The sequence below is a fragment of the Phoenix dactylifera genome, unplaced genomic scaffold, assembly GCF_009389715.1.
Source record: "Phoenix dactylifera cultivar Barhee BC4 unplaced genomic scaffold, palm_55x_up_171113_PBpolish2nd_filt_p 001061F, whole genome shotgun sequence".
In the NCBI taxonomy this organism is placed as follows: domain Eukaryota; kingdom Viridiplantae; phylum Streptophyta; class Magnoliopsida; order Arecales; family Arecaceae; genus Phoenix; species Phoenix dactylifera.
Window position 1 is genome coordinate 98241 of NW_024068410.1, and position 62249 is coordinate 160489.

At 39.8% G+C, this 62249-nt stretch overlaps 3 protein-coding genes across 5 annotated transcripts; 1 reads left to right on the top strand and 2 right to left on the bottom strand.

Annotated features, from left to right (window-relative positions):
* Positions 1 to 5332: 5332 nt before the first annotated feature.
* LOC103702579 (cellulose synthase-like protein E6) lies at positions 5333 to 10236 on the bottom strand. The gene is made up of 8 exons (XM_039121405.1): positions 9926 to 10236; positions 8561 to 8879; positions 8226 to 8363; positions 7726 to 7857; positions 6944 to 7156; positions 6540 to 6764; positions 6110 to 6457; positions 5333 to 6024 (listed from the first exon to the last, which is right to left on the bottom strand). The coding sequence occupies exons 1-8, from the start codon at positions 10192 to 10194 to the stop codon at positions 5479 to 5481; spliced, it is 2190 nt and encodes a 729-aa protein (XP_038977333.1). The 5' UTR covers positions 10195 to 10236; the 3' UTR covers positions 5333 to 5478.
* A 20017-nt stretch (positions 10237 to 30253) lies between these two features.
* Positions 30254 to 32037, top strand: LOC120107890 (UDP-glucose:2-hydroxyflavanone C-glucosyltransferase-like). Its single transcript, XM_039121404.1, has one exon. The coding sequence runs from the start codon at positions 30297 to 30299 to the stop codon at positions 31662 to 31664; it is 1368 nt and encodes a 455-aa protein (XP_038977332.1). The 5' UTR covers positions 30254 to 30296; the 3' UTR covers positions 31665 to 32037.
* Positions 32038 to 34724: 2687 nt separating this feature from the next.
* LOC103708717 (serine/threonine-protein kinase D6PK-like) lies at positions 34725 to 50927 on the bottom strand. Of its 3 annotated transcripts, none has more exons than XM_008793773.4 (3): positions 50700 to 50926; positions 48511 to 49709; positions 34725 to 35925 (listed from the first exon to the last, which is right to left on the bottom strand). In XM_008793773.4, exons 2-3 carry the CDS (start codon positions 49500 to 49502, stop codon positions 35061 to 35063), a joined length of 1857 nt encoding a protein of 618 aa, XP_008791995.2. In that variant the 5' UTR covers positions 49503 to 49709; positions 50700 to 50926; the 3' UTR covers positions 34725 to 35060. The 3 variants fall into 3 exon arrangements, with proteins under 3 accessions (XP_008791995.2, XP_017698717.2, XP_008791996.2); XM_017843228.3 differs by having other exon boundaries at positions 35061 to 35925; positions 48511 to 49705; positions 50700 to 50927; XM_008793774.4 differs by having other exon boundaries at positions 35061 to 35925; positions 48511 to 49627.
* Between the last annotated feature and the right edge of the window lie 11322 nt (positions 50928 to 62249).

Consider the following 62249-nt stretch of genomic DNA (forward strand, 5'->3'; position numbering starts at 1 on the left):
ATCGTTCTAGCCATTTCCTCTAGGGTTCTATTTTTCCTTTCCACAACTTCATTTTGTTGTGGTGTCCTTGGTGCTGAGAAATTATGGGTTATCCCCTTTTTACTACAAAATTCATCAAATAATTGATTTTCGAATTCGGTACCATGGTCACTTCTAATAGCTATAACTGAGGACTCTCTAGCATTTGTTACTTCCTTATGGAACTTCTTAAACATAGAAAATGCTTGATCCTTATGCGCTAGAAACATGACCCATGTGTACCTAGAGTAATTATCTATTATAACTAGACCATATTTATTTCCACCTAGGCTTGTTGTTCTAGTTGGACCAAATAGGTCCATGTGTAGTAATTCTAGAGGCCTAGAAGTAGAAACACATTTTATGGATTTAAAAGAGTTTCTAGATTGTTTGCCAAATTGACATGCTTCACATATTTTGTTCTTTTCAAATTTTAATTTTGGCAAACCTATCACGGAGTCTCTTTTAACTAGTTTAGTTATTGTGTCCATGCTTGCATGACCTAACTTACGGTGCCATAACCAACTAGCATCATTTTCTTTAGTTTCATTAACAACTAAACATTGGTTATGTTTTGTAAGGTCTTCTAGATCTACCACATATACATTTCCACGTCTCATCCCTTTAAAAACTAAACTATTATCATTAGGATTTGTTATAATACATAGTGATGGTTTAAACATAACATCATATCCTTTATCACATAATTGACTAATGCTTAACAAGTTATGCTTAAGACCATCAACATATCTAACATTATCTATAAAGGTAGAAGGGGTGATTTGAACTTTACCAATACCAATGATGTGACCTTGGTTGTTGTCTCCAAAAGTCACAGCACCTCCCTTCTTAGCTTCAAGGGTGAAAAATTGATCTTTATCACCCGTCATGTGCCTTGAACAGCCACTATCCAAATACCAGCAGTTTTTGTTGACCTTGGCTGCAAGACACTCCTACACAAGCAAATCATGTCATCTTAGGTACCCAAGTTTTCTTGGGTCCTTCATGGTTAGTCAAGTTGGTTCCTTTTGGAACCCATACCCTTTTATTTTTTCTTTTAGTTTTACTTTTCCTAAAATTACATGCATTTGCTTTATGTCCTACTATTCCACAACAAAAGCAAGTTATTTTCTTAATTTTAGTTTCCCCAGCTTTAACAAAGAAGTTACTAAGAAGTTTTTGCTTATTCCTTGGTTTATACCCTAAACCCGCTTTATTAAATACGGCTCGTTGATTATTAAGTATCATGTTTAACTTTTCAGAACTATATGTGAATTTTTCAACTAAGGGTTTGTATTTGTTTAGTTCTTTAGTTAATGTCTGATTTTCGGTTTTTAGATCATTTAGCTCTTTAGTTAGATCCTTGTTTAAGACTTGTTTATGGTTTTTGAGATCTGAAAATTCCTTTGTTAGTTTCTCAATATCTTTCATTAAGGAGTTAGTCTTCTTAATTAGGAGTTGGTTGCTTGTCTTAAGTTCTAGATTTTCTTTGGTGAGATTATCTTTATCCTTAATTAATGAATCATGCTTATGAATATAACTTTGGTTAGTTACTTTTAGTTCTCTGTTTTTAACATTTATATTCTTATACTCAATCATTAATTCATTGAACGCATCATAAAGTTCATCAAATGTAAAATCAAAATGCGTATCGGAAATTACCTCATTTTCGTTGGCCATGAAACAGAAATTGGCCTTCTCTTCTTGTTCTTCATCCGATGATGAAGATGATGCGTCGGAGTCCGATAGGGTGGTGACAAGTGCCTTCTTCTTCTTGTACTTACTCCCCTTCTTCAATAAGGGGCACGCTGCTCTTATGTGTCCCGGCTTCTTGCACTCGTAACACCCAATCCCCTCATTTTTCCTTTCCTTACCTTTGTCTCTGCGGTAGGAATTTGAGGGACCTCTCCTTTGATGATACGTCTTCTTGTGGTTGATAAACTTCTTGAACTTGCGCACAAGAAGTGCCTCACCACCATCTTCCTCATCTTCTTCCTCTTCACTGCTGCTGCTGCAAGACAGGTCCTTGTTAGAAGAAGTAGATTTTAAAGCTATTACCTTTTTCTTATGGGAGGACTCTTCCTCGTTGTGTTGTTTCATGGTAAGCTCATGCGTCATCAGGGATCCAAGGAGCTCTTCAAGTTGAAGCTTGTTCAAGTCTTTAGCTTCTTGGATCGTCGTCACCTTGGCTTTCCACAACCTTGGTAGACACCGAAGGATTTTTCTGACAAGTTCACTGTTAGTATAGTTCTTGCCAAGGCTTTTTAGGCCATTGACAATATCAGTAAACCTAGTGAACATGCTTGTGATTGTTTCATTTGAATCCATTTTAAATAGTTCATATTTATGAACCAAGATGTTTATTTTGGATTCCTTGACTTGATTCGTGCCCTCATGGGTCACTTCAAGTCTGTCCCAAATTTCTTTTGCAGAATTACAAGTTGAAACTCTATTGAATTCATTACGGTCTAAGGCACAATAAAACACATTCATTGCTTTAGAGTTTAGTTGTGCCTTCCTCATGTCATGTTCATCCCAATCCGTTTCTAGTTTGGGTACCTTAACACCCTCTACATATGTGGATGGGATGTATGGGCCATTCACTACAATGGTCCACATCTCATAGTCTTGGGCTTGGATGAATATTCTCATCCTAGCCTTCCAGTATGAGTAGTCGGATCCATTGAAGAAAGGAGGTCTTTGGGTGGACTGACCCTCAATGTGAGAAGATCCAAATGGGGTTGTCATTTTGATCTTTTAACTCTTGAGTGGAAGAGTTTTTGGCTCTGATACCACTTGTTGCCCAGATAGACAACCCAAGAGGGGGGGTGAATTGGGTTTTTAAATTAATTTAGCTAATTAAAACTTTGTAGATGATTAACGAAATACTATAGCCAGTTATTTAATTAAAGCTAAGTGCTGTGAGTAATGTGTGGGGAAGAAGATGAGAGACAATGCACTACAAACACAAAGTTTTATAGTGGTTCGGAGCTAACCCTTGCTCCTACGTCCGCTCCCCAAGTCTCACTTGGGAATTTCACTATAACCCCCTTGGATTACAGCCGGTTGTTTTGCAAGCTCACAGCCGAACTTGTTGTTTTACGAGCTCACAACGAACTCGGTCGGTTTTCCCAGGCTCACCGACTAGAACCAACCCCGATTGTTTTCCCGGGCTCACAATCAAACCCTTACACTCGTTGGTTTTAAACCGGCTCACCAACCAACCTTAATCCTCTTGATTCAATCCCCCGATTGAATCAAGTAAATACACGAGATAGAAGAAAACAGAAAATAGCTTTTCAAAAAGCAGATTTAAAACAATATAATCGTAAAGGAGTTAGAAGCCCTCAAACGCTTTTAAGATGGTGAAGAGGTGTGGCTTCTGGAACTCCGGTCTCCTCTTGAAAGAGTGATCGACTTGAAAGCAGGAGGAGGAAGCTTTGAATGCTGGGAAGATGTTGGTGGAGCAGTAAATGCAGATCTTCCCTTTTTCTCGTTGAAGAGCACTTAGAGAGCTTGAAGACTTGAATGCTAGGAGTGGAATATGTGTTGTCTCCCTTGCTACAGTCTTCTGTGGCTATTTAAGTCAACCCCCACGGAAACTAGCCGTTACTCTGCTTTTTCTGGCCGTTCTGCACACTCTGCGCAGCCTGACAATGTGACCGTTGGTGGGTTGGAGTCGACTCGCGCGATCAGGAGTCGACTCGGCTGTAGCAGGAGTCGACTCGAGCTTTTCCGGAGTCGACTCGGCAACTGTTCCCAGTTTGAATTAAAGTTGCTGTCTTGACTGGGAGTCGACTCGTCTTGACCCGGAGTCGACTCGCCAACTTCTGGCGCTGACCTGGCAATTTTGGAGTCGGCTCATCCTCTGTAGTCCGTGGATCCAAATTTGAATTTTGTCCACTCGAGTCGACTCGACTGTCCTGGGAGTCGACTCGAATCTCAGAGCCCGAACTCCCGATTCTCTGTCTTTTGGCTCATCCAGTCTTGGAGTCGACTCGAACTTTCTTGGAGTCGACTCGGCTCTCAGTTTCCGAAAGTTGGTCTTCTGCCTTTTGACGTGAAGCTTGTCTTGGAGTCGACTCGAGCTGTCTGGGAGTCGACTCGAATCTCAGAGGCAGTAACATGGTCTTCTGTCTGTCGATGGTCGCACAGTCTCGGAGTCGACTCGCGTACTGCGGGAGTCGACTCGAATCTCAGAGTCCATAAAACGCTCTCTGACTTTTTCTGTGTGTACCGCTGGGAGTCGACTCGCATTCCACTGGAGTCGACTCGAATCACAGACCCGAAAAACTGCTCTTCTGTCCTTCTGTCTGTTTTCAGTCGGAGTCGACTCGTACTGATCAGGAGTCGACTCGAGCTCGTGCCAGTGACCTTGATACGCTTGGAGTCGACTCGTGAAACTCGGGAGTCGACTCGTATCTCAGACATTGGTTCATGCAGACTTCTTAACTTATCCAAAATGCTATGAACCAAGTCTAGAGACACTTGGACAGGATTTTCACTGAAACACTCAATTGAATTCATTAGTAATCACAAGATATACTCAAATGCTTTGAGCTCATCAAAATCAAACGGGGTTTTAATCGATCACTCCACAAATAATCTCATATATATTTCGTTCCCTGAGGATTCGACCTCGAACTCCCGAGAATTTACTACTTGTGCGATTTTCCTATACTTGGGAGATTAGTTTCGCGAAAACATTTTTTCGCGCGCATCATTCCGCCTTTAATCTCCTCTTCTCTCCTTTTTTTCGACAATGCCTGTCGTTGACGTTCATTGCCGAAGCCATCAACCGCTTTCCTGCATTAGTCCTTAACCGAAGCCGAACCCCTAGTCATCGGTGAGCGGGTTGGGATCTGAATACACCGAGCCAAGAAATTCCCCTCTCGGCCCTATTTTTAGTTTGGGTTTTGGACATGGCTTTTGTTTATAGTCCACGGCATGGCTCAATTTGAGAGCAAAAGTAGCTAGGTGTGGCGTTACTAGCAACTTGCAACTGTCATTAGCAAAATAAGCCTTTCACTAATAGAACCACTTACATGTTTCTTACCCGGTTTCAAGACTAGCTTCAGACTGCTCTTACCCAACTACATGGGCAATGATGCTTGAGGACTATATCCGATTACGCAGCATACTTGCTTCCATGTTTCTTAATGAAAGTAATATGTCCTGCTCAGAATTTCCCAAGTGCTGGCATTCAATGAATATCCCGGTCCGATGACAGTATGCTACAAAGCAGCATTTGATTTATTACTGATTACGAGTATTTAGGGGTACATAAATTTCGTCAACTTTGCTATCAAAAATGTAAGTAAACTCAAAGCGAAGGGACTAACTTATACCATTACTCTCAGGACCACAACAACAAAGCGAAGGAAAAATAAAAAAACATTCTATAAAAGGGATTATGAAGCTATTTGAAGACCAAAAGTACTTGTTCAGCACTTTAGTGATTTATACCATAGTTAGCAGAGACACCAACATCGCAAAACCAAAGGAGAGAAATGTGACAGAGAAGGGGAAGCTGCCTTTATCCTTTCGTATGAAAAGAGCTTCATATATGGGCAAATGGATGGCCACCACCAGCCCGCAGAGAAGAATTTGAATGAATAATGGCTCAAGACCCATAATTCCTCCATCTACGACCAGCCTTTGGAGTCCTCCCACCAAGCAGAAAAGATTCAGCATTGCGACTGCTCCTATGATAACAAACATTGAGGACGATGACCCGAATTCCAAAACATCCTGCTCGTATCTTTTAGAGGCATCGCCATCAGACACCTTTGCTGTGATTGCGAACCCCATCTCAGAAATCCGCAGCAACTTTAAGATGGTAGAAGTGATGCCATAGAGGAATGAGGTGGTCCTCCTCAATATCCACATCCTTTGAAAGTTCCACCACCCAGCCAATGTGTCACCACATTGCAGTGATTCGACGAGCCCATACACATGCTTCCCAATGGTGACATAGGCAAAAGACATGAACCATGGGCTCGTGATCTAATTTTGACATCAGTATATTTGTGTTAGGTTTCGTTCAAACATGCATGCTTGATGGAAGGGAAAAAGAGAGGCATATCCGTACCTTTGGAAATAAGGATATGCCTTTGAGGAGGCAAAGGGAAGGAATCACAAGGTAATAGAGTGTAGGGAGTGAGTTTGGAGCCCACAAGCCATAAACGCAATAAGCCATCTGAAGTCCTAGCTTGATTTTGCCACGACCTAGTATGAAGGGGCAGTACTTGGAAAGAAAGATTTGGAAATTCCCCTCGCTCCATCTTTTGAACTGCACCAGCGATTGTGCCAGTGTTGTGGGAGCAACACCTAAGAAGGCTTTTCTTGAAGGACTGATGTAGACGGACTTCCACCCCCTACATTGAATTGATAGGCCTGTGATGACATCCTCCACAGGGCAGTCATACTTCAGCCCAATCTGCATTAAATGATAGATAGATAGATAAATATATACACATACAGACAGAGAGATAGATAAATAGATAGACAAAAAGGAGGACCTCCTGTCCCCATTGGGTGTTGTGCTCATAGGTGCAGGTAATAAGAGACTTTGCTCTCTCTTCCAGTATGCAAGCACTTTTAGCCGTTTTTCTGTCAATGCCTCTCTTCCAGTCTTCCTTGTAATCCTTGCTATACTTCTTCCCGCAAAGGATCTCTCTTCTGTGGAAGCATCCAGTGCCGATATACGGAGGCCCTCCCCAATTATCAAAGCCAGGGAACTCCACCTTACGAGACATTAAAAAAGATTTTGTTATTAGCTCCTTGTATGATTTGATAACAAAATCCATAAAATTACTTGATTGGTCATATACTCCATACTGGATATAGCTGTGATCATAGCTAGTACAAGACTGCAGAAACATAACTGAAACCTCGATAGTGATGAGCCTTTGCTAGTACTAACCTCAGTGAACACATTGAAGGAATAGCCATAAAGATCATTCTTGGTGACATTATCAAAGATCTGGGGATATTGTACAAAGCCAATGTCCTGACCCTTATCTTCATCTAGGAAGAAGCACAATGCATGTCTGACGGACTCCGAGTTATTCGAGTACATGTCGCAGTCCAAATTGAGGGTGATCGGGCTGTCGCTTATCTCTGATGACGCCCTTATCTGTACATGATCAGGTTGCATTGTTTAAAGACATTTTTTTTCATAAATTAAATTTTGAAATCATAATAAGGTTGCATTATTTAAAATATCTTTTCATAAATATAATTTCAAAATACTAACAATATTAATAGTACCAAATACTTACAGGCTGCTCCGAAAGCAAAATCTTAATATTTCAAGCATGATAAGTTAGGTCAGCCGATCGAGTCTCAGACCATATGCAATATTCAAGACTTATTCACACTGGATTCTAGATTTATCATGTTATTTCTCCCAAAATATGATTAATTCTGTTGTTAAATCTACTATAGAAATCAGTTGTCTAGAAAGGATGCCAATTCCATATTGTGGACTACCTAGAGAGAGGATATTAATCGAACATCTGATTCTGCTACCTACTTTCATTTGACCCTGCATCTGTAGACTAAGCCCAGGACTGCTTACAGGGCTCAGCTAACCACAACAGGTCTGAAAGCTCATGCAAATGAGGAAAAAAAAGGAAAGAAAGAAAAAAGAAAGCAAGCCTATCTCCCAAAAATTGTGAGAAAAATCTCACATAGTTATATTACCAATGCGTTCATAGACCCTGCTTTGAAGTTATGATGATGCTGAGGTCTCTTCTCTCGTGCCATGTACACCAAAGTTGGTAATGCATTTCCATCGTTGTCTATTGAACATTGGTCTCTCCCATCAATTAAGATCTGGAAAAAGCAACAAAGAAAAACAATATAATTAGCTCTAGTTGGACAGCTCTAATCGCCCCACATTTGAAGGATGGGCACAACCTCTAAACTATAGCTTAGTTCAGTTTGTCCATAACTTATGCTACATAGATCAACAACACATTATATGATTTCACCAATTACATTTCCTATAGACATGAACCTAAAGTCTCTTCCTACAGTCTAGCAAAGAGTTCAAACAACTAGTTTAATTTAAATATGAAAACTTTAGACCTTGAAGTCATGTCCCAATTATCCTACTCTAAAATAATCCAAAATTCTATGCAGTAACGGTTTTCTCCCAATAAGGTTTTGTTTTGTTCTTCCAGTACCAAATGTAGCAGTACCTGAACGATGGGTGGATGATTCCGTGAAGTCATCCCTGAGCTCCATTCAGAAAATCCTTTATTTGCTCTGAGTTCTTCCGGGATCTTGCCTAGCATTACAATCGAATCGATGCGATCTGCCATCTCTTCATATAGATTCTGCGAAATGAGAAATTATGATGACAAATTAAATAGAAATAAGTTGTTGCCTTGTTTTATACTAATTTACTACAAGTGCTTCTTTCACTGAACAAAGCTTTTTTCAAACATCGAATCAGAAATAAAGGTTGACCATGTGCCGACTAATGGGTCAATATTTATAAAAATTGAGCCATGCCACTTATTCAAACTATTACCTTCATGGAAGACCATTCAGTGGGGATGCATGCATCGCGGGGGTTGCATAATTTGGAAAAATAGGCGGCTGGCGACCGTGGCTCCACATTATATTTCTTGCAAAATGGAAGCCAATGCTTTGCAAAGTGAGATGCTTCCCAAAGGGCATAAAAGGTTAGAATAGACCCGGCGTCATCAGAGAGGTAGACACTCAGCTTCTCGGGAGAGTAATTGTAAGCCATGGTCGATAGAACGGTAGAGATGACTAGGATGGGTGGCTCCGCAATAGGGTCCGCAGTGCACACGAATATGTCCACATTTGGCAACTCAGCTTCATCTCTATTTCAAATGATAAAAATAAAGAAATTATGCATCAATACAACCTGTCATGCATATCGATGCACAATTTATGTCGGTCATGATTTTTTTTTGGAATGCATGGATGATGTAGTGTGGAGAAATGACATAAGGCAGAATATTTTTTTCTATAAAAATAAGAATGTGATAAAAACTGGCCAAAATCAAATAAGAACTATATCCAAATGTAGATCCCTAGTACCATTGCAATATAATTTTACTAGCTAAGTTAGCTAGCACCGTTATGATATGGCATGAAATTGCATTCCCCTTATAGGATTTTATTTTGTCCTTCTCTTTGAGATTTTTTTTTTTTTGAATGGAAGGATAAAATATTTTTTGTCCTATTCAAGTAAGGTTTTGGGATGAAACAGTTTTGGCCAAGGACCATTCCTTTTTACACCATGCTATAGCGTATTTTTAAAATTTCCAGGCCAAAATATAGTGCTCCAACATATGTGAGGACCAGCGAAACAAATCCTTATACATCCCTTGGTGGCCGTCACATTATTGGAGATGGACAGCTGACCATTATACCACCCAATCCGATTATTTATTGTCTTGTTTAACAACCGTCGATAGAAGCAAAGCTATCAAGAAATTTACAACTCTCTAGAGTGACGCATGGCGTCGACCATGTCACCGCTTAACCCAGCCCCACCCACCCATCTCTCTCTCTCTCTTCCCCTGCATCAATCAAGAGTATGCATCTGCGCCGTCGATGGTTACCATCGGATGGCAATAACCGCTGCGCTCCTCAAGCCAGTCACTCGGCTTGAGGTAGCCTACAATCAACAAGGATGATGAGAAAAACCCGAGGCGAGCACGCTATCATTGGGGCACAGACCTTATCTACTTGGCTATTGCTTGCAGTGCGCAACGAATGCAACGTAAATTATATGTGGGTAAAAGACTAATTAACTGTGGACCGTGCATGATATGTGGGCATGTTCTTTCCTTTCACTTAAAAGAAAAAAAAGAGAAGCCAAGAAATATGTGGGCATGTCAATTATGAAGGAGAATTTTACCGCTGAGAGAGCTTCTCGGGGTGAGTGAAGCGATAGATGGGGTTCCAGCGCACCGACTGAGTGATTATCCAGTAGAAGCCGAACCAAAGCTCGGCTGCAAATATCCCCATCCATGCCCATCTCCCTTCTTCTCCCCATCCCGGGGCATGAGTCGCTCTATACAACCAAATCGAACAAATGCCCACCAACATCGAGCATGCAAACAACTTGTAAGCAAGCCTACCTTTGGCTTGCTTTGTTTCAAAGAGAGCTTCATAACTCTCCCCCATCTCTCTCCCTCTCTCTCTCTCTCACGCGTTTGTGGCCATGAGATAAGTTGGCTATATATAGAGCGTGGTATAAGAGACAAAATTTAATATGGCCACTGGTCAGATTAATAAATACTTATTTCAACATTGGATAATAAATAAATAATTTCCTTCACGAGCGTTCGGATAAAAAACCCGCCACGTATCCCTTCTTGTGGAAAAGTAAAAATAAATGAAAATCAAGAAAAAGACAAAATAAACCATATCTAAGCTGGCAGTGTTAGATTTAATTTGAAAAATGCTTGTTGTTTTGTCGGTATACATTTATATTCTATCAATACACGTCTCAGGCCGAAGCAATAAATAATTAAGATTGTTCCTTTGTTAACGCATAGTATAAGTTCAGATAATACACAGCCGTCTCTCCATAATACTTTATCCATGCTAAGTTTGACTTCAGGTACCTTCTCAAGACCGTCACTGATGAGCTCAATCAATTGCCTATGGCAATCATCCTTGACAGGAGGTACATGATAATGCCAACTGGCAGCGCCTATGGACGGCAAAGATTTCAAGTTTGACTATATTTTCGATCTTGATGACATTTGATAGGAAGAGGGAAGGTGACACCGAGTAATGACTAATCAGTAGAGTTATCGATATCCTGGGAACTAGGCTACTGCATCGGAGAAGAGAGAAAAGTTGAAACGGAAGGGGCACGAAGGGGAGAAAACTGATAGACTAGTCCCCTATGTTTACCCATCAAGTACATTTCTAAAGGAGGAAAAAAAATATATACAGGTGGGGTAGAGATTTTTGTCCAAATAGAATGCTATGGTGTTTCTTTAAGTGTCTCCGACTTGCTGCCCAAGGTTCATGCACCACTGGGTCCATAGGCTGCGTGGACTGGCTGGCAGCTTTTTTTTAGTTGCGTTGTCCCTTTTTCCTCCGTCTTATTTTTCTACAGATTATTTTGATCTAATAAATTGGAGAAAGTTTGAGGCCGGAGCACAGCTCAAACAACCCCGAGGACAGCTCAAGATGAGCATACAACAAACAGCAAAAGGAATTTTTTCAGCCAACGCTGACAGAGCAATGAATAATTTGGTTTGAGACAATTAGCTGAAGCTGTGCGAAACATGGAGAAAACAAGCAAATCAATCTTCTCTGTTGTTTTTTGCTTTTAAGCCTTGAAACCAATTATAATCTTTAGGCTCGTCTCCCCTTCATTAGACCTATTATCATATTATGTCATTACCATCTCTGTCAACCCTCTTATTGGATATAACCATCGTCCATTTTCCAACATCTTGTAGAATATCTAATTGATATAAATAAAGCAGTAGGTAATGCATGAGTTATGCCTGTCGTTGCATACTGCCATGGGCCACGTTCGGTGTTTGTAGCAGTTGGACTAGTCAATAAGCTAACTGGTTTGGAATAGTGGGTCAATATCACGTGGTTAAACTTATACAGAATTAAAAAATCTAAATAATATCTCTTTATTAGCTTTTTTGAACAAGGCACAAGATCGTTAGTTTGACAGAAAAAAAGGGAGAACACTTGTAGCAAGCAAACAAAATTTGTGTTACGACCTGCATTTAATTGTTATAGTTTATTATATTCACTATTCTCTATAATTTCCCTATGGGTGTAAAAAAATCATCTTTTCTTATACATGATATAGGCATAATTTCTCAAACTATTTCCAATTTTATTTTTTCTTGTATGTGAAATTTATTTTCATTTCATTATTAAATCTCAATGTATGTGCGCTCCCAGGCTCCATGAAACATTCTATAGAGATCCCAAACATGCAAGAAAGAGATGGCTACAACAAAGATTTCAGCTGTAGATGAAGCTAATTGAACAATAATGGTTGATTTGACAAAATCTGAAACTAAATGGATGAAGTCGAATGTTGTCATTGGTAGAGATACCTAAATTAGATGTATTATGTACAGTTGTTGCATACCGTTATTTATATACATATTATGGTGCTGGGCTGCGTCCTAATGCCTTCATCCTAGTTTGGTTCCACTTGTTGCATGGTATCAGAACCATGGAAAGTCACAAATCATCAAATTAAAGCATGGATTTCCCAATGCTATTGGTGCTTGGTCCTGTGATGAAGATATGAAGAAAGCCATGAGGAATGCAACAAAGAAAGCAAGGAGAGCCGAAGCAAAGAAAGTCAAGCAAATGTATTGCTTGGATGGCAGCTTGCAAGGACCCAATACAATTGGGTTTGAGCCCCCTTTGAAAGGAGGAGTACAAGGCACAAAGGACCAGTAAGGAGGCATGACACATGGGGAGGAGCATGTCGTGAAGCATGACATGTGGCTTCCTAATCTTAGGAGAAGATATCAGCCATTTGAATTTAAATTAAAAGGCATGCGGATGAGCTACTTGAATTTAAAGACATGTGCATGGGCTTGGAGGTTGACTTGGTCCCTTGAAAGAATGAGGATCTTCAGGCTTTAGAGTTGCTGTTTTGAATTTGAAATTTAAGTTTGAATTGTCTTTCATTTGAAAAGATGGCTGAGATCCTTAGCGGGTCCTATATATAAGCCTCTTATGTAATTTAAAAGGATCTTTTGAATGAATAAAAAAATTCTGGGCATTAGCTCTAAACCAATCCATGAAAATTGATGCTAGGTTAAGCTAGTCCTATCTCCGAATCCCACCACCATCCTTTGATTTTTGGTACTGCCCCGAGGTGGTCCATTAATCACATCCATCCATCATGCCATCAAGCCCCAACCAACCATCCTACCGTGGGCATTCATCAACACTTTAGTGAATTCTAGCCACCCAACACACCATCAACACATCACCCACCATCCATCGTTTGAGGGCTTCCATCATTGGTGCTTTCATTGAGATTGCATCCAACCCAAGAAAGAGGAAGCCATTGATGCCAAGAAGAAGAAGATCATGGCCGAAAGACAACCAACTCATAAGGAGCAGATTGAAGTCTTAGAAGCAACCTTAGAGGCTCAAAACATTGCTGCCAATGAGAGACTAGGCCGTATCGAAGAGGTGCTCCATCAGCTCATGGTGTCCATGAACAAACAAAGAGGAAGAAGAGCAAAGGGGGACCAAAGCCCTATAGGATCCGAGAGATCTAGGGGCAAGAGGCGCCATGAAAGGTTAGAAAGTTCAAGTTCATCTAGTAAAGCATCTTCAAGCCAAGCGAAGGAGTCATCCGAAGGAAGTGAAGAAGATGAAGAGGACCGAAGGGAAAGAAGAGGAGGATATGAGAGAAGACCAAGGGGAGGGGCAACTATGCCTAAGATGGATTTTCTCAAGTTCAATGAGGATGATCCTAGCACATGGGTGAGCCGAGCCGAGCAATACTTCGAGCATCATCCCATGAAAGATCAAACAAAGGTGTCCTATGCCGCCTACTTTTTAGAAGGTGAAGCTAACTAATGGTGACAATGGATGAGGAAGACCTACAAAGCCTAAAGGAAGGAGCTGAGATGGAAGAGATTCGTCAAGAAGCTCTTGAGAAGGTTCGGATCCATTGATTATGTGGACTACCATGAAGCTCTCTCGAAGATCAATCAAGCAAGTTTCTTAAGGACTACCAAAAGGAGTTCGAACACCTATCTACAAGGGTTCATGGCGGGACCGAAAAGGCCCTCATTGGGTCCTTTGTAGGTGGATTGAAGGGAGAGTTGGCTGCTGAGGTGAAGATCCGAAAGCCAAAGACACTAATGCAAGCTTTGTAGATTGCAAGGATGAAGGATGATCAACTCCGGAACTTGAGGAAGAGCAACCGGTTTGAGGTGAAGAACCACCCCTATGGCTACACCATTTGGGGCCAATAGGGGATCCAACAAGGGCTTCACTTCGGGAGGTCCAAGTGGGGTTCCATTCGGTGGAGGCAAGCCCCCTATCAAGGGGATCCAGAAGCTATCTTGAAAAGAAATGCGGCAAAGAAGGGAGAAGGGACTATGCTTCAATTGCGATGAAAAATTCACACCGGGACATAAATGCAAGGTGAAGCATGTCTACCTCATTGAACCAATCCTTGAAGAGGAGGAAATCGAAGAGGAGGAGGGTTACTATGGAGCTTGCAAAGAGGAAGAGGAGCTCAATGAGACCGAGCATGGGGAGCCACACATTTCCATCCATGCCTTGGCCGGTGTTGTGGGTCCTAGAACCATGAGGACTCAAGCACACATTGGCAAGCTTAAGGTAAGAATCCTTATTGATAACAATTCGTCCTTGAATTTTATAAACTCTAAAGTAGCTGAATGTTTGAAGTTACTATTGACTGAAATTGAATCATTCGAAGTCAAGGTAGCTAGTGGTGATAGGTTGGAATGTAGAGAGTTGTTTAAAGGAGTGTGTGTGAAGATGCAAGGGATTGAGATTATGGTGGATCTATATTCTTTGCCAATTATCGGGTTGGATGTAATGTTGGGTGTGCCATGGTTAGAGGAGCTAGGGAAGGTGGTGTCGGACTATAAAAAAATGAGCATGGAGTTCATGTGGGGAGAAAAATGGGTCACTTTGAGAATGAATGGGAGAGTTGGAGATAGGGCCATTGGGTTGAATGAAATGAAAAAATTCTAAGGCACGGAGGGCAATGCTTTGCTATCACCATTGCCTCTCAACCGAGAGCCTTGAGTGAGGGTGAGGGAGATGAAAGTGGAGTTAAGGGTGTGGCCTTGGGGGCCGAAATGCCAGGTGACTTGAGGAAGATGTTGTTAGAAGTATGCCCTAAAAGCCAATGTGGCTGACGCATATTTGTAATCTGGGACATACATTTATAATTTGACTCTTATTGATTAATAAGATTGGGCAATTTATTATTCATTCATGTTTGTATGTGTCCATGAAAATCGTCCAATAAATTAATAAGATGATGATACATATTCTTAAGGAGTTGAGAATTTGAGGCATGTGTCATTAGAGATTAATTTCTAAATGCTCCCGATCGATGGATCCATCACGAGGGCAGTGATCGATCCGCTGAGATCAGTGCACAGATCACTTAGTCAGATGGATGAGTCTCGAGTCCACAGTGTAGAGACATTAGAGTGATTGTGCAAGTACTTGTTAGAGAATAAGGTACGAGTTATCCATAATCTCCGTCCTGTCGAGATTCATGATAGAGAGACTGTATCATACGCTAACTGCACCTAGAAGTTCAAACATTCCATTTTGTTGAGTTGCCACCACATTACTACTAGATGTCACTAGTGAATTATAAGACTCGAATGTATTCACTTGGTGATCAATGAACCCTAAGAGTAGAACTGAAATTGTTTCAGTCTACTGAAACGAGTTTCAGTAATATTAAGATGGGGATCTCAATATGTCTCACTACCAGACAGAATAGAACCTATGGGATTACACACATAGAGGATTTGATTAGTCAGACTATCGTAAATGTGATTTAGAATCACAATTGATGTCAATTACCAATATAATTGGTGATTGAATTAACCCACTAAGTGTTAGTGAGTTAATGAAAGAAGAATTAAATGGAATTGATTGCAATTGAATTTCAATTGGGCTGATTTGATGATGCAAATCAAATTTGGTTTGACCCAAATTGAGTTGGATTCATGATTGGGTCAACCCTGATTAGATCAGGGTATATGCCTTAAGTCGTGTTCACAATATGCGGATTTTAAAGTCCACATAGCATCGTAGGATGAAAATGCATAAAGTCGTGTTCATACCATGCCGACTCTAAAATCCCCATGGCGTTGTAGGATGCATGGCACACCATCTAATTCTCTTAATATAATTAGGAGTTAGCCTAAGTCCTAATGTGATTAGAAATTGGGCTCATAATCAAGGGATAAGTCCTAATGTGATTAGGACCCAACCTAGGCGCCATAAAAGAGGTTCAAGCCCAATGTGATTAGGCTCTAATCTCTTGATCCAAGGATACATGTCATGCATTCATTTGAGGCGCCACCTAAGAGGATTTTAATCCTCTTATCATGGCTCCATGGACACTTGGCAAAGATCCAAGGGAGGGCGGCAAAGGGAGAGTTTATCTCTAGTCATGATAAACCTTGGAAAACCCTAAGCCACCATCTATAAATAAAAGGCATTGGAGGCATGTGAGAGCATTGGTCCTTCATTCTTCTCCACGCCTCCTCTCTCCCTCTCCTTCTCTTCTCCACGGCAGCAAGGTGAAGACCTTCTTCCTCTTCTTCCAAGGCATTGGAAAGTGAGAAAAAAAACCAAAGTGGAGAGAGCCATACGCCAAGGAAAGGAGAGTCCTTTCGTCCCACACCCCAAGCCCATCTTCTTCCTCCTTCTCCATGGCAGCAAGAGGGTCTTCTCCATCCTCTTCCTCCACAGCAGCAAGGTAAGGAAGATCCACGGTGAAAGCTTCCTACTTCCTCCTCCATCGCGAGCAAGGTTGAAGAAGAAAGAGTTCTTCTTCAAGGAGGTATATTGCTGATCTTCTTCTATTATCTTTGATAGTCATGAAAGGTCTCTGTAAGGAGCTAGCACTTCGGTGAGATCTGATCTCAGATAGTCAAGTCCTCGTGTGGATACCTGTAGAGGTCGGACATGTGTGCGGCTCAAATAGGAATCTACAAAGATCATCAGGCTGCGGTGTCTTTCCACCCGCATAAAGTTTGAAGATGGGATCTTCAAATCTTTGTTTCTGATTTTTGTTTCAGTTTATATGATATTTAATTAACCTCCTTCAGATCCTAATCTCTCCTTCCTCATGAATTCAAAGATTCTCTGGATTTGGATCCAGAAAAGATTTTGAAATCTACGATCTGTGGCGCGTTCATACGATGAACGACGTTCCGTGTGAGATTCCGCTGCGATCGTCGCATCGCACGGAGCTCAACTCAACAGATGTTGCTGAAATATTCTGAAGTTATGAAGGAGCCCAAGTCTTTGCCGCCTTCAAGGGAGTTTGATCATCAGATTCCACTGAAAGAGGAAGCAAGATTGGTGATTGTCGACCCTTACCGGTATGCCTACTTTCAAAAGACGGAGATAGAGAAGCAAGTGGATAAGATGTTGGCCAATGGACTCATCCGGCCAAGCACTAGTCCATTCTCAAAATCCGGTTCTATTGGTGAAGAAGAAGGATGGCACTTGGTGCTTTTGCACGGATTATCGAGCTTTGAATGCAGGAATCGTCAAGGATAGGTTTCCAATTTCTACCATTGACGATATGTTGGATGAGCTTCGAAGGTCTATGTTCTTCTCCAAGCTAGATCTCCGAGCTGGGTATCATCAAATTAGGGTGCATGAAAGTGACATTCACAAGACCACTTTTCGAACTCACAATGGCCATTTTGAATACTTGGGCTTTGCAACGCCCCCTCTACTTTTCAAACATGTATGATTCAGATGCTCAAACCATTCTTGTGTTAGAAGTATGCCCTAGAAGCCAACGTGGCTGATGCATATTTGTAATCTAGGGCATAAATTTGTAATTTGACACTTATTAATAAATAATATTAGGCAATTTATTTTTCATTCATGTTTGTATGTGTCTATGAATCGTCCAAGAAATTAATAGATGATGACACATATTCTCAAGGAGTTGAGAATTTAAGGCATGTGTCATTAGGGATTAATTTCTAAATGCTCCTGATCGATGGATCCATCACGAGGGACGGTGATCGATCCGCTGAGATTAGTGCACAGATCACTTAGTCAGATGGACGAGTTTCGAGTCCATGGTGTAGAGACACTGGAGTGATTATGCGAGTACTTATTAGAGAACAAGGTACTGAGCGTGACCAAAGATAGTAGTCACATGGATGTCTATCCACTCGTCAGTGAGTACTTATGCTGCAGTTGTATGACTGGCCCTTTGACCTGCGATGCCTCAGCTATTCACTATGAGGTTGCTGTAGTTTGACGAGCATGTGAACTTGGGCCCTACCCATTCGGGTCCTTGTAGTGCAGATTGGCTACAGTAGGTTCATTTTGGAATAGAGTTGCATCTAGATGGGATCTATTAATCTTGATAGATTAGGAGTGATCCTATATGATTTATGAGACTGAGTTCGATAAATTTCTGGCCAGATATTTTGGAAAAAAAGTTTTCCATATCTCGAACTGAAAGTCGTATAAATTTGACATATGATGGATGATGGGGTTTGACGAGATATCCATAACCTCCGTCACGTCGGGATCCATGATAGAGGGACTGTATCATACGCTAAATGCACCTAAAGATTCAGATATTCCATTCTGTTGGGTTACCACCATATACTGCTAGGTGTCACTAGTGGATTATGAGACTTGAAGGCATTCACTTGGTGATCAGTGAACCCTGAGAGTAGAACTGAAATCGTTTCAGTCCACTGAAAGAAGTTTCAGTGATATTAAGATAGAGATCTCAATATGTCTCACTACCAGTCAGAATAGAACCTACGGGGTCACACACATAGAGGATTTAATTAGTCAGATTATCATAATTGTGATTTGGCATCACAATAGAAATCAATCATCAATATGATTGGTCATTGAATTAACCCACTAAGTGTTAGTAAGTTAATGAAAGAAGAATTAAGTGGAATTGATTACAATTAGATTGCAATTGGGCTGATTTAATGAGCCAAATCAAATTGGGTTCGACCCAAATTGATTTGGGTTCACGATTGGGTCAATTTGATTAAACCAAGATTTGTGTGGATTTTAAAGACCACATGTCATCGTAGGACGAATATGACTTAAGTCATGTTCACACTATGCGGACTTTAAAGTCCACATGGCGTCGTAGGATGCATGCTTTCAAATCAATTAATTCTCTTAATGAGATTAATAATCCTAATGTGATTAGAAAATTAATCAATTGATTAAGTGGGCACATGTCATGCATCTATAAGCACAAGGATTGGACACTTGGTATTAATCCAAGGGTGGGTTATAGTCCCATACTCCTAATAAGATTAGGAGAGGCCCTAAACCCAATATATAAAAGGATAGAAAGGGAGACATTATGTAGAATTCTCTCCTCTTCCTCTCCGCGCCTCCTCTTCTTTCTTCCTCCTTCTCCACGGCAGCAAGGGGTCTTCATCCTCCTCTTCTTCCACGGTAGCAAGGCAAGGAAGATCCACGTGCAAGGTTCATCCTTCCTCTTCCTCCATCACGAGCAAGGTTGAAGAAGAAAGGTTCTTCATCAAAGAGGTAAGTTGCAGATTCTTATTCCAACTTATGATAGTCATGAGAGATCTTTGCAAGGAGCTAGCACTCCAGTAAGACCCATTCTCAGATGATTAGATCCTCGTGTGGATACCTGTAGAGGCCGGACAATTGTGCGGCTCAAACAGGAACCTAGAATAGATCATCAGGATGCGGTGTTCTACATCTGCAGAATTTTAAAGATGAGATATTCAAATCTAATAACTTTTGATTTTATTTCAGTTTTATAAATCTTAATCAACCCTCCTCAGATCCTAATCTCTCCTTCCTAATGAGTTCAAAGATCTTCTGGATTCAGATCCAGAAAAAATTTTGAATTCTACGATCCGAGGCACGTTCATACAATGAACGACGTTTCGTTCGAATTCCGCTGCGAACGTCGCATCGAACGGGGTGTAACTCAGCATCTTGAGGAGGTATGTGCTAGTTTTTTTGATGATATATTGGTATACTCGAAAAGTTGGAGTGACTACTTGAAGCACTTGGAGGTGGTGATGCGGGTGCTACTTGACAACTCTTTCTTCATCAAGTTGTCCAAGTGTACATTCGGTCAAAGAGAGCTAGAGTATCTTGGCCATTTGATCTCACACAAGGGAGTGAGGGTTGATCCGAAAAAGGTGGAAGCAATGGTGGTGCAGCCGAAGCCAAAGTCTCCAACCAAGATGAGAGGGTTTTTGAGACTTACCGGTTACTACCGAAAGTTTGTCAAGGACTATGGATCCATCGACAAGCCACTCACAAGCATGTTAAAGAAGAATAATTTCAAATGGAATGAAGAGGGAGACAGCCTATGAAGCTCTCAAGAAAGCCATGACAACAACACTGGTGCTTGTCATGCCAAACTTTGAAGAAGAATTCGAGGTGCACACAGATGCAAGCAATGTGGGAGCAGGTGCTGTTTTGACTCAAAATGAGAGGCATCTAGCCTACATTAGCAAGGCCTTGGGGGTGCAAAAGAAGGGTTGAAGTGTATATGCCAGAGAAATGCTTTCTATATTGGAGGCCGTGAGGGTGTGGAGGCCGTATCTTATAGGCAGAAAATTTCTGATTGTCACAGACCAGCAACCATTAAAGCACCTTTTGGAGCAAAAAATCACCACTCAAAATCAGCAAATATGGGTGCAAAGTTGCTGGGGTTTGAGTTCCAAGGGATGTATAAGCTCGGCAAAGAAAATAGGGTAGCCGATGCACTTTCAAGGAGGGATGATGGCGAGTTGTTGGCTGCAATTTCAGGACCTTCATGGCAGATTTGGGGAGATATTAGAGGGGTGTTAGGGGCTAGTGCCAAGAGGTGATGGAGAAGTTAGAAGTAGGGGGAGAAGGAGTGAAAAGTTATGAAGTGCAAAATAGACTCTTAAAATACAAAGAAAGGGTGGTAGTGCCGAATGTAGGGGAGCTTAGAAAAAGAGTCATGAGCCACTCTCATGATTCCAAGGAGGGAGGACATTCAAGTGTGTTTAGAACTTGGGCAAGGGTAGCTAACTTGTTCTTTTGGGAAGGTATGAAAGGCGACATAAGGAGGTATGTGGGGGAGTGTGATACATGTCAAAGGGCAAAGAGTGAGAGCTGCAAACCAAAAAGCTTGATGCAACCCTTACCGATACCCTCTAACACATGCAAAGATGTCACCATGAATTTTATTGAAGGGCTGCCCCTTTCCAATGGGTTTGATGGAGTACTTGTGGTGGTAGATTGGCTATCCAAATATCCTCACTTTGTGGCCATAATGCATCCCTACACGCCAAATCCATAGCCAAGCTCTATGTCGACAATTTTATGAAGCTACATGGTATGCCAGGGAGTATCGTGATGGATAGAGACCGGATCTTTATGAGTAATTTCTGGAGGGAGTTCTTCAAGATGCATGGCACGAAGTTGGCAAGAATCTCCACTTACCACCCCCAAACCGATGGCCAAAGTGAGGTAACCAATTGGACTCTTGAGCAATATCCTAGATGTTATGTGCATCAATATCCCAAATGGTGAGAGGAGCATTTATCTTGGGCAGAATTTTGGTATAACACTTTATACCACCGTTCCATCAAGACAACACCATTTGAGGTTCTTTATGGGAGGCCGGCCCCTATACTTGAATCCTATGAAGCTGGAAGTTCACCTAACCATTTGGTGGATATGGAGCTTAGGAAAAGGGATGGAAGTCTTGAAGGAGCTGAAGAAAAACTTGACAAGATCTCAAGAACAAATGAAGAAGCACTTTGACAAAGGAAGGAGAATGGAGTCCTTTGAGCCGGGTGAGTGGGTCTACCTCAAATACCTACCAAGGAAGCATAAGGTACTATCAAAGGCAACACTTAGCAAATTAAGAGCAAAATACTTTGGACCTTATCAAATAGTAGAGAAATGTGGGCAGCTTGTATACAAGTTAGATTTGCCAGCCGGAGTCCTTATCCACCCGATTTTCCATGTCCCATGGCTTAAAAGAAGAATTGGGGATCCAAGCAAGGTGGTCAATGATTGGCCAATGGTGGATGAAGAAGGAAGGGTGAATGTTCAGCCAAATAAAGTATTAGAATATCGACAAGTGAGGAAAGGAGGTCAAATCCGAACCGAAGCTTTGGTGCAATAGAAGGGACTTACAACTGTAGATGCCACATGGAAAAACATCCAAGTTCTCAAGGAGCAATTTTCAGAGTTGGACCTTAAGGACAAGGTTGGTCTTGAAGAGGGGAGGAATGATGAAGATATGAAGAAAGCCATGAGAAATGCAGCAAGGAAAGCAACGAGAGCCAAAGCAAAGAAAGCCAAGCAAATGTATTGCTTGGATGGCAGCTTGCAAGGACCCAATGCAATTAGGTTTGAGCTCACTTTGAAAGGAGGCGTACAAGGCACAAAAGACCAGCAAGGAGGCATGGCACATGGGGAGGAGCATGTCGTGGAGCATGGCATGTGGCTTCCAAAATCTTAGGGGGAGTAATCAACCATTTGAATTTAAATCAAAAGGTATGCGAATGAGCCATTTGAATTTAAGGACATGTGCATGGGCTTGGAGATTGACTTGGTCCGTTGAAAGAAGGAGGATCTTTAGGCTTTAGATTTGCTGTTTTGAATTTGAAATTTGAGTTTGAATTGTCTTTTATTTGAAGAGATGGCTAAGATCACTAGGGGGTCCTATAAATAAGCCTCTCATGTAATTTAAAAGGATCTTTTGAATGAATAAAAAAATTCTGGGTATTAGCTCTAAACCGACCCATAGAAATATGTGCTAGCTTGAGCTAGTCCTATCTCCAAATTCCACCGCCATCCTTTGATTTTTGGTACTGCCCCGAGGTGGTCCATTAATCCCATCCATCCATCATGCCATCAAGCCCCTACCAACCATCCTACCGTGGGCATTCATCTAACACTTTGGTAAATCCTAGTCACTCAGCACACCATCAACACATCACCTACCATCCATCATTTGAGGGCTTTCATCATCCTGCCACTCTCCTTAAGCTCAAGTGCTCTCCACCATCAGCCTCTCAACCATCATAAACCAATCTTCACCAAATAGCTCTTGGCTCCCACTGTTGACAAACCCTAAGAAACTTCTCTTTCAGTCCCATTGGTGAATCACGTCCTTTACAAATTGTTCTCAGCACCAACAAGCTGATGCCTATCAATTTTGAATCGTCTCAATCCTCAGCCATGATTGGACTCGCAGCCTCTCTCTTGACTGGATGCCTACAACTCTTCACCTTCCCTCACCAAGGCTAAGACTTCAACCTTATATCTCTTCTTTCCCTTACAATCATAGACTAGGTTGTCTTCCTCTAAAAAATTCCTTGCTGTTTGGCAGTGGCCATAACCACTCTGTATCTTTATTTCAATGGTGAGAACATTTTTCCCTTGAGAGCCGCCAAATGTTTGACAGATTAACTCAAAGGCATCTTCACTATCTAAGTGTCCAGTGCGGTGCTTGTTGCTCCCTTGTCTTAAGCCATCAACCACTACAAAAAAATAGGTTTTTCCGACTGTGACCTGCCGACGCTAGAAAGAAGTATCGATAATTTAGTTATCGCACCAAAATTTGCCGATACTTTTTACTAGCATCTATATAGTATAACGCTTAAAAGCATTGGAAGTAAAATAAAATTTTTACTTCCGATGGTTTTTGGTAAGCATCATCTAGAATAAAACTAAGACGATGCTTATAAGCGTCGTCGGGTTCCCTAAATCTCTAACCCCTCGCTTGACCCAGCATCGATCATCCCCATTTCAGCCTTCTTTCCTCTCCGATGCCCAAATCGACCGACCGACCGCCCCGCCGAGCTCCGCCTCCACCCGTCCGCGTAGGTCTCCTTCTCCTCCTCCCCCTCTCCAACGCCTCCTTCTTCCTTGCCAACTTTTTCCTCCTCCTCCTCCTTACTGCCCGTACCCACCGCCAATCTGCAGTGTTCTTCAAAGATTTGGCCGACCATCCTCCTCCGGTCGACTTGCCTCCTCCGTTGTGGATCTCAACCAGCCTTCCTCCATGCTAGTAAGTTTTTATTTCTAGAATATTTTCCTTTTGAGTTGCCACTTGGATTTTGACCTAGAATTTTGAAAAACTTAGGGATTTCTTAAATTTCTACATGGTCTCCCAATCTTGCTTATCCTACCTGGTTTTCTAAGATGGCTCTTTCTATGAATTTGAATGAGCTCTATGATGACCTGTGCAGGAGAAATTAAAACACTTACTATAGCTGGCACTCGGATGTCATCATCAGGCCAAAAAAAGTTGAAATAAATGATTCTCGGTCTCCCAGTAGCTTGGATATAAGCTGTTTGATATGGTTTAATATGTTGGGACATGGAATTTGCTGGTCTGTCATCCAACTCTATATTGTACCAGATTTAACTAGAAACTTCAGCAATTAAGGATGAATAGAAAAACATGTTGGTTTATATATTTCTAGAGAATGAGGAAAACAGTGTTAGCAGAAGCTCTAGCTAAAAGGTTGAGTATTTAGATGATTTGAGGGATCAGTATTGGGCTCTGCAATCAAATGTTTTCATCAGATCTTCCCAACTCTGATGTAGACAGAAGGTATAAATGAAGTAAAATCAGTGAAATAAGAAAAAAAAATAATGATAATAATAAATTTTATGTTCTTAACTTCTAATATATATATTTTTTAAAGTTTCTGATACTTTCTCTACTCGTAGAGATAATGATAATAATGATAATGTCATCGACCCCTAATAGCTCTTAGACTATTTATTTAGGAGTTTCATATGTATATTTTTTATATTTTTTGAAGCACATTATAAATGTAAATTGACAATATAAATGCAATTATATTTGACAATATAAATATTTTCAATGATCAGTTTGATTGTGACATGTGTTATTATATGGATTTTGTTGTGTATGTGTTTAGTAAATATAGCTAGAGTTTTAATTTTTTTAAAAAAAAAATAACTCTTATGATGCTTTAAACCATCGTTAAAAGATGTATTACCGATGCTTATAACTATTTGCAATTAGCGATGCTTTCAAATAGTGTCGTCAAGTTGATTTTCGATGCCAATATAACGGACGCTTTTGCGACGCTTTAGAAAGTGTCCTGAATAAAACTATTGACGCTTATAAGTGTCGGATCGGCAATTTCTGATTTTCTTGTAGAGCCCCTCAACTATCTCAAAATCATTAACAACTTATTGTCATTTTAGTATTAAAACGTGCCAACAGACATATCAACTTCAAAGGTTACTGCAAGATCCTAGCCAAAAAAAAAAGTTACTGCCGGAAGCCAAAGCCCTAATATTGCCGCAAATTGCAATATATATTCTGAAGTTAGCATTGCATGATGGTAACACTCGAAAATCAATTGTTCCAGTATCTTCTTCCTGTTAGATATGATCATAGGATAATGATAACCCACAAACCACTTCCAAGCTACTTGAGAATTGGTTTGATTAGTTGGTTCAGTAGGACTTCTAATGGGCTCAAGATGAATGAAGGTTTGGCAGTCCGGTCCTGCCCTGATGGAAAATGGCCTTCAGGCTCACTTGAAGCCCCAAATTCTAGGCGTAGATCATATCGCCTCGGTCTGGTTACCCTAGATGGACTAAATCAAAGATAAGACAAACCTAACCCATTTCGAACTGTAAACCCCCTCATGACTCCTAGTTATTCAAAACAGCCACCTTGCTGCCTCCACCACGCTTCTCGTTGCTGCCAGCTTCGGATCATGGACGACCCATGCCATCTCTCTCTCCTCTCTCACACACACGCGACTCTTTCTTCTTTTCCTTAAATATTCCCCAACCACAACCATAGCCTCCTCATCTGTTCCCCCACTTTCCATATTAAATAAATAAATAAAATCTCTCCATTTCCCCAAAAAAACATCTATTTCATTTTTTTATTATTATTAATGAAAATGGCTACTCATTTCATATAACCCTAACGTGAGTACACCCTGCCATATCACGAAAAAGTAAGGAATATAAAAAAAAAGGGACGTCCGATACAAAGAAAATCTCCGGAGTGCCGAACGATAAAGCAGGCGATCCAGTCAACCTGCGAATTTTTCGGATAAGGGGATGACCATTACCATACCATAGATCTAATCGATCACCATAGATGAGTCTTCCTCAAAATAGACTCGCTCGGTATCAGGTACCCGCCTCGCGTATGGTCACTTACTTCGTTTGATCATCAAATGCCTCTCCTCACCTTTCCGCTCTCTTTTCAAAGTAAATAAAATCTCCATTCTCCGTCCGCACCTAACGGTAACCGCAAACCCAGTGGGTTTCAAAAGAAGGGAAGGCAACGACGAAGACTAGCCAGCCCCCTTCCTTGTCCGACTCCAAAGGCGGTGCTGGTGGTAGCGGTGCTCCTCTCCTGTCCCTTTCCTCCCACGGCGGAGCAAACAGCTAAAACGAGTCCGATCCTACTTTCGCCCGATGGATAGAACCACGATCCGGTCGGTCCAATGCGAGAACAATTGGCCGCCGATGCTAGGAGGCACATGCAGACCAGAAACGTCCTTCCAGATCTCTGTTTCCACACATATTGTCCTTTTTATGGATGCGGTCCACACAAAAAATTTAAAAAAAAACAGAAAGATGTCGACAATCTTCTACTTCGGTTGCTTCATTAACGGCGGCGGGTGGGTGATAAAGGGCAGCTGCAACGAAACGGTAGCCAGTCAACACCAGTCTCACCGTTGGCATTAATGCTACATCTTTCCAACGAGCCACGCCTCCGCCGAAGATCGGAAACCAGCTGTCGCATCAATTGTATATTTTTTTTTTATAAAACATTCTAACATAACATCATGAATATTAACTAATAATATGTAAAAAAACAGAAACATGTCGACAATCTTCTACCTCGGTTGCTTCATTAACGGCGGCGGGTGGGTGATAAAGGGCAGCTGCAACGAAACGGTAGCCAGTCAACATCAGTCTCACCGTTGGCGTTAATGCTACATCTTTCCGACCAGCCACGCCTCCGCCGAAGATCGGAAGCTAGATGTCGCATCAATCGTATCCTTTTTTTTTATATAAAACATTCTAACATAACATCATGAATATTAACTAATAATATGTAAAAAAACAGAAACATGTCGACAATCTTCTACTTTGGTTGCTTCATTAACGGCGGCGGGTGGGTGATAAAGGGCAGCTGCAACGAAACGGTAGCCAGTCAACATCAATCTCACCGTTGGCGTTAATGCTACATCTTTCCGACGAGCCACGCCTCCGCCGAAGATCGGAAACCAGATGTCGCATCAATTGTATATTTTTTTTTTATATAAAACATTCTAACATAACATCATGAATATTAACTAATAATATGTAAAAAAACAGAAACATGTCGACAATCTTCTACTTCGGTTGCTTCATTAACGGCGGCGGGTGGGTGATAAAGGGCAGCTGCAACGAAACGGTAGCCAGTCAACATCAATCTCACCGTTGGCGTTAATGCTACATCTTTCCGACGAGCCACGCCTCCGCCGAAGATCGGAAACCAGATGTCGCATCAATTGTATATTTTTTTTTATATAAAACATTCTAACATAACATCATGAATATTAACTAATAATATGTAAAAAAACAGAAACATGTCGACAATCTTCTACTTCGGTTGCTTCATTAACGGCGGCGGGCGGGTGATAAAGGGCAGCTGCAACGAAACGGTAGCCAGTCAACATCAGTCTCACCGTTGGCGTTAATGCTACATCTTTCCAACGAGCCACGCCTCCGCCGAAGATCGGAAACCAGATGTCGCATCAATCGTATCCTTTTTTTTTATATAAAACATTCTAACATAACATCATGAATATTAACTAATAATATGTAAAAAAACAGAAACATGTCGACAATCTTCTACTTCGGTTGCTTCATTAACGGCGGCGGGTGGGTGATAAAGGGCAGCTGCAACGAAACGGTAGCCAGTCAACATCAGTCTCACCGTTGGCGTTAATGCTACATCTTTCCGACGAGCCACGCCTCCGCCGAAGATCGGAAACCAGATGTCGCATCAATTGTATATTTTTTTTTTATAAAACATTCTAACATAACATCATGAATATTAACTAATAATATGTAAAAAAACAGAAAGATGTCGACAATCTTCTACTTCGGTTGCTTCATTAACGGCGGCGGGTGGGTGATAAAGGGCAGCTGCAACGAAACGGTAGCCAGTCAACATCAGTCTCACCGTTGGCGTTAATGCTACATCTTTCCGACGAGCCACGCCTCCGCCGAAGATTGGAAACCAGATGTCGCATCAATTGTATTTTTTTTTTTTATAAAACATTCTAACATAACATCATGAATATTAACTAATAATATGTAAAAAAACAGAAAGATGTCGACAATCTTCTACTTCGGTTGCTTCATTAACGGCGGCGGGTGGGTGATAAAGGGCAGCTGCAACGAAACGGTAGCCAGTCAACATCAGTCTCACCGTTGGCGTTAATGCTACATCTTTCCGACGAGCCACGCCTCCGCCGAAGATCGGAAACCAGATGTCGCATCAATTGTATACTTTTTTTTTATAAAACATTCTAACATAACATCATGAATATTAACTAATAATATGTAAATTTTATTTCATCATCTAACACAACTTACATTACCTCATAATTCTAACATTAATCTAAAATAAAATATTAATTTAAATAAATTTTAATTTAAGATAACTTGTACTACGATTCTTCTAGTCGCTCTTCTATATTAAAAATTCCATTAGATTGGTTCTCTGAATTTATAAAAAATATATATATATTTACGTGAATATTCTTTCAAAATTGATATTTGTATGTATATCTCCTTGAAACACTTATTTTGTGTGTATAGCCTTCTTTATATATATGTGTGTGTGTACTCATGCTATCTAACATTGTTAAGAAGCTAGCGGTTTAAAATTAAAATGAAGAAAATATCATTAATGGGTAAACATGCAAAAAAAAACGTATATAAGGATATATATACAAATAGCAATTTTGAAGGTATTCATGCAATTTCATATATTTAGGAGGATATACATATATAAAAAATCCTTAAATTTTTGCATAAATATCCTTCTAAATATTGAAATTTGTATGAATACCCTCCAAATTGATATTTAACTGCATGCCCTCACAAAATATTATTTTTGCATTAATATCTTTGACATAGCGATTCAACTAACGTAATTAGCCAAAAATATATTTATTTAAATTAAAAATTAATTAAAATTATGAAAGTATCTTTTTATTTTTGAAGCGGATAACAGGTTAACAGGTTCATTGAAAACTAATATCTCTATCTTCTTTGAGAAATTTTCCGATCTCTCTCGACCCTCTCTTTCACTTCTTTGTTTGGAATCAAAATCATTTCCTCGACTCCTTTCTCCACCATAGACAGCCCATCATTCGATCTTTTTTACATGAAGATGGTTAGGTCTTGCTTTTAGTTTTGTGAATTATTTTTAAAAAAATATTTTGAAATAATTGCAATATTTATCTTTTAGCGTATGAGATTTACAATGTTTATCTTTTAGAGTTGAAAAATTTTTCATGTGTAGGCCGGTGGCTGGCTTAAAATTACTGTGACAAGATGGGCCCCATACACTAGAAATTTTCTTCTTCTAGAAAATTGAAGCTGCAAAAAAAGTGGTTTAAGATACACAATATAAGAGGTGGCTCTCTACCATATGGCCGTGGAGGTTGTTAATAAGTCTGAAGAGTTCGAAGTCCTTCAATAATTTTGTTTGAGGGTAATTGATGTTATTCTTCCGCCCATGAGCATAGCAATAGCAAGGAAGCCTGATTATGACAATCTATCATGTGCTTTTAAGATATTCTAATTATTTTCTATATTCTAATATATGTCCTCATGCATGCATCTATAATAATTATTATTATAAGCTATGTTTCGATGAAATAAGATACAATAGTTGTTATAAAGTAAAATAATCTCATGATTAGTAAAAAAACTTTTATAATTCTTTTTGTTATCTAATTGTCAAATATTGAGAAATAGGCACTAAATAAATCCGAGTTTTAAAATAGATTAAAATAGAAAAAAGATAAAATTAGATTTTTTTTATATAAACTCTAAATATGTGAAATTGTATGAATATTCTTGCAAAATGTTATTTGCATATATACCGTTATCAAATGTTAATATTTTTGCATATCTACCTATTAAAGATATTTTAATTATTTTTTTTATTTTAGACTACTAATTTTTTAAGGGCATTAGATGGTATATGCATATATGCAAAACAAAAAAAATAAAAAATGTACACAAAAAACAAATATTTTATAAATATATAAATTTATTAAAAATATTTATATAAATTTTAATATTTAGGAGAATATATAAATAATAATAATAATAAACCCTTCTTTTTCAACTGCCCTTGTGGCCACGCCTTCCCCTACCCTGTGACAGGGACCCAATCGTCATTATGAGACTCTTCTGCATCTATAAATTATTAGTTAGACTTCTCCTTCTCCATCGTGCCACTATTGGAAATGTCATCCTCCAGCGACCCGGAAAAACCCCACCTTGCCTTTCTCCCGAGCGCGGGCATGGGCCATCTGAAGCCCTTCTGCAGCCTCGCGGCCGCTCTCTCCGAGCGCGGCTGCGACGTCTCCTTCATCAGCGTCCAACCCACCGTGTCCGCCGCCGAATCCTGCCACATCGCCGACTTCTTTGCTGCTTTCCCTCGTATCCGTCGTCTCGACTTCGACCTCGTCGCATACGATCCCTCCGGCTTCGCCTCCACCGACCCTTTCTTTCTCCGTGTGGAGGCAATTCGCGGCTCGGCGCACCTCCTCCCCGCCCTCCTCGCCTCCTCATCTCCTCCATTCTCCGCCCTTGTTATCGACATCTTCTTGGCTTCCACTTGTATTCCCATCGCCGCTGCCATCGGCCTTCCGAGCTACATTTGGTTCATCTCCTCCGCCGCAATGCTTTCACTCTTGGCCTGCTTCCCTACGTGCAGTCCTGGCGTCAGCGACTTCGAGATCCCTGGGCTTTGGAGAGTACCCAAGGCATCGATCCCTCGGGCACTTCACAACCTTAGTCATCCCTTCACCACCCAGTTCGTGGAAAATGGTCGAATTCTTCCAAAAGCTAGTGGCATCTTGGTGAACACGTTCGAAGCACTGGAGCCAGTGGCGCTAGCAGCACTCAACCGGGGGAAGGTGGCGCCAGGGCTCCCCCCAGTGATCGCCATTGGACCACTGCAAGCTGCGAGTCTTGGTCATGAAGGCTCGCCTTTGTCCTGGCTCCACGGCCAACCGGCACGGTCGGTGGTCTATGTTTGCTTCGGGAACCGGACTGCCATGTCGAAGGAACAGATCAGGGAGTTGGGAGTCGGCTTAGAGAAGAGTGGGTGTAGGTTCTTGTGGGTGGCGAAGAGTAAGATAGTTGATAGAGAAGATGGAGAAGTGGAGTTGGAGGGGTTGTTGGGTGAAGGGTATTTAGAAAGAGTGAAGCATAGGGGGTTGGTGGTGAAGGGTTGGGTGGATCAAGAGGAGATTCTGAGGCACAGAGCCATTGGAGGCTTTCTTAGCCATTGTGGGTGGAACTCGTTGAGCGAGGCGGCGTTACATGGTGTTCGAGTCCTGGGGTGGCCGAGAGGAGGGGACCAGAGGGTGAATGCAGAGGTGGTGGCTAGGAGTGGGCTTGGGATTTGGGTGGAGTGGAGCTGGGATGGTGAAGAGGAAGTGGTGATGGGGGAAGAGATCGGTGAGCGAGTGAGGCAGCTGATGGAGGATGACGGCCTGCAGGCTTCAGCAGCGAGACTGGGGGAGGAGGCTGTGAAGGCCGTGGCTGCGGATGGGAGCTCTGGTAAGGGGTTGGCAGAGTTCATCGGTATGCTAAAGATGCGATGAAGCTGAGATTGTTTCCTTTTGTTGGTGAGTAAACCAAATTTAGTGGTGGTCTCATTATTTTGAAGCAACTTCGATGGCATTCAAGGAGGTCTTATGGGTATGGTCCAAGAGGTCAATAATGTAAGTGGGATCATGGTAAGTGAATTAGTCCCCAGAATTAAATCATTCATGTCTCTTACATAAGTGTCCCCTAGAATTTGTCTACCATTTTATGCAAGTGTTTAGAAGATAGGTCTTTTGGATTATAGTTATGCATTTATGCAAGGGATATATGGAGGGGCACTATGTTTCTGTATAATGTATTGTAACATATCGCTGTGTAAGGAAGAAGTGATTGAAGAATATATTAGCGTGCGTTCCCTAGTATTCTCTTCTATTCTCCACCTCCGTATCAAAATAGAATGACTTAGAAGTTTATTTGCTTCCGCTATCTCCACCGTACTGGTGTCAGGACTCAACTGTGTGAGCCCTACTTTATTTCTAGATCTTTTTGTTAATGAATGTTGTAATAAGAAAAATTGTATGTAGAAATTTTTGGGTACATCAGCGGTTCACATATGACGGATGTGAATGCCGCCAACAAAATCAGAAAGCAAATGGTACAGAAAGACTCTAGCACTGATACGTGATCTACTCAGGTGAAGCCTCCGAGTGGTGCACCGCAAAAGAGGCCATCCAGTCCGTCGCATCATTCGTCTTTCGGTAGACGTGCGAGGCCTGATGGAAGGCACACTCCCCTAATAATCTATGAATGTCGTGGAGAAGCGGCCGGTTCTCGACTAAACAGCCTCGACCCCGGATCCACTCAATCACCGTGGTCGAGTCTCTTTCGAGAAGGAGGCGGTCCACGCCTAGTATCCACCTCGCATAAGAGACACTCTCCTAGGCAGCTCGCAGCTCGTCGGATACTACTGACGAGTCGAAGATCTACCGACCCCCTGCTGCTACTAGTCTGACATCATGGTCCCTGATGACGAGCCCCACACCGCCGCTTTGCCTATCCTCGACAACACTGCCATCGAAGTTCACCTTCAGAAAGCTAGGGGGTGGAAGCACCCAGGTGACATGTATAGTCTTGAATGCTGTAAGAGCAAAATGAGGGGCCCAAATGTCTCTGGCCAACCTAGTAAGTGATACCTCAATGATGTCTGTTATTTCCACCGCGTGCTGTAGCGCTCGGGCCGCCACCACCCCCGGGTGAAGGCCGCCTCCCTCGAAGACTCGAGCGTTCCTATCTAGCCAGTAGTGATAGGCTAGGTAGGCGGCACGAGTCCCCCTGTCCTCACGACCAGACCCCCGAGCCTAGGCCTCTATACAAGTGACTATACATTCACCTTGTTTTGAGTTGTTTCTATTTGGAAAACAATATGGCGTAAGATAAGGATGGTTGTTAGCATGAGATAAGAGGAAGAGTCCTTCTGTCACAAGGACTCTTAAATAAAAGGATATCAAGTGAGGAAAAGAAGAGATATGACTAGGATGGCATGAGGAGAAGGGAGAAGTCCTTCTCTTACTAGGACTCTTAATTAAGAAGAGGATATAGCATGAGAAATAGAAAAGGAATGCTGAAAATAAGGGAAGGAAAAATAAATATAAATTTGGATGAGAGAGTCTCACCCTCACACAAATCCAAGGGATGGCATAAAAAAGGAGTCTCGCTTTCACCAACTCCTACCAAGACTTGACGTCTCACCAAGAAAAAGAAAAAGGAAGCATCTCACTTCCTTCACGAGAGAGGCTCTCAAATTTTCTATAAAACTCTAATCTCTGAATTGAAATCTTTAATCTCTCCTTTATATAGAGTTAGAGTTTAGGATTAGTTGGACTCTTACAATCTGAAATTTAAAGAACTACTTTAACAGTGACTCCTTTAACTAAAACTCCTACTTAAACTAGGACTCCTACTTGACATGGACTCTTTTAAATTAAACAATTGACTAAATTAACTAACAAGATAGGACTCCCACTCGACTTGAACTCTTCATGGCGCATGGAATGAGAGTCCAAGTCAGCTAGGACTCTTCCCAAACGTCACGAGGACTAAATGACTAAACTCCACACACACACAAGAACTCTTCAACGCCTTAGACTCAATGTGATTTAGGCATTGGACACTAACTCAAGAGAACTTAATATGCCCAAACAAAAAAACTCAATATAATATTAGACACACCCAATGTTGGACACAAACTTCTAAACTCAAGACTACTAATTAACTTGAACTCTCTAATTGATACATGACTAAGTATCTAAATTAGCTAAGACTCTTTTACGACACATGGACCCTTTACAAAGATGCCAAATAAATTAGAACTCTTCAACGCTACTAAGTCTCAATGTAATAGGGCGTTGAAACATTAAAACCCAATATAACTAGATGCTAGAAATATTGGACCCAATGTGTTTAGGTGCTAGAACTCTTGGACTCAATGTGTGTGTTGGCGCTAAAACTCGTGGATCCAATGTGTTTTAGCACTAAAACTCTTCGACCCAACATAATTCGGTGCATACTCAATGAGAGGACTCGATCTCCATGCATGTTTGAGCCCATGCTCCTGCATCAATATGAAAGGTGAAAATTATTAAAAAGTCGCAAAGCTTGAGATTGTTTGCGCTTTTTCTTACGTTTTATTGTACCGTGCAGCCTCTTGTGCAGAAAGCAAACAGGAAAGGAAGGGAAATGTTGAGGCCGCCGCTAACAATGGAAGAGTTGACATCTCCAGGTAGTTATTTGGGGTTGAAATAACTGGTCCTTTCAAGACCTGCAAAATTGCCAGTGAAGTATCATAATAACAATATGCAGAAAGATAAATCAAGACAATGCTCACGCATATGGGAAAATGTTCCAAATGGTGTTGCAGATTTATTTATAACACCAGCTTGTTATCACCTGAGTCAAGAAGGAATTTGCTGTGAAAGATGAGCTACATGTCTTGGTCTAAAAGAATTATTTGAACATACATGAATTTAGACAACAGGAACAAAGGCTTCAGGAAGTTTTACCTGCTTCAGTTGCAATTGCAAGTGCTTCCAAGATAATCCGCATAGGTCTCAACACTCTAAATTACACCTTGGATATACTAGATATTCCATACCAAGCTTAAGAACCAACAGGAATATAATGACTATATGACCCAGAACACCTCAAAGAAATTGATGACAGGATGGAAAAAGAGATGTTTAATGTTTCAAGCTTTCTAGGATCAATGAAGAGAAATAAAAATATTCAGCACTCAATAACGCATACAAATTTGGATCTTGGATTGTCACTTGGAAACAACCGAAACAGCGTGAGAGAAATCTAACAATCTATAATTCAAATCACCTGCCATCCAAGATATGAGAAAACTCTACACCTTCCCTTGGTACAGCCAATCTCTCCAGCTCAGGAAAAACTCAAAAGATATCAAATTCTAGATAGATATCAGACCCTTTCTGATTAGTGGTAGGCACGACCTTTTCACTTGTTGATGCTGGTGGCCGTGGGGGCCGTTCAAGCTCGACTGGTTTTGGGATCTCTGGAGGGCTAGCACACCGTATCAAGGCCCAGTTCACACCCTCAAAGAATGGGTGCTGTTTGATCTCGGTAGCCCCACGCTTGTATGCAAGCCTATGCTGCGGCTCTTTGACAAGCAAACCCCTTATCAAGTCTCTCACAGAGAAGCTCACAATCGGAGACTCTGGGAACCGCAATGGTTGCCCAACAACATTGAAGAGCGTGGCCCTATTACCAGACCCTTTAAATGGAGTTTTACCAAACAAAAGCTCATACAAGAAGATGCCAAATGTCCACCAGTCCACAGCACTCCCGTGCCCCTCACCTTTGATGATCTCTGGGGCCAAGTACTCGTGTGTACCAACAAATGACATGGACCGAGCATCGGTGGGCTCTGCTATGAGCTCAGGCAATGGGCTGACTTGGTTTCCAATCTCAGGTTTTGGTTTCCGATCCTTGGACTTCGAGAAAAGGCGGGGCCCAAAGCATGTCGTGGGGGCCATGCACGACGGCTGTATGCAGGATGGCTCAATGCAAGCAGGCTGGACACAGTAAACTGGGTTGTTTCTTCGGAAGGAGTCAGCATCTAGGTTGGAGGACTTGATCAGGGTGGGGCTCACTGTACATCGCAGGGAGAGGTCAAAGTCGGAGAGCATGATGTGGCCATCTTCCCGAACAAGGACATTCTCGGGCTTGAGATCACGGTATATGATTCCAAGCATGTGCAAATATTCCAGTGCAAGAAGGACCTCTGCTACATAAAACCTGCAATTTAAGCAGGAGTAATAATGAGTAATATGCATGCAACTACTTAATGTTCTCTCTAAAATTGAATATTATACAGTTGAAAAGAAAGAAAAAGAGTTTGATAATATAACAGGTGAAATAAAATTTTATTAGGTAAACTATCTCATCTCAAAATGATATCTGGAAGTTATTGATCATCTTAAATTTCAAACCATGCTATTTGAGTTTTGCTAATGAAGATAATTGCTTGTTAGATCATGAATGGGGATAAAATGACTACAAAAAAAAAAAAAAAATAGCCCCTGGATTGACTAGATAACCTTAAATTTAGCGTTAGGTTGGAAGAGTCACTGTCTGCTGTATCAAGCACCACAAGTGGCTGGTTGGTGGATTAAGCTAAAAGGCAATTATTTGCCGCAACTAGACCTTTTCGGTGGCTTCTATGATTTTATTTTGAAACAACTCTAACAAAGTCCAGGAATGAGAGTCAAACCCTTCAAAATGGCTTCCTCGGAAAGGTTTAGCAGCTTTTTCTCTTCTTATAATTTACTCAAAATATATAACCTGTTTGAGATATTAGTTCCTTATTGCCCTATCCTCGAATGTCTCTGACCTCTCAGTTCTTTAAGGTCCTTATCTGCCTCTTTTAATGAGAATTCCATTGATGAAAATCTTGGTTTTTCTAAAAGAATTTTTAAAATTAGGTGAAACTAAAATTGAACATCGATCATATATAGAATGTGCCTAATTAGACAAACTTCGCAAGTGTCACATCCAACCCAAAATGTTGCTCAATTTTTTGCATCCGCTTCCTTAAATCTTCAAAGTAACCACAATTCAATCTCTAATCCTATCAATTATTATTTTGCCATTTTCTAATTGCTCATACTGTGACTTCTTTAATATACAAAAGGCAAATGAACAGATATTATTATTTTTAACACCTAGTATTATTTGATAAAGATGCTTCCAGGTGCCTTCACATCCTAAATTTTGAGATGGTAGCCTCCCACTCTGGAAACTATAGGAAGGCTTCAGATAAACAAAGTCTCTGCCACTTCTAATAAGATAAGAGCCTCCTTGACTTCAAGAATATGCCATTTTCTATCTTCAAGATCATACTATTTTATTTATAGCTATGATTAGCAATAAACACAGCAAACTGGCATCATCAGAAACACTTTCATGCTCATCAATTTCCCATGCTGCAGAATTTAAAAGTATCTGTGAAAAAGAATGGTTGATAGAACATACTAAGGAATTAATCTTCAAAATGGTTGATAGTCAACACCATTAGTCCTATCCAAAATAATATGGTAATCAAATATATTGATTGTGTTGGTCACCACAAACAACAAACAAGCTCCATGTATCAAGGCAAGCAAAATCCCTGAATAAGGTAGATATTTAATTCAAAATAATGGATTGTTAAAGGATCAATATGAGGATTGCCATACACTTGCATAGCCGAAAAGTGCTCTGACCATTTCAAGTAAGATAAAAAAAATCCTTAGTTGATTCTCTATTTTTCCCTCCTCAAGATTCTCCATTTCAGATTCAACACTGCAATTTCTGCCGCAACATTGTAGTGCTCAAATAAAATATTGTCAAGTCCCTTACATCTAAGTTACTAAATTCTAAGAACAACTTTTCTATTATATCTCTCTCTTTTAGTTCCCACATTTTACATAATTCCTTCCTCACATATTTTCACTACCTTATGCTTGCATTTCATTGAGCAATAATCAAGATTTGTACTAATTCTTTATGCTCCCATCATCCATCATCCTTTCTTTATGCCTATTATCATCATTCTCTGACGATGCTTCTATAAAAATTCCCAATGCCAAATTCTCTTTCACTTTGGTTCACAAATCATTTCCTCCTCTTACCATTTCAGACTAATCTTGCTTTAAGCACCAGTATCTACTCTAGCTTTCATAGAATTGGAGATGCCGGTGCAGCTTCAAACAATTGCATCATGTTTCTTCTATGAATCATTTCATGTTTGAAATGAAAATTCAAGAACTATAAAGAATTGAGCATAAATTATGCAGTAATCATGACCTCATCTACAAAAGGAATCGGATAAGAACCAAGAAATAATATTGTTAATTCTGAATCAAATTTCAAGCTTGCTGGATAGTTCAGTAACTCACTTCCCAGCAATGTCAATGGTGGTTTGGTAAACATGATGCGGCAATAACCCCCAGAAGAATGCCCAACGTAACCTAAATATGAGGTTCCATGTCATTGTTTAGCTATCTGCTTCAATCTAAATAGGAATATGGAAAAAGATGTCCAAAAGAATGTCTGAATGCATGTGCTTGCTATTAGAATACCCAGATAATACTCATGCACTACATAATAAGTTTCATACTGAAAAACCAACAAACCTCATGGCACCATAATTAAGTTTGAATCAAAGTTTTTAATTTGTATACTTGGTTTTGGTCTTGCTTAGACTAATGAGTTTCACTTTCAGTAGCTTTGTCAATTTTGGTGGTTTTGGTGCTACTTTTGACAATTTTAGCTGAAAATTATTAAAAATAAATCAGAAGTAATAATTAGTAGTGCAGGGAAAAAGAATTAGACATCTTATGAAATTTATATTATTGTTTGGGGAATTCTGGATGGAGCATTTGGTTGATTTTCTCACTAAACAATCAAAATTAGAAAAAAATAATGTAAAATACTAAAAGATCATGTTCATACTACAGATTTTATGTATCACGTTACTTTTTGGTGGCATTCTAACATAAGACAAATTGAATACCTATAGGAGTTTACTATCACAGACAAACTAATGTCAAAATGTCAATGTGATAATGTTTCAATACTTTCGAAACTTGTCAATACTTATAAAATCTAAGCTTTATAAGAGAATTGTGAGGCCCAGCCTCATTGGGCCGGCCTGTTAGCCCGGCCAGCACCCAATCACAGCACAAAGGGTCGTTTCAATCAAAAACAGGGCAAAGCCCTGGTTGATCGCGGCAGAGGAGGAAGAGTCCTCCTCCCCCACGAACTCCGTCGCTTACCCAAGCCTTCACTCCAATTTAGAGCCCCCCCCCCCCCAAATGGACCTCCACCGGCGATCATCGAGCTCCTTTCTCTCTTTTTTCCTTCGAAATCGGGACCGCAATGCTAACTGGAGCCAGTAAGAACCTTGGATCCTTCTTCTCCAGCCTCTCCCTTCTCTATTGATCCATTGCCGATCAAATTCCGCCAAGGAATCGATTGGAAATCACTATGAAACCCCTCCGTTGTTCGGCCTTTGTTCTACTCTCGTCTCCTTTTTTCTAGTAATGTCTGTCATCAGCATTCATCATCGAAGCCATCGGCCGCTTCCCTACATCAGTCCCTGGCCGAAGCCAGACCTCCAGCCGCCGGCGAGCAGGATGGGATCCGAGTACACCGAGCCAAAAAATTCGCCTTCTTGGCCCTATTTTTCAGCTTGATTTTTGGACGGCCGGCCACCGCCGTCGTCCTCCCTCTGCCTCATGTCTCTACCTCCGACCACCACCTCACCGGACCAACATGACCACAGCCACCACCCGCCTCCTTCTTCTGTTTTGCTAGAAAAGAAAGAAAGAAGAAAAGAAGAGGAGAGAGAGAAAGAGCCATCTCTTTCTTGTTTCACTCTTATTTTCTCTCTTCTCTCTCATCTCCCTATTTCTCTCTCTAGAAGACTCATGGATCCATGAAACGAGTCCCATCAACTTGATCTACAAACCTGAATTGATCTCTGAAAAGAGATCCTAAACTGCCCTAGTGCTCGGGCCGCCTACTAAACCGATCACGTCGGCCCTATTGAATGTCCTTGAAACCCCTATTAATAAACCTTATTGATTGATCTTTGTCTAATTAAGTCTAATAAATTGAGCGAATCGTCTAGACCTGACCTACCCGAAACTACTGCAAACTCGGTCAGATCTTCTCGTTTATTTTATTAAAGTCATCAACTAGAAATTAATTTCGTTGTTAATAATTTTAAATAGGTCTAGCAAAGTCGCCTAGCGAAGTCTGACAGTTTAAGGTAAAAGATGTAAGTATATCTTACACTCATTATTTTCAAATGATCATGTTTTCCGTGCAAAAAATTTGCTTGTGGAAATATCATATATTTCTTAAAATTATGGATTAGCGAATGTATTATGAAAATTATGCTTTATTATGAAAAATAGTTTCATGAATGTTTGATGAAAATAGCTTTGTTATGAAATCATGACATTTAATGTTTTTCATCTATTTATATAAATATATATATTTTAAGAAAAAAATATAAGTTTTCTAAAGGCTCTCAAATTGCTATGACCATCCCTAGAAATAGGGGCCAATCGACACCCTGAAGCTAGCATCCAACATAAACGGCCCTCTACCAATGGGTAAAAGTTGGTAACGAATACGAATTATGCTATATTGTCGATTACGAAGATGGCCCTGTCACGAGTTATAGTGAACATGGCACGAATATCTGTGAGCAATGTTTTGATCCATGATAGGATTAAATGATATGAAGAATGATTTACGAATATATTTGCAATATAAACTTAGAAATATGTTTATGAAAAATGGATGATTTGTTCATGCATGATTTGCTTTATGACATGTTTTAATATATTGTACTATGAAATACTTATTTTGAAATATCTGTTATTTTTTTAAAATAATACTTGATCCAGTAAAATAGCAAAAGATTTACTTATTGAGTTGTGTCGCTCATATATCTCTTTTTTTTATTTTTCTCTCTCTAGATGAATAGAGTCCATAGAAACGAAGGATGATCCAGGCTTAGAGTTTGAGCTAGCAAGCTTAGCAGTTTTATAGAAGAATTTTAGTATTTTAAATTGACTATAAATTTGTAGTCAATGATTTTTTGAATATTGAGGATTATGGGTTTGGTATTTATGTTTGGATTTAGACGCTCTAAACCAATATTAGTTGCATTTAATGGCTAATAAAATTGAATTCCTATTTATTCCAATATATTTGAGATAGATTGAAAGCTAAACAGAATGTTGGCTTCTGGGCTGTACTGCTCGATAGCCCTGCCATGCTATGCTCCGAATCTGAGGCGTAACAAATATGGTATCAGAACAATAGGCTTCATCATGGGTTAAGCTTAAAAGCCTAGTGATGGGCAGAACTTAAGCTTAGGCTTATGATTTGTATATTTAGGCAAGTGACAGGTATAGAAGAGTTAATTTTCATCAGAGTTGCACAGCGAAAGCACGATAGAGTATTAGATGAAGACTTAGACCCCCATTTTTTTGAAAATAAAGGTACATTAAGTTTCGAGGACGAAATTTTTTAAAGGATAGAATGTGAGGCCCAACTTCATTGGGCCGGCCTGTTGGTCCGACTCAGCATCCAATCGTGGCCCGAAGGGCCGTTTCAGTCAAAAATAGGGCTGAGCCCTGGTTGATCGTGGCGGAGGCGGAAGAGTCCACCACGAATTCCGTCGGAGGCTAGGATAAGCCTAGCCTCCACACCTATTTAGAGCCCCTCCTCGATGGACCACCAATGATCATCAAGCTCCTTTCTCTCTCTTTTCTCCCTTCGAAATCATGGCATCCCGTCACCGTGCCCACCAAAAATCGGGGCCGTAGCACTCACCGAAGCCAGTAAGAACCTCGAATCCTTCTTCTCCGGCCTCTCCTTTATCTATTGATTCATTGTTGATCAAATCCCGTCAAGATCGAAAATCACTATGAAACCCCTCTCCTGTTCTGCCTTTGATCTTCTCCTCTCCTTTTTTCCGACAATGCATGTTGTCGGTATTCAGCGCCAAAGCCATCGGCCGCTTCCTTGCATCAGTCCTTAGCCGAAGTCGAACCCCCAATCGTCGATGAGCGGGTTGGGATTTGAATACACCAAGCTAAGAAATTCCCCTTTTGGCCCTATTTTTAATTTGATTTTTGGACAGTCGGCCGCCGCCGCCGGCCGCCCTCTGCCTCATGTCTCCACCTCCAATGCCACCTAGCCGAACCACCATGACCACAGCCAACCACCTCCTTCCTCTATTTTTCCAAAAAATACGAAAGAAAGAAGAGAAGAGAGAAAGAGCCATCTCTCTCTTCTCTCTTATTTTCTCTTCCTTCTCTCTCATCTTCCTATTTCTCTTTCTAAGACCCATAGATCCATGAACCGAGCTCCATCGACTTAATCTATGAACCCAAGTTGATCCCCAAAAAGAGGCCCTAAATTGCCTTAGTGCCCGGGCCACCTACTAAACCGATTGCCTCGGCCCCATTGAATGTCCCTGAAATCCTAATAAATGAATCTTGTTAATAATCTTGGCCTGACCTACCCAAAACCACCGTACGCCTGATTAAGTCTTCTAGTATTATTTTATTAAAGTCATCAATTAAAAATTAATTTTGCCATTAATATTTTAAACAAGTCTAGCGGAGTCTCCTAGCAAAATCTGACAGTCTAAGACAAAAGAGATAAGTATATCTTACACTCATTATTTTTCAAATGATCATGTTTTTCATGCATAAAATTTGCTTGTGAAAATATCATGCCTTTTCTTAAAATTATAGATCAGCATATATATTATGAAAATTATATTTTATTATGAAAAATAGTTCCATGAATGTTTAATGAAAATAACGTTGTTATGAAATCATGCTATTTAGTGTTTTTCATCTATTTATGTGTATTTTTCAGAAAAGATATAAGTTTTTTAAAGGCTCTCAAATTGCTATAACCGCCCCTAGAAATGGGGGCCAATCGACACTCTGAAGCTAGCATCCAACATAAACGGCCCTCTGCCAACAGGTTAAAGTTGGTAACGAATACAAATTATGATATTTTGGCGATTACGAAGATGGCCCTGTAACGTGTTATAGTGACCATGGCACGAATATCCATAAGCAATGTTTTGATCCATGATAGGATTAAATGACGTGAAGAATGATTTACGAATTTATTTACAATATAAACTTGGAACTATGTTTATAAAAGATGGATGATTTGTTCATGCATGATTTGCTTTATGACTTGTTTTAATATACTGTATTATGAAATGCTTGTTTGGAAATATCTGTTATTTTTCTTAAATGATGCATTGACATAAAAAAGCTTATATTTGATAATGGTATGTAGTGAAAGATTTACATACTAAGTTGTGTCGCTCATATACCTCTATTTTTATTTTTTTCCTCCAGATAAATAGGATCCATAGAAACGAAGGATGGTACAGACTCAGAGTTCGCACTAACAAGCTTGGTGATTTTGTAGAAAAATTTTAGTATTTTAAATTAACTATGAAATTGTAGTCAAGGATTTTCTAAATATTGAGGATTACGGACTTAGTATATATGTTTGGATTTAGACGCTCTGAACCAGTATTGGTTGCATTTAATGAATAATAAAATTGGATTCCTATTTATTCTATTATATTTGAGAAGGATTTGAAAGCTAAATGTAATGTTGGCTTCGTGATATCATGGGTTGTAACCCTCGGTAGCATGCCCATGTCATGCTCCGGATCTAAGACATGATAAATATGGTATCAAGGCAATAGATTTGATCATGGGTTAAACTTAAAAGTCTAATAATGGATAGAACTTAAGCTTAGGTTTGACTCGTATAGTTAGGCATGTGACATGTATAGAATAGTTTTGATCAGAGGTGCGTAACGAAAGCATGGTGGAGTATTAGATGAAGAATTCGTGTCCCCATTTGTTTGAAAATGAAGGTATGTTAAGTTTCAAGAACGAAATTTTTTAAAGAATGGGAGAATATGAGGCCCAACCTCATTAGGCTGGCCTATTGGCCTGACCCGAAGGGCCGTTTCAGTCAAAAACAAGGCAAAGCCCTGGTTGATCGTGGCGGAGGAGAAAAAGTCGTCCACCACGAACTCTGTCGGAGACAAGGATAAACCTATCCTCCACTCCTATTTAGAGCCCCCTGATGGACCTCTACCGGCAATCGAGTTTCTTTCTCTCTCTTTTCTCCCTTCGAAATCATGGCATCCCGTCAGCGTGCCCTCCGAAAATCGAGGTCGCAGCGCTCACCGGAGCCGGTAAGAACCTTGAATCCTTCTTCCCCGACCTCTCTTTTCTTTATTAATCCATTGTCGGTCGGATTCCGCCAACGATTTGACCAAAAATTACTATGAAACCTCACCCTTGTTCTGCCTTTAATCTCCTCCTCTCCTTTTCTCCGGCAATGCCTGTCGTAGGCATTCATCGCCGAAGTCATCGGCCGCTTCCCTGCATCAGTACCTAGCCGAAGCCGAACCCCTAGCCACCGGCGAGCAGACTAGGATCTGCGTACACCGAGCCAAGAAATTTTTCTTCTCAACCCTGTTTTTAGTTTGATTTTTGGACAGCCGACCGCCCTCCGCCTCGTGTCTCCACCTCCGGCTGCTACCTTGCTAGACCACCATGACCACAGCCACCAGCCGCCTCCTTCTGTTTTTCCAAGAAGAAAGAAGAGAAGAGAGAGAAAGAGCCATCTCCCTCTTGTTTCTCTTTTTTTCTCTTCTCTCTCATCTCTCTATTTCTCTCTAAGAAGACCCATGGATTCATGAACCGAGTCTCATCGACTTGATCTATAATCCGAGTTGATCCCTGAAAAGAGGCCCTAAACTACCCTCATGCTAGAGCCGCCTACGGGATCGATTACTCCAACCCTATTGAATATCCCTAAAACCTCCATTGATGAACCTTATTGATTGATCTTAGTCTGATTGAGTCTGATTTACTGAGCGAATCGTCTAGACCTGATCTATCCGAAACCACCGTACGCTCAGTCAAGTCTTCTCGTATTATTTTATTAAAGCCATCAATTAGAAATTAATTTTGTTGTTAATATTTTAAATAGGTCTAGCGGAGTTGCCTAGCAAAATCTAACAGCCTAAGACAAAAGAGGTAAGTATATCTTACACTCATTATTTTTCAAATGATCATGTTTTCTGTGCATAAAATTTGCTTATGAAAATATTATGCTTTTCTTAAAATTATGAATCAACATATGTATTATAAAAATTATTCTTTATTATGAAAAATAGTTTCATGAATGTTTAATAAAAATAGCTTTGTTATGAAATCATGTCATTTAGTGTTTTTCATCTATTTATGTGTATATGTTTAAGAAAAGATATAAGTTTTCTAAAGACTCTCAGATTGCTATAACCGCTCCTAGAAATGGGGGTCAATCGACATCCTGAAGCTAGCATCCAACATAAATGGCCCTCTGCTAACGGGTTAAAGTTGGTATCGAATACGAATTATGATATCTTGTCGATTACGAAGATAGCCCTGTCACAGATTATAGTGACCATGACACGAATATCTGTGAGCAATGTTTTGATCCATGATAGGATTAAATGACGTAAAGAATGATTTACAAATTTATTTGCAATACAAACTTGAAACTATGTTTATGAAAAATGAATGATTTGTTCATGCATGATTTGCTTTATGACTTATTTTAATATACTGTACTATGAATGCTTGTTTTGGAATATCTGTTATTTTTCTTAAATGATGCATTGACATGCAAAAACTTATGCCTAATTCAATAAAATAGTGAAAAGTTTACTTACTGAGCTACGTCGCTCATAGACTTCTATTTTTATTTTTCTCTCTCTAGATGAATAGAGTCGACAGAAACGAAGGATGGTCCAAGCTTGAAGTTAAGAATTTTAATATTTTAAATTGACTATGAATTTGTAGTCAATGATTTTCTAAATATTAAGGATTATGGGTTTGGTATTTACGTTTGGATTTAGACGCTCTAAACCAGTATTGGTTGCATTTAATAGATAATGAAATTGGATTCCTATTTATTCTATTATATTTGAGATAGATTTGAAACCTTAATGTAATGTTGGCTTTGTGTTATCTTGGGTTGTAACCTCGGTAGCACGACCATGTCATGCTCCGGATATGGGGCGTGACAAGAATATTATTCAATATTTCAACAAACAAGGAGAAAAACAAAAGATAAAATGAATAGTTCATTTATATACACTTAATATGGTCCAAATATTTAGATTGTCTGATATGCCAAAATTTTCATATCAGTTGCAGCTGAAACCAGAACCTTTAATTTCGATTTTAAAGTTCCCACCGAAACCCAAACATTGTCCTGTAATGTCACAACAGCCGAAAGAACTATTTAAGATCTACCCGAGAAAAAACAAGCCAAGATGGTAACTTTTAGCACTATGAATACTTAAAAGAGATTTACATTTAACAATGCACATTTCTGTCTAATAAACAAAGTTGTTAATATATTTGAAGAAACATTTATCTCTCAGATCAATTATCATAAGGATAAAATACATAAACTTTGTTATAAGCAAAATTTTGAAAGATGGTGTAGACATGTAGCACATCTCAGCGTCTAGGAATGTTGTGTTAGGTGATGGAAGCGGACATCTAAGCATGCACCAACAAGAAAATAGAACCTATTCCAACATCCACATTCAATGGTAAAATATATGCATGGTGGAAAAATATTAACAGTTATACATGTCCATTTATGGAATAAAAGAACTTGAACTAATTAAAAAATGATGTAGCAGAAAATGAGCACTTTTGCATACTAGAAACATATCAGAGAGTTATAAGTGAATGGGAAAAAAGTTATTGCTAGATCTAATAGTCATATATAGATTGATATCAGCAAACAGCCAATTTTATGTTTAAGGTCATTTATAGTTCATCCCAAAGAAAGTTGAACCCCTTTACTGATGACATATGAACATTTGATGAAGATGTAATGGTAAGGCCATGTCAGGAATTTAAGAGAACAAATTATTAGTATAAACTATAAAGTCATAAAAACTGCTGTAATCGAAGATAAAACAATGAAGAACCACTTAATATGGCATGTTTATATGCAACAAAGAGTGAAGGAAGCATTGATGAGCAGAGAATCTTGGACTTGTATTAAAATTGTAAGAAAATGGGTGAAACTAGTAACACAAGGATGAAAGGAGTTAAAAACATTTAATGTTATTGGTTGAAGACTTAACCATTAATAGGTTGTGAAGAAGAATCTATGAAAGATGGTATACAATTGTTGAGATAGAGGACACACAAAAGGATGTTCTTGCAAGTAAGAAGCTTAGCTTCTTCAAGGTGATGCCATACAGAAACATAAAATCAATTGTATAATAACTCTACAAGATGAAGTGTGAAGTTGACTGATCAAAATTTTGGTTTCATATAATTTTTCCCTAGTGTGATGACATGTGTGATACAATCCTTTTTTTTCAGTCTCTATTACTTTTTATGTAATCCATGACCTGTGCACAGCGACATAATACTGCTGGGGACACTATAAGAAAGTGAAAATGTAAATGAAACATGCTAACTCAGCTCATCCAAGAGTTTCTTCTAAAAGTAGTAAAAATCATCAGCATAGTCATCCAGGACCTTTACCATTGAAATGGGGTCAACTATTAAGCATATAATTTGAGAATGATTGAGCAGACTTTACGACTGGTCCCCTTTCCTTTTTAAAGGACACTTTAAGCAAGAGATGGGCTTGCCATGATAATTGGCTGCAGGGCAATCTACCTTATTGGTTGCACTTTAAACCTATCAGAAGGCAACCCTCTAAAATTTCCTTAGGCATGCAAAGAAACTTGATAAAGGGGAAGATGACAATGTTCAATAAAGAGAACCCTGTTGATCTCTTAGGCAAAAAATTTAAGCCATTGAGTCAAACAGGAACCCAGACAATCTTCAGTACGTTGTTAAGGTAACTTTAACATTACTTCTACTTTATGGAAGACTGGTAGAGCTCATGTTTGATAACCCAATTTTAGCATGCATTCTCACCCCTGCATTCCTTCTGAACTATCCAAGATAACATAAAAAAGAATTAATTATGGTCATAGTGGGTGACGATTACATATTTTACCATGGCTGCGATTTCTGACACTTGATATGTGCAAGATCAGTTGGCAATTACATGGCATAACATTACTTCGACATTGAATTAAATGAGACTTATCAACAGCTCTTTGACGTTCTGAAGTCCTACTGATGTGAACTCACTACAGATTGTGAGTAAAACATCTTGATTGTGAGTAAAGCATCTCTACCATCAAAATGTACTGGTCATAATCAAACATACCGAGCAGGTAGGAGATGCCATGTGCAATAGGAGGGTTGCATGATGATTACAAAATGCTTGTCAGCTCTGTCACACAGCTTATTCTTCAGTTTTAACACTCAGTGATTTTATCGAACTTCGTGATGCTTTCTCCAAACCTCCAGCAGTTTACCTACAAACTGAACGACTGGAGACGCATTTGCAGCCAAAAATTTGTAGCAGTTCAGAAATGATTCTGACAGTGCACATGGATATAAGTAAAAGAAACAAGGAAGATTTCATAGTTATACCAAGATGTCGAAAATAACTGATTCAAATTCTGTGCATAATTTTTCACGACACAAAAATTAATGAAGATTACTGCTATCCATTTTAGCACAAGCAAATATCAAGAAACATATCTATATACATGTGAGAGTGTGTGTCAACATAAACAATGAGCCAACTTATCAGTCCACTTAATAGTTTTCAAAGGGTAGAAATTTGATTTAGTTATAGAGTAGAAGTAGCAGGACATACTTCACAGCTTGTTCTGGAAAATATTTCCCAGGCTGCCTCTGTCGAAGTGTGTGCAAGTCTCCTCCTGGGCAGAACTCCATCACCAGACATAAGAATTTATCAGTCTCAAAATGGGTGTATAATGTTGGAAGAAATGGATGATCAAGGCATTGCAATATCTCCCTCTCAGTCTGAGCCCTAAGCAGCTTCTTACGACTTGCCAGAGATCCCTTGTCCATGACCTTCATTGCAAAATAAGTCTTTGTTCCACTTAACTCTGATAGATATACGCTACCAATATCACCACAGCCTAACCTCTTTAGTAGCCTGAAATGGTTCAAACACAGAACAATATCTCTAGCTCGCACCATTTGAATTGCTTCCCATGTTGAATCATTTGCCTTATGAGGCTTTGTGACACTACTACTCATGCTGCTACATGAGCTCTCATCACTGCTTGTACTGGCCCTGCACATACTACTCTTTCCACTCTCCACAAAGTCGGCTCGGTCACTGATCTTAGCACTTCCACTGGTCTTTGTGACACTGCTGGTACCATCACTGACTTTAGCAGAAACAAAGCTATCATTTGCAATGCTCCGCTCAGAAATTTTCTTATCTTGATCTTTACCTTCCAAGCTCATGGTCCCATTCAATTGTGGCAATTGCACTGGATCTTCTTGTTGTACTGGTTGTTTCAGACAACCAGAGGAAGTATGCATATCTTTAGATTCTGGAGAAAGTACAGTCTTCAGAGGAACCTTATCTGGTAAAGGATCAACAGATCCCTTTCGATGGTGATTTGGTTTTTGGTCTGGTACCTTTGTGGCAGTTTGCTTTAGTATGCTCTGATTTACAGATTTTGGCATTCTTTCGGGTGTGGTAGGCTCTGATTTGCTTGGCTTAGGAATCTGCAAAGGCGAAGGCTTACAAGAATTTGGCTCTATTATCCGGTTAGCAAGTGTTTTGAGCTGTTGTTCAGAGCAAGTTTGGGGAACAGTTTTGGAATCCATTGATCTAAAAGCTGAATTTGTACATTTAGCAGGTTAAACCAATCCATGAACTCTCAGTAATTTCAGGAAACGCATGCAGCATTCTGTTGGAGAATCAAATGCCTTGTTCTCCATCTTTGATAGATCTATGCATGGGGTGCTCCACCATCAGATAAAGTTCATAACACTATGAATTGTGCAAGAAAGAAAACAGACCTTGCAACCTTCCTATCCATGATAATTAACAACATATAAGTAGCAAAGAAAGGGAAACAAACATAAGAAAAATGTGGCTTAAAAAATATCCCAAGAGATCAGGAAAGCAGAAGCTATATGCTCAAAACATGCGCCCCCCCCCCCCCCCCCCCCCCCCCCCATTCCAGTAACAAACCTAACACTTCGAGGGAAAAACCATGTTGATCCATCGATCAAGATTCAAAATGCAGAACAGACAGATTCACCCAATAACTTCACCATGATACACAAGAATGAAGTATTTATGTAACAAAAGGTGATACACAATTCCAACCCACTTAGTAGTATAAGATCTTGAGAACAAAAGAAATAAAGGTATCTCCAACAATGCACCAGTACACAGATCAAATATAGTTGAGAGGAAGGCCACAAGGCATCTACCTAAATCAACTAAATAAAAGGGCTTAAAGAAAGTAAAGATCATGAAAGCAACATCAAGATATCATCTTTCCACAACAGAGAGGAAGGTGGACCATGACGTACTTAAAATAAATAACTTCTTCTCCAACAAAGAGCTAGATGCAGCCTGGATTAGTACATCCACACCTTTATATAATGTTTTTTTCCAGGAAACCCCAAAAACCCAGTAACCAAAAAGATCAGAAAAATGTGAAAACTGTGATTCAACGTCCAGGGGTCATGCCAGAGACATCAAATGCGTTGTTTCTCCACTGAAAGGCAACAAAAAACCAGAATAACACCTAAGAAGGACCTTTCAGCAAGCCCGAATAGAAAGAGGGAATATCTGGAGAGTCATGCAGATCCTAATGGAATGTTATTCCCTTGAAATTTCCAACACCTCCCTCCAAAACATTATGACAGATCTAAAAGGCAAATCCGAACCCTAACACAGATCCAACTCCCTCACACGGAACCAAAAAAGACAGAAAATAGAAGTAGTAAAGGAAGATGGGGGTGAAAAAATCAAAACAGAAGTGAGATAAAGGGAGGACAAAAGCATACCTTCTCCCCAAAGATCACAACTTTAAAGCTTCAGTTTGACAGACGGGAAGGTAGGCTGTAGGCCTTCCTCCTACCAGTATCCACAAAGAAGAGAGGGAAAGGGGGAAAGGAGAAGAGCTGAAGAAAAAGGGAGGGGAAATAAAAAAAAATTAAGGGGGAAGTTTTAGAAAGGTGCTGGGGCAGCGTGTGGGCGTTGGCTGTGGGGTTATTTGTATGTGCGGTGCCCAAAGAGGGTGTAAAGAATAAAGGAGTCAAGGCTAAAACTAAATATTTTCTCATAAATTATTTCAATATTTTTTTCTTTTGTCCACAGGCCACAGCCCATGAGTGAGTTAACGGCAAATAGGGGAGCTCTCCCCTCCCTCCCAAAATCCCACCCTCACTTGCCTCAATGCCCTTCAAATTTACCCCCCAATCCCCAATATCTAGGTGCAGTTCCCCATAGCCCCTTTAACTCCCCCAAAGAAACTTTTCTAGATAACATACATTCCCTCCTTCACATCTCCCCCCTCTCATGTCTTTATTACCTTGCTAAAAGCCAATTTGTGATCTTTGGAAATGACAAAAACGTCCTTTGTTCGATCGATTCCTGTTCCCATTCCCATCAAACCAATGCATTTTGGAACTTGGATAAGAATCTATCAGTAAAGATGGACACTTTCTCAGTTCAGATCGCCCCATGCATTCTATAGTTTGTACTAGAAATCAAAGTGGCTGAGAGGCTAATAATAGTCATATGGCAAAACCAGAAGGCTAAGTCGGGCCGCCTGATCATTGCGTGAAGCCTGTCGGAGGTGGCGCCCGAAGGCACCAGACAACTACTGAATTTGATTTACTAATGATGCAGCTCTGTAGAGCTTAAGTGCTATGGTCACATTTCGCAGTGACGGTGGTGTGTGGGGATGACTTGTGATGTTTTTAATCAGGTATTGCGAGCACCGGATTTGTTTCAATTGCTTCTCAGGGCATGCAGGTTTGGAAATTATTGTCATGCTGAGAAGAAATAGTCATGCAAACATAATGGTTGTGGGGCAACGACAAACCTGCACTTTGGTGCTGCACAATCTGCAGCCAAATCAGCTCAGCCAGCAGCATCTGTGGCTCTGGTGCACATTGACCAGAGCTTCTTAATTGCCATTAAAAAGAGAGAGGAGGAGGGACTAGATAGATAGTAGAGAGGGAAGGAGAAGTTCAAACATGGACAGGGGCATGAGTGTGAGATTTGCTGTGCTATGCTTAGTTGGGGGTCTATTTACCTGTAGAAGTCTCCCCCTTGGGAGCATGTGGGACTTTTTGTAGCTATCTAGCTGCAAGATTCATGGAGGGTCCCAAACTGACAAGATCCTGATTAATGATGGAGCCCATCCATCAATGCCGCAGTGGACTCACAGCCATTGAATTCCAACATTGGGATAATGTTTGGGGGATGTTGTGGAAATAGGAAAACAGAGAACAAAAAAAGGATTTGCCTAGATTAAGCATGCTTCCATATTCCTCTGAACTCAATATTGTGACTTCCTATAAATTATGCTGCTTATGACCTCATTAGAAATCCTGATTGCTTCTTTCACTAACGCCAACAGAAACGTCGACATTTGAGGTACATTTCCAATTAATCTCACATGTATTTGCTTCACTTTTTGCAATAATGAGTACCTTCTAAATGCCAATTATCACTATCAGCTGCGGCACAACATCTATTATTGTTCAGGTCTTAATATTCTGTCAGTCCTCCCAAGTGTTTTCATCCTGGCAAAGCAGTCGCATTCAACCCATGGCTTCCCATCTGCTATATTCTCCTCTCCTCTTCTTTCTTTTTTTTCTTTCTCCCCTCATTGTTCGATGCTTTGAAGTGGTCCTAAGTCGCAGCTCAAGGTCATGGGATTTCTGAAAGGTATCTTTTAGGGATTAGGTCAATGTTAGGCAATCAAGCATGCTTAAGGGCCTAACTCCATCCTTCAGAGTAGAATATAGGGATAATTAAAAGGGCTATATCAGCCAATGATGCCTCCAACAAGGTCATCCAGAGAGCCAATGCAGCATTGTCCAATGAGGGCGGGACCAGCATTAATCTAATCCTTTCTTTAAGAAAACACAACAAAACCCAATGAAGCCTATGCATAGGGCCATGAGCTAAAGCACATGGAGCTCTCCTTGGTAGGCATCTCTTAAACCTCTTCAGCAGCGTAAAGCTCCAAAGATTGCGCCATTAATTAGTCTCCTTTCCTTTGTTCTACCTTGAGGGTGCTTGTGCATCGCACATGATAGATAGGAAGCATTATGAGAATGGATGATTTTTAATTTAGGATCCAATATATATGATACATTAGGTACAGACCTTCTAAGAAAAGATTACGGGTGTAAGATGACGAGCTTGCAGCTCATTAAGAAGCAATGAATATAGTGGAGGATAATCAAAATTATAGCATCAGATTGAGACTGCGTGGCTAGCACTTACGAGCTCATCGAGTACTAATCATGCTGCATGGACTCACAATCGATGGTGGTCGCAATTAATGCTAATACAAGCCACTTTCAAGAATTGCATTGCACTGGTGATCACATCAGTAGTGTGTATCGAGCATGATAGGATATCAGACATTGATCAAATGGCGATGACTGAATGTTAGGATAGGGATGCACATGGATCAAAGCTTGGATACTGCTAAAGAATTGCAGGAAAATCTACAGTATTTGTTTTAATGGAAAGATGCCCAAATGACAATGCAGCTTTTGGCAGAAGACCTGCAGGGAAGACATGTAGTTGGATTCAGGCATACATGCTCTAGAATAAATTACAAACAGAGGCCAGAAACGTGCAAATTAAATAAGCTTAAACAAATATATTTGAAGATTAGTGCGGTTGACCACCTGCATCTTCCAAGGTGGTGCTTACATGATCTCAATAATGATAGTTAGATCAAGATCAGAAGCCTGCTGGGTTTGTGGACCAAATACCCTTGGAGTAATTAAAAACCGTTAAGAAGAGTGTAATTGGTATCCCATACACCAGTTTTGCTTATTAACATCGTTATCTTCTTACTGCTTGACTTCTGTATTTGATTTTCTACAGGGACTTCATGTTATTATTTACTTGTCCAGAACTAGTAATTTTCTATAGGGACTTCATGTTAGTATTTACTCATCCAGAATTATAATATAATTGCAATATTTTGTCCATGAGGACTGTAATAAGGTCTCTAGGGAACAGACTCGGCAAGACAGTTGCAGTAGCTTCTTATCATCGATGAATGAAAGCTCGCCATGGGAGTTTGGAGACCCCATGATCACATTCCAATTTCAAAACCTGAAACTCCCAAGGTAAACTTCCAGCCGATTGTATGAGTTAATGTTGAGATGCATGCATCTGAATGAAAAAGATATGTGCAGTGACAGAATGAAATGGAAGTGTAAACATCTCACAAGAAAAAATTAAATTTGCATTCTGGGTGCAAATGGAATTTAGAAACAGAAAGAATTTGGAAGCAGTCAGCAATCGTGGGCTCGGTTTTCAGATTTCTGTAGCAAGAAAGCAAAAGCCACCAGGATGTGCCAAATATGTCAATTTGTTGTCCTCAATTCCGTGGCAGCACCAAATTATAGAGTGGATGCAGGTTGTAGCAAGTCCCACATGCCCTAAGGTTATCTTTTAGCAAGCTCTGTTGCACGACATAAAAGACAGTTAAGTGTTAATCAATCAATATGAGAATGTGCATGACGGAATACTAGCAGACCGTGACTGGCAATGGCAACAAGATGAGTGCATGAATTACATTCGGTGGTTTGAATTTTTCATTTTTTAAATCGGACCATAAATCACCTTCAGGCTTTTTCTATCAGAGAAATAATTATTATATCAGCTTACCAAAGATCACCTGGATTGATGGAATTACTCTCAAAAAGATTGTATGTAACCCAAAATAAAATGAAAGGAAAGAAAAATAAAATGAATCACCTTCAGCAATGAGAGAAGCAACCCTAATTAGGTTGTAGAAGTTAGCCAAAATGGTTTTGGACAAGAACGAGATCTCATGGCGTTGTAAGCACAACCAGATAGAAGTCAAGAGATTTGGAGGCAAGATGTTGGCATACTGTATTTGTTGTTGTCTTTAGAATTTTGAGTTGTTGACCTAAAAGACTTCTGTAAATTCTTGATACAAGTTTTGAGAGTTCTGGAATATGCCCAGATCAACACAACCATCAGCCACCATAGTGCAACTTTTGCTGTTGATAGGGAGGGAAAAGAGGTGCAGTTTAACTGCAACTCTTTTCTGAATTTACATAACCATCTTATGTTTGATGCAGACCTCTACTCTCTATGACTTCACTCTAATTAGTAACTACAGTTCACCACAAGACTATTGATATGCATTCCCCAAGTTACAGTGAAAAACCAAATGACTTAGAGCTTTACATAGCTTAATTTAACAAACAGAAGCATGAATGCCAAATTAAGAGAAAAAAAGATGATATGTATCAAGTTATATTGCATTAAAAAAAAACGTTTGAGCCTTTCATAGATTGTTTCAATTTAGATTTACTTCAATTAAATTTCTGCGAACAATTTGAGTATATTTGGTGCATTACATAATATGTTCAATAAAAAAAACTTCAGTTTGGCCACTGTTAGAGCTGATATGTACATTATTTTTGAACTGGATGATTTTAGCACTGTATCTGAGATTCTGATCGTTCACAAGTCGATCTCTTGTGCAGCTCATGTATGCGAAAAGCTCCAGACACCAGAACAAGCCTCCAGCTGAAAATTGGGAGGGGTAGAAGATATGTAAGTATGAACTTACAGCAAATAGTCACAACCAGCTTATTTATTTATCAAACATCTCGTTCAGCATGCTTTTTACATCATGTAGCCTATTATCCTTAGGCTATCGATCATCTTTGTATAAGTCCAAGCATCTGATTTGCACCCCTTTGACTCCATCAGTTTTACAAACCTACAAGCATCACCAAACTTTCCCTGCTGGCAATACCCATCGATCAATGCAGTGTAAGTAAAGATATTCGCAAACGAGCCATTCGTAAACATGGCTTCAGCATCCTCAAGGCCAATCTCTTTACAAAGCTTATGAATCATCATTGAGTATGTCCAAGCATCAGGCTTACACCCCTTCAATTCCATCAGCTTCATAATCCCCAAAGCAGCCTCCATGTTTCCACATTTAGAGAACCCATCGACTAAAGCATTGTAAGTCGTGGTGCTGGGAACCAAACCTCTACTACAAATCTCATTCAGCAATGCTTCAGCAATCATCATTGTGTAAGTACGCGCACTCAGGCAGCATCCTGTTAGAAATGGATTCACAGCACCTTGGATTGACAGAGGAAGAGAAGAAACAGAGTAAGAGAAGAGAGACGAATGATGGCAATACTTTTCTCTCGAAGGTACTCAGCCACCTAAGACTGTAGTCACCTCCTCTATTTATATTGAAAAAAAAAAGGTCTACAAGGCTTTTAAAAAAAAATAACTAGAAGGATGAAATCACGGCAGAAGTTTCTGCCAAAGATTGTAACTACGCAACTATCTACCCGTTCAAGCAAAAGATCCGGTAACAGCTTGGATTTGAAATTTAAATTACACCCTACTTTTTATCACACCCCCTTAATTTAAATTAGTGAAACTCCAAGTTGCCTTCGAAAGTTGCAAAAAAAATTTTTTCCCAGAGCTTTAGTGAAAATATCTGCCAATTGATCATTGGTGCTGCAGTACTCCATTTGAATTTCTCCTTTGTCCACCAGCTCTCGGATGAAATGGTGCCGAACTTCGATATGCTTGGTGCGACCATGGAACACAGGATTTTTTGTCATTGCAATGGTGGATTTGTTGTCGCAGTAGATTTGGGTTGCTCCATCTTGCCTTTCTTGGAGATCTGCTAGAATTCGCCGAAGCCAAATTGTTTGACATGCTGCACTTGTAGCTGCTATGTATTCTGCTTCTGAACTTGAAAGAGTAACAGATTCCTGCTTCTTTGTCGCCCAAGATATTACTCCAGAGCCAAGACTGTGCACAAATCCAGAAGTGCTTTTCCTGCTATCAGCACAACCAGCCCAATCACTATCAGTATAAGAATATAATTTAAAAACATCCACCTGTCCATAGCGAATACCATAACTAAGAGTCCCTTTGATATATCTAAGAACTCTTTTTGCTGCTCCATAGTGATGCTTGCTTGGATTGTGCATGAATCTGGACAACAGACTAACTGAAAACATAATATCTGGCCTAGAATGAGTCAGATAAATTAATCCTCCAATTAAACTTCTGTATTGCTTTTCATCTGTTTTTTCAACACCATCATCTAAAACAAGCTTATCATTGGAATTCATCGGAATGTTTACCGGCTTACAAGCAGACATATGAAATCTTTTCAATAAATCTTTGGCATATTTTTCTTGACACAGAAAAATTCCATTAGAATCTTGAATAATTTCCATCCCTAAAAAATAATGCAAAAGTCCCAAATCTGTCATTTCAAATTCTGACATCATGCATTTTTTAAACTCTTTAAGCAAACTCATAGAATTTCCGGTATAAATCATATCATCCACATATAGACAAACAATGATAATTTCCATACCTTGGGTCTTTATATATAGAGTGGGCTCACTTGCACTTTTTTGAAAAATTGTGTTGAAGAAAATAGTTATTAATTCTACTGTACCAAGCCCTTGGAGCTTGTTTCAGTCCATACAAAGCTTTCTCCAATTTGTAAACTTTTTCTTCTTGGTCTTTTACTTCAAATCCTTGAGGTTGTTTTACATATACCTCCTCTTGCAATTTTCCATTAAGAAAAGCGGATTTCACATCAAATTGAAAAACCTGCCATTTTTTCTGAGCTGCCAGGGCTAAAACTGTTCTGATAGTATCAATTCTAGCAACAGGAGAAAAAATTTCTGAGAAATCAATACTTGGAATCTGAGCATAACCTTTGGCAACTAACCGAGCTTTATGCTTTTGCAGTGTACCATCAGCATTGAACTTGGACTTGTAGATCCACTTGAGTCCAATTGCTTCTTTTTCTGGGGGTAGATCAACTAGCTTCCACGTCTTATTTTTTTCAATGGCTTGCATTTCTTCTTTCATAGCCTGAACCCATTCTGTTTTCTGTACTGCATCTTCAAAACAAGTAGGCTCAAACATAAAACATGCAAAATCAACAGATCGGTAAATATCTGAAATCCTTCGAAATTTTGGTGGAGGTGAGTCAGAATCACATCTTTCATATGCATCTGAATCATCAGAATCACTTGTATGCATATCAGAATCACTAGGTATGTTATGCAGACTAGGAGATGTAAGTGAGGTATTTTCATCAAACAATGCGGGCGGGGTGTTGACATCAGGCAAAACTTTATTACCTTCTTCCATTAGAACTATAGGAATTTCAGCCACATTAAAATTCCAAGTTCTGTTTTCATCAAAAATCACATCACGACTAATGATCAATTTTTTAGTTACAGGATCATATAGTCGATAACCTTTTGTTTCATTACTATACCCCACAAATATGCATTTAATACTTTTGTCATCTAGTTTGTTTCTTTTTTCAGTTGGAACATGAGCATATGCAACACAGCCAAATATTTTCAAATAACTCACATTAGGCTTTCTTCTATACCATGCTTCATAAGGTGTTTTACCTTGTACTGCTTTGGTGGGAAAACGGTTCAGCAAATGAACTGTAGTAGCCACAGCTTCTGCCCAGAACACCTTTGGTACAGCCTTTTCTTTTAGCATACATCTGGCTATCTCAACCACAACTCGATTTTTCCGCTCTGCTACTCCATTTTGTTGGGGAGTGTAACTCGCAGTTAATTCTCTATGGATACCTGCATTTCTGCAAAAATAGTGAATTCTTTGGAAGTGAATTCACCCCCTCTATCAGTACGTAGAGTTTTAATAAAGCATCCACTCTCCTTTTCCACAAAAGCTTTGAAAGTTTTGAAAACAGAAAATGTGTCAGACTTTGCTTTTAAAAAATGCACCCACATCATCCTTGTGCAGTCATCTGTAAACAGTAAAAAATATTTGCTACCACCCTGTGAGGTTGTCTGCATAGGCCCACAAATATCTGCATGTACAAGTGCTAGGCGCTCTTGGGCTCTCCAAGAATTCCCTGTCTGAAAAGAATTCCTATGATGTTTTCCAAACACACAGGATTCACAAATACTGCCATCATTTTGAATTTTTGGTAAGCCAACTACCATGTTTTTTTGACTCATCAGTTCTAATCCTCCATAATTCAAATGACCATATCTTTTATGCCATAAGGAAGATTCATCGGAGGCTGTAACAGTTAATGCGTGCAAGGATAATTCAGAAAACTGTAAAGGAACATTTTATTTTTTGTTATTTTTACTTCAACTACCATTTTTCCAGTTTTCTTGTCATAAACCTCACATTTGTCATCATCAAAAATAGCAGAATAACCTTTTCTCATTAGTTGTCCAACACTAATAAGATTTTGTTTTAAACCAGGAATAAACATCACATCATGAATAAGTTTTTTACCATTCTTTGTGTCTACAGCAACTGTTCCTTTTCCTTGCACCTCCACTTCACTATTATTCCCCATCCGAACTGTGGATCTGACTGAAGTATCAATCTGTTGAAATATCTTTCTGTCACCTGTCATATGGTTACTGCATCCACTATCCAAAAACCAAACACAACTTGAACAATCATCAGCAGAGGCCAAGAAAAAATATTTTCCTCATCTTTCTTTTCACTGCTACTCTCTTCATGGTAATTAGCTTGATTTTTGTGCCAGCAATTTTTATCAAGATGACCATATTTTTTACAGTGAGAGCAGAAAGGAACATTGGGATTTTTATTTTTGTACCAACAGTCTTTTTCAATGTGTCCAACCTTTTTGCAAAGAAAACATTGTCTAGTTTCTTTGTTACCTTCATTGAAATTCCTCTGGCTGTCATTTGATCGGCCTCGACCCCTTCCTCGAGTGCCGAATCGACCACGGCCTCTGCCGCCATTTTGACCTCTGCCATGAGATCGGTTCTCTTGAATTTTTGGTTGTTCTTTTTTCTGCTCTGTCCTCATTTGTAAAGCATGTTCTAATATTTTCACCTGAAGATCTGTTAATTCTTTGTTCATGAACCAAAGCGAGCCCATTAATTCATTCATAGACAAGGTACTTAAATCTTTAGACTCTTCAATAGCAGTAGCAACAATATCAAATTTTGTAGTCAGACTTCTCAAATTTTTTCTATCACTGTTTGTTCTCTTAAATTTTCACCCAGAGATCTAATTTGATTTACAATAGAAGAAACTCTTGTGAAGAAATCAGTGATAGACTCAGAATCTTTCATGAAAAAAGTTTCAAACTCACGTCGAAGAATTTGAAGCTTAACAGTGATTACCTTGTCTGTTCCTTTGAATCCACTTTTTAGGATATCCCAGGCCTCTTTTGATGTTTTAGCTGACATGATGCGAGGGAACAAGGTCTCATCCATTGCTTGCTGTAGATACAAGAGCGCCTTCGCATCCTTCAGTTGGTTTTCTTTCATTTCAGTTTTCTGGTCATCTGATATTGCTGGGTCCTCCAAGATTATATTCTACAAAACCATGTTCTACCAAATTCCATAGATCTTGTGAAACAAATAAAGTCCTCATTTTAACAGACCAAAACTGATAATTGTCACCTTTGAAAATAGGAAGAAGTGGACTTACACCAATACCTGCCATCCTTTTGTTTTTTGTTTTTTTTTGTCTCCCAGATCGCTTGATCTCTACTCTTTAATCAACTTTGGAGACGATCTCTTCCTTTGCTCTGACCGTTTGCACTTCTAACCTTGCTCTGATACCCACTCTGTTAGAAATGGATTCACAGCACCTTGGATTGACAGAGGAAGAGAAGAAACAGAGTAAGAGAAGAGAGACGAATGATGGCAATACTTTTCTCTCGAAGGTACTCAGCCACCTAAGACTGTAGTCACCTCCTCTATTTATATTGAAAAAAAAAAGGTCTACAAGGCTTTTAAAAAAAAATAACTAGAAGGATGAAAATCACGGCAGAAGTTTCTGCCAAAGATTGTAACTACGCAACTATCTACCCGTTCAAGCAAAAGATCCGGTAACAGCTTGGATTTGAAATTTAAATTACACCCTACTTTTTATCACATCCGTCATCCCCCATCTTCAAGAACAGCACAAAATCTGTCAATCTGACAGGCCTCTCAGAGCCCATGGGCACGAATGGTGTATGAGACTTCATTCCTCTGGCAGCCCAACTGTGGCATCATCACAAAGACCCAACAAGCCCTATCCGAATTTTGCAGTGGCCTAGGATCAAACAATTGTACGTAAAGGTGTCGGCTTCCATCCTGCTTCCAATAAGTATCTTAAGTACTGCTTTGCCCCAGCAAGATCTCCTTCCTTTTGGTAGGCCTTAATCATCGTATCGCATGCAACGAGATCCGGAAAAAATCCAATCTTTTATAATCTGCTGGTGTGAATCCTTCATCTCATCGGCAATTGAGCACCTCTCGAGAAAGACTTTCTTTCCCATGAGGCGGAAAATCACTATATTTTTATTTTTTTTTCAAAAAAGCCCCTTCAGCATTAAAGAAGCATTAAAGGCCTAATTTTTATTAAGGGGTAGAATAGAAATTATACATAACTTTCCCAGAAAAGTGGATGGTCAACTAAACATAAGCACTTTGAAAATTTATCATTTTTCCATAGTCAACCAAACATGCCAAAAGTACTTTCCTAGACATCCTCTTTATAGGAATCTGCTTCCCATGAATCATATTCATAGGAGGAAAAATACTTCCCACGAACCAAACGAGCCCGAAATGTGGGAATCATGTTTCCATGGGAATACAACTTTTTCATCTTCTCCTTTGAAAACTCCAACCAAACAAGAGGCATCCTATTACTTTTCCGTTGACCACACTTTTCCCCCTTCTTTTTCCGCGAACCAAACGAGCCCTTACCTAAAAAAAAACGGCTAACATCAACATATATACATTGGACAATATCAAATCATAAATGCAAAGCAAAGATGTATTTATTTAAAACAAAACAGATTGGACATAATTTATAGACTAAATTGTGATAAATCATTAGTGATAAAATCTTTCTGCTCCTAGCTGCTATATTTTCTTACTTCTTTCTAAGAAGGGGAGAAAGAGAGCATTCCAAGTCAAAAGAGATATATTTATGAGAACAACCCCTTTGAAAGTGACCATGAACCAAGGTTCAGCTAAGATGGACAATGAACATCCAATCAGAATTCCTTTATAACATTATTTTTTTAATAAACACAAAAATCTAAATTTGAAGCAAGAGCAGGAAATATTTCATTTGTCAAAACTCAGCAAAATTTTCAACCAAATATTACTGAACAAATGAGTTGAAAACAGTGAGGAATTAGAAAACTGCTTCCTAGGTCTGGAAGCCTAAATATCAAAGTATCCGACCACAAAGACCTCCCCAGTCGCTCACTCTTGTAGGCATAAAACTACAGGCTTTACACCATTTTAACCCAGCACAATCAAACATTTAAGAAC

Coding starts and splice junctions, on each gene's coding strand:
- LOC103702579 (XM_039121405.1), bottom strand. CDS start 10,194: ATGGGGGAGAGTTATGAAGCTCTCTTTGAAACAAAGCAAGCCAAAGGT. Junction 7,157..7,725: donor CAGGGTCTATGAACGCATTG/GTAATATAACTA, acceptor GATCATGTACAG/ATAAGGGCGTCATCAGAGAT. Junction 6,025..6,109: donor GCATATCCTTATTTCCAAAG/GTACGGATATGC, acceptor TGTCAAAATTAG/ATCACGAGCCCATGGTTCAT.
- LOC120107890 (XM_039121404.1), top strand. CDS start 30,297: ATGTCATCCTCCAGCGACCCGGAAAAACCCCACCTTGCCTTTCTCCCG.
- LOC103708717 (XM_008793773.4), bottom strand. CDS start 49,502: ATGGATTCCAAAACTGTTCCCCAAACTTGCTCTGAACAACAGCTCAAA. Junction 35,926..48,510: donor TTTCCAGAACAAGCTGTGAA/GTATGTCCTGCT, acceptor CTTAAATTGCAG/GTTTTATGTAGCAGAGGTCC.